The 60,109-nt window shown below is 40.2% G+C and overlaps 5 protein-coding genes and 1 pseudogene across 10 annotated transcripts; 3 read left to right on the forward strand and 3 right to left on the reverse strand.

Annotated features, from left to right (window-relative positions):
• The first annotated feature begins 918 nt into the window (after positions 1–918).
• agpat5 (1-acylglycerol-3-phosphate O-acyltransferase 5 (lysophosphatidic acid acyltransferase, epsilon)) lies at positions 919–13,469 on the forward strand. Its single transcript, XM_063490898.1, has 8 exons — positions 919–1,734; positions 2,463–2,532; positions 2,617–2,732; positions 4,487–4,576; positions 5,537–5,627; positions 6,536–6,697; positions 10,082–10,205; positions 11,521–13,469. Exons 1-8 carry the CDS (start codon positions 1,516–1,518, stop codon positions 11,744–11,746), a joined length of 1,098 nt encoding a protein of 365 aa, XP_063346968.1. The 5' UTR covers positions 919–1,515; the 3' UTR covers positions 11,747–13,469.
• A 4,652-nt stretch (positions 13,470–18,121) lies between these two features.
• tmem14a (transmembrane protein 14A) lies at positions 18,122–19,869 on the forward strand. 5 transcript variants are annotated; one of them, XM_063490917.1, is made up of 6 exons: positions 18,122–18,250; positions 18,403–18,450; positions 18,907–18,989; positions 19,127–19,224; positions 19,328–19,415; positions 19,523–19,869. In XM_063490917.1, exons 1-6 carry the CDS (start codon positions 18,137–18,139, stop codon positions 19,560–19,562), a joined length of 471 nt encoding a protein of 156 aa, XP_063346987.1. In that variant the 5' UTR covers positions 18,122–18,136; the 3' UTR covers positions 19,563–19,869. The 5 variants fall into 5 exon arrangements, with proteins under 5 accessions (XP_063346987.1, XP_063346989.1, XP_063346986.1 ...); XM_063490916.1 differs by having other exon boundaries at positions 18,137–18,250; positions 18,403–18,446; positions 19,123–19,224; positions 19,523–19,853; XM_063490921.1 differs by having other exon boundaries at positions 18,190–18,250; positions 19,123–19,224; positions 19,523–19,855.
• A 50-nt stretch (positions 19,870–19,919) lies between these two features.
• On the reverse strand, positions 19,920–35,239 carry LOC134640424 (uncharacterized). The gene is made up of 13 exons (XM_065471899.1): positions 35,130–35,239; positions 34,917–35,045; positions 34,709–34,760; positions 34,291–34,423; positions 34,049–34,184; positions 33,832–33,957; positions 33,394–33,516; positions 21,482–21,604; positions 21,354–21,405; positions 20,840–20,972; positions 20,621–20,756; positions 20,419–20,544; positions 19,920–20,320 (listed from the first exon to the last, which is right to left on the reverse strand). The coding sequence occupies exons 2-13, from the start codon at positions 35,001–35,003 to the stop codon at positions 20,186–20,188; spliced, it is 1,362 nt and encodes a 453-aa protein (XP_065327971.1). The 5' UTR covers positions 35,004–35,045; positions 35,130–35,239; the 3' UTR covers positions 19,920–20,185.
• LOC134639630 (glutathione S-transferase-like) lies at positions 25,068–31,317 on the reverse strand (annotated as a pseudogene).
• Positions 35,240–37,085: 1,846 nt separating the features above from the next.
• Positions 37,086–47,657, reverse strand: LOC134639597 (serine/threonine-protein kinase ICK-like). 2 transcript variants are annotated; one of them, XM_063490873.1, is made up of 14 exons: positions 47,479–47,657; positions 44,921–45,189; positions 44,702–44,756; positions 40,841–40,962; positions 40,662–40,741; positions 40,412–40,544; positions 40,139–40,310; positions 39,560–39,727; positions 39,095–39,478; positions 38,734–38,948; positions 38,446–38,588; positions 38,157–38,273; positions 37,964–38,071; positions 37,086–37,849 (listed from the first exon to the last, which is right to left on the reverse strand). In XM_063490873.1, exons 2-14 carry the CDS (start codon positions 45,019–45,021, stop codon positions 37,698–37,700), a joined length of 1,950 nt encoding a protein of 649 aa, XP_063346943.1. In that variant the 5' UTR covers positions 45,022–45,189; positions 47,479–47,657; the 3' UTR covers positions 37,086–37,697. The 2 variants fall into 2 exon arrangements, with proteins under 2 accessions (XP_063346943.1, XP_063346944.1); XM_063490874.1 differs by lacking the exon at positions 47,479–47,657 and adding an exon at positions 41,477–41,510 and having other exon boundaries at positions 44,921–44,975.
• A 1,802-nt stretch (positions 47,658–49,459) lies between these two features.
• Positions 49,460–56,061, forward strand: fbxo9 (F-box protein 9). The gene is made up of 13 exons (XM_063490889.2): positions 49,460–49,625; positions 50,406–50,477; positions 51,577–51,708; positions 51,807–51,864; positions 52,023–52,122; positions 52,554–52,684; positions 52,784–52,898; positions 53,052–53,170; positions 54,154–54,244; positions 54,325–54,420; positions 54,507–54,600; positions 55,376–55,530; positions 55,617–56,061. The coding sequence occupies exons 1-13, from the start codon at positions 49,623–49,625 to the stop codon at positions 55,723–55,725; spliced, it is 1,275 nt and encodes a 424-aa protein (XP_063346959.1). The 5' UTR covers positions 49,460–49,622; the 3' UTR covers positions 55,726–56,061.
• The last annotated feature ends 4,048 nt before the right edge of the window (positions 56,062–60,109 follow it).

The raw sequence follows: 60,109 nt of genomic DNA on the forward strand, positions 1-60,109 counted from the left end.
GGCAACAGTAACTCAACCACTCATTACAGCCAAGGTGTGCAGAAGAGCATCTCTGAAAGCACAAGACATTGAACCTTGAAGTAGAAGCAGCAGAAGACTGCATCTGGTGCCAGTCCTCTAAGCTAAGAATGGAAAACTGAGGCTACAATTCACATGGGCTCTACAAAATTGGACAATGGAAGATTGGAAAAACTTTGCCTGGTCTGATGAGTCACAATTTCAGCTGGTGGATCAGAATACGGTGTAAACAACATGAAACCATGGATCCATCCTGCCATGTATCAACAGTTCAGGGTACAGGGTGTAATGGTGTGAGTGATATGTTTTTGGAAAACTTTGGGCCCCTTGGTACCAACTGAGCATTATTTAAATCCATCTCTTTATGACCACAGTGTTCCCATCTTCTGATGGCTCCTTCCAGCAGAATAATGTGCAGTGCTTTTGCATTTTTGGTGTATAGATAGCAAGAGAAACCCACTATGCCAGGCACTGGAGATATCCCATGCATAAATCTGCCAATATTTACATCATCCGCCTCAGTGTTCCTATTAATGAATGTGAATTTTCCTTTTAAAATAAAATAAACAGAAAGCTCTGTTATATTTCCAACTATAAATATTACTATTACTATCTTAACTTTTAAAAATAAGTACTAATGGCGTTAATATATTGACAAATCATATTAAGCAATCTCCACGTGTGTCCTGAGATAACTTTTGACGCCACATGTTCTCAAACAAGATAACAAAAATGATAGTTTTTGCTGGAAAGAAAGCCAAAACCGCGGCATACGCCTTTAATATTACAACATAATGGTTCTCATGGTGCACTGTCGCTGATTGGCTGGCCCCCATTACGTCACGTGGCCAGTCGGTTTTACCCGGCGTCATTGCGTAGGGAGGCGTGTGTGACATTTGCGGCGCAAGAAGCTAGTTTGAGAACAGCTAACCGGGTAAAGATGAGGACCTAGAGAAGAAAGTAGGAAATATTTTTTCCGTTTAGCAACAGGGTCGAGTTTTGGCTTTGACTTTGTCATGGTTCCCCGATTAGAGAAGATACTTTATGTCAAATGTAGCGTTTGGTAAAACTTCCTGTGTTGGCGTGCACGTTGAGTAGTTAAGCTAATGCCTTTTTTTCTGAACTTGTAGTAAACGTGCAGAGTTCAGGCTGAGGACGTGTTCCGGTTTGCTGTCCTGAGATGTCCGTACTAATATTTGATAACTGAAGCTTAATTTTATGCATTGCTGTATGGCTTTAAGCGCTTGAGCCGACTTGACAAACTGCGTTTTTTTGCACACAAGGTTAAAATTAGCTTTAGCCAACTAGCTCCTCACTCCCTTCTTGTTGCAGCTTTCTCACTTTTCCTCCGCTGACTAGTCGGGACAGGTGTGCTGAAATTGGGCCAGGTGTGGTGTGTTGTGGGATACCCAGCGTGCACTGCTACTTAATCACGGTGTGCGCTGACAGTCCACTTCAGGGATTTTCTGTCACTTCAGTGGAGCCAGAGGTGCAATCATGCTGCTCTCTTTGGTTGTGCACACATACTCGCTGCGGTACTGGTTTCCTGCTACGATCATGCTGGGGACAGCCCCGGCTTATCTGCTGTCATGGGGGGCTTGGCGCTTGCTGTCAACTATCTTACCATCGAGTTTGTACCACAAAATAGACGACCGGTTGTACTGCATCTACCAGAGTATGGTCCTATTCTTCTTTGAAAACTACACAGGAGTTGAGGTGGGTGATCCTCCACTTTGTGTGTGGGTTATTTTACCTACTAATATCTAGTCTACGAATAGAAAAACAGACTGTCTTAAGATACAGCTGCCTCTGGGTGCATATGTCTGCAGGTTTTCAACTTACAGCGGATTAAAGTCTGTGGAGAACATTGCATTTTTTCAGGTCTCTGTATCTGTTAAAACCCTTGGGGTAAATGTATAAAATTGTAAGAGTGTGTGTACACATTCAGCCCAGTGAACAAGATGGACCAGACACATTGCAAGAAAGTCTGCATTCTTTGGCACTGCTGTTGCCACACCTAGAACAATAGGTGGTTTTCGTACGTTAAGGTGTGTTTACTGAGGGCACGTACAGTGGTGTAGCTAGCTGACCTTTGCCTTTGAAAATGATTAATGTCATAAATTGATTGCAGTATCATCAAATGGAGGCTTCTTAAATGTGTTGTAGTGTTTGAGTAAATTCTTTAGGATTAATTGCAAAGACTCAAGTTTTAATATTTAATGAAACAATATAAATGTTAATTTTACATCACTGTAAAGTTAACATTTACATTGTTTCGCTCTGTGAAGTCAAACTAAAACTGAAAATACAGTTAAGTCTAAAATTGCCATCCACTGGGCTGGATTGGACTCTCTGCTAGGCCGATTCTGTCCCTTATGTCTTATGTTCAACTTTTTGCTGACACGTATACTGCCTTCAACCTGCTTTCTTTTCTTTTTCTGTAGATTGTTATTTATGGAGATATACCAAAGAACAAGGAGAATGTGGTTTACCTGTCAAATCATCAATGCACAGGTACTTAATTTGAATATCAAGCTTTATAAAATGTAGTCCAATGTAAAGCACTATTCAAATATCTAACCTTTTCTTTTGTTGTAGCTGACTGGATCATTGCTGACATGCTTGCCATCAGGCAGAGCGCTCTGGGTCATGTCAGATATGTCCTTAAAGATGGACTCAAGTGGCTGCCGCTATATGGATGGTATTTCTCTGAGGTAATGTATCTGTGTGAGTATGAGGAGGTCATTTTTAAGATTAAGAAGAGACCAGCTGCTTAATCTGGGGTGGCTGTAGTTCAGGAAGTAGACAGGAAGGTTGGTGGTTCCAGTCCCTGGCAAGATACTACTAACCCCAAGTTGCTCTCCGATGCATCCATTGGAGTATGAATGTGTGTGAATGTTATATAAAAAGCATTTGAGTAGAAAAAAAGTGCTTGTATGAATGGGGCAAGTTGTGTAAAGCGTTTTGAGAGCTCAGAGTATAAAAGCATTTACCAGCTTGGCACTGTGACTGATATTTACTGCATTATTATACAACTTGAGTGCTCATGGGTTACACCAGTGCTGCAACGTTGGCATTCCATTTGAACTTAACCTGTAAAGTTTCGTCACTTCATCTTGGATCATTAAGACGTCATGGTGTGTACCTTTGTCTTACTTCCTGCTAAAGTAGTTAACCTGGCATATTTTGCCACAGTAACACACACACATACACAGATGGATATAAGGGCTGGTTTGGGGGAAGGGAAAAAAACAAAACGATTCTACCATGCCTGCCAGGTGTATGTATGTATCAACATTTTTAAGTTGCGTTTCTTCTCTGTAAGAGTGGAAGGGAGTTGTCTCTGAATGCGCTGCATTGTTTGCAGCCTCCACTTGGAATTTACAGATCTCAGAATAAAAAAGGCTAACCCCAGTGTGGCCGGGTGATTACCACAAACACTCTTCTAACATGTGAGAACGCTGTCTAAAAGAGGAAGAGTCTTTGACACAAGAATTTTTTTTTTGCTTGTATGTGGTGACTGGTTTGTAACAAAGCTTTCGTCTCATCTCTGAAGTCTCAGTTTGTTGTTGATGAAAGCACACCTAAGCCAAGAGACCACACTTAGGATTGAGGTCACACCATCTGTAATGCACATTATCATTGATTTCAATTACAATAAATTTATATAGCACAAAAAATATAACAGCAGTCTTATCAAGGCTCTTTATGTTGTAAGGTCAAGACTGTACAATATTAGAAGCTCCTACAATCACACAACCTATTTTAAGCAAGCACTTTGCAACAGTGGGAAGGAAAAACTCCCAAAAGAAAAAAGCTCAAGAAGGGGCATCCATCCAAGACCATTGGTCGGGGTGAGGGGAAAGAGAAATTGTTCTGAACCCATGAGTACTTGTTAAGAAGTTTTGGGGCTACATGAAAACACAAATGTCAAACCAAACCCATCTCTAAACGCAGCCTTCATTTTGCACAATTGTGTTCCATAGCATTAAAAAAAAAATCTCTGCTATAAACATATATAGTGCTTTTCTACTCAATAGAGCACTTTAAGTCTCACTCACCTAATCACTTCTATTCATACACGCACTTTTTACTACATGCTTTTTTTTGTTTGTTTGTTTTGTAATACATCAACACTGTGATGTATGCATCAGGGACAACTCAGGGTTAACATCTTGCCCAAGGATACTCTGACACTGAGTAGAGCCGAGAATCGATCCACCGACCTTCTGATTAGTAGACCTGAACCACAGCTACTCTATTAATGTGCTCAAAACCACCTTTTCGATAGTTCCCACTTCAGTTCATATCTCAGGAACCACATTTTGCCCACATTTTGCTCTCAAACACACACACACAGACTTGCATGGTCAAAACAGTTCTAGCCTGCTGCTAGTAGTAAAGATAACTTGACTCACTTTCATGGCGACCTTTTCTCATTCGGATTTTTTTTTTTTCTTCTACCTAGCACGGGGGAATCTATGTGAAACGAAGCTCAAAGTTCAATGAAAAGGCGATGAGGAAGAAGCTCCTTGCTCAGACTCGGCGTGGAGCACCGGTAACTACACATCTTCAAATATTTCCTAAATGTAAATCTCTTTTGTCTCTTAAGTTGAAACAGAAGAGGCTTCAAGATTTAAATTGCACGTAATTATATTCTTAAAACAGGAAATCCAAAATGTTTTGTTCAAAGGTCATTTGAAGCTTATTACCATTTCAACACTTTTTTTTTTTTTTTACCTCCTGGAATATTTATAAAAACAAGATAGGAATTGAAATTAAAGTTATAAATATTTCAGGGGTTTTTTTGTTCTGTGTCAGTAAAATGTTTTATTTTCTGCCATGGGAAACCGGCAGCAGTTTTTACTCCATCAAAATGGATAACTGGACGTTTTTATGTATTGAGATTCATTTGTGTTGTGTCTTTGTTGCGTGCAAGGACTTGCTTTTAATCGCTTTTTTGGATTTGACTGTGGAGGATTAGTGTTGCCTGTGCGTATGTGTGTGTTTTAGCACAAGTCGTCATGGTTTCCAAAAGGCACACTGTGAAAACTGTGTAACACAGTTCACTGCTGATAGTTGCTGTTCATATAATCAGTTGTTAATGCAACAAAAAATTGGAAACTGAGACAAGAAACGTATGATTATATTAATAAAGACACAAATTTTCACAAATGGTTCGGTTTGGCTGGAATCGGTAAATCCCACTTGGCTGCGGATGCCAGTAATTCACATTGGTTCAAACTGCTGCATAATTTCATTTGGTGCAAATGTTGTCATAAAGGCATCGGCACAGGTTAGGCAAAAGTAGATGAATCAGATACAGCCGGGACCTGGGAAGCAGGTTTTGTTTTCAGGTTAGCTGGAATCTAAACTGGTATGAATCAAGATAATGAAAACATTTTATCAGGTTTTCTTTTAAGCCTAAACAATGTTGGGTTTACAGCTTCCTTCTCAACAAATAGTACATTTGTTAGAAAATTGTGTCTTTGATTTCATGTGCTTTTTCTCCTCATAGATGTACCTCGTCATCTTCCCCGAAGGAACTCGGTATAATCCAGACCTCAAGAATGTTATCGCTGACAGTCAGGCTTTTGCTGCGAAAGAAGGTAGAGTCAGGATAGCAGCCACTCACTGCTGTACTTGTGCATACTGATTCAGTTCAGCCCACTCAGTCAGTAACACAGCTGACTTAAATTTAGTTCTGTGACCTTCTTTGACCACTAAAACATAACCTGCAAATAAAACTTTCTTGAGCGTTATCAGATTAATGTATTTTAAAGTTTAGATGTGATAACAAATGAGAAACTGTATAAAACTAGAAGCAGACCTGGATTCAGTAGGATTAAGGACTCAGAAAGCCATATAAATGCTCATGAATATAAAACATAGATTATATGGAACAGTAAACATATCAGGTAAAAACCTCACTAAATAAAAAATATTGTAATACTGGTGCTGTGCTGAAAAGTAGCCACGTTCCACCAGCTTTGTTATTTTGGCACCACCATGAAGTGCAATGAACTGAAACAGTTCAGGGGCTTGTGCTGCTTTCTGCTCACAAACAGCCTCGATTCTGCAGAGATTAAGACTATCTCTGGGCCTCGGCACTGAATATCACCTTCCCCCATTAATCCAAATAAATCGCTCTGGAGAGCTGACATGTGCACATGACATTATCTGTTATTAGTGCGGCATTAGTGAGCAGAGGACGGTGGCACACCAACCTAGAATCCACCACGCTTTGCTGTGAATATCTCAAACAGCCACATTCACATTCGTTTTTCTTTATTTTGTGGGGGATTCTAGCCGTCACCTGTTTTACAGTAGAGCTGGCAGGAAATGAGGAGAGATGGGGAGATGGCGCACAACAAAGGTTCCCATGCACACTCGTGTATGAGGAGCCATCTACGTGGCTCATAAATCACTAAGACACCAGGACTGTATTATGTAAAACACTGGTTTGCATGGGCTGATAAGAAACAAATTTATGATGGTTTTTACATATTTTTCACAGGGCTCACTGTCCTGAAGCACACTCTAACACCCAGAATGAAAGCAGCTCACGTAGCCATCGATACTATGAAGGGCCACCTGGATGCTGTGTATGACGTCACTGTGGCCTACGAGGGAACGCTGGACAGCTCCGGGCAGAGGAGATCTGCACCAGCGATGCCAGGTGTGCAGGCATGTTGTTTTAGACACGAGTCGGGGGGGGTTCTGTTGTTGGTGTTACAGCTGATTACGCGCACTTTTATTTCTGTAGACGGCAGTTCTTGTTGCACGAGATATGCTTTGGTTTGCCGGTAACAGCGACCTCAGTTTGCTTTCTTCTTAATCAGTGCATCCTTAAACACACGCACACACACACGTAGTATTATTAGTCCTTCAACATTGTAAACGATGCCACCGGTAATTAATCACACAGCAAACATCACCTATTAACAGTCACACCTTCCTGTAAACAACATGACTCGGTGTTTTGGAGCCTTTGATTATTCCGTGTTCCCAGTTGTTCAACAAGCGCTCTTTGAATGAATTAAAAAAACAAAAAAACATCCCGTTTCAGGAATAAACATCTGTGTGTTTCTAGAAAACAGAACAGAGAATAGAAAAGCATTCCTGTCCTCACGCACTTCCTGGCCTCATGTGGCGAAGGTGACGGTGGTGATTTCACAAGGAGCTGGAAGTGACTCGAGGCTGCCAAAGCAAATGTTTCTTATCAGGGTGACTAAATTAGCATTCAACATATTTCTGTAGTCCTTTAATAGCTGCAAATTGAGAAGATAAATTAGTAATTTACTGCATAATATAAATTATAATATTTGCTGCTCCAATTCCTGCTTTACTTAACAAAAACAACAAAAAACACATTCTTAATATTAAATGTAATGCATTATTCTGACATTCTTCTCTATCGGGTAATGTTTTTAAATAAAAACAGCTATCGATAAATGAATCATGGTGTTTCTGTGGCTGATTATGGTTTATCTTTAAGCTGTACTTGAGGGTGTCACGTTTCGTGTCTGCTGAAAACTAATTTACTTTACTTGGTTTGCAGAATTACTATTCAAATCAGAATGGCTTGTTGATTTGATTGCAGTCATTTCTGTGCCTCTGTGGGAGGCCTCTTGTTTTGATAGCTGTAAATGAGGGGTGGTTTTTGCATCGCTACAACAACATTAGCATGTGGTCCAGGACTTTTTCTTCGTAGTCACAAAAACATGGTTAAAAAAAATGGTAGCAGCCAAAATGTACCTGACTTAATAACTTTATCAACTTATTGGTTACTTGGATTTGTTCATTGACTGTGAAGCAGGGGGGGATAATGCTATTGCAAATAACAAAGTTTTATATCCCTTTTTTATTGAGTGTATTAAAAACAGCAACACATCTTTAAACTGATTAAATTATAACTTTAGAAAAAATGCTTGATTGTTACCAGTGATTACAAATTACGTTCTTATCTTCTGGAGTACTACTTGCATACGATTACACATATTTGCAATTTTGCTTTTGTACTTCACCGCAGCTTTTAAATCAGTTGATGTGATTGAAGTGCACATGTCCAGCTTTAAATGAAAGAGAATAAGAGAGAAAAATAATAAAATCCATGAAGTGTTTCTGAATTGTAGCCATTTTTATACAAAGTTCCCAATTTTTCATTCTCAAAATTAGTTTGACAATTGACTGACAAGCAATTTAATGGCCAGATGAAGCCCCGTCCCTTTTTTTTTTTTTTTTTTTTTTGGATAAATGAAGGAGACGTGACATCTGAAGGTGAGTCGGCATGTTGATTTAGTATTTTACAGCTTCTCACTGTGATTGTAAATAAGGGACCAAAGATATATTGGTGCACATGAGGGAGGCTGTTGTTAAGCTGTCAAGTTATCAGAGTAACAGCAGAAGTTTTAAGTGTCCAAATCAACAATCCGCCAGCTGCCTTTGCTAAAAGAAGACTGGCCATTTCAGCAACATCAAAAGGCCTAAAAGACCACAGAAGACAGCTAAAGTGCACAATGATGTTGAGAAAGACAACTTCACAACATCTAACCAAACGCAAAGTATACTCTCTCAAGGAGGCAGGAGTGTGATTGTCAAACACCTTCTTGAATGGAAGTGCAGAGGGGAGCGAACTCAGGAATGAGAAGGACAGATTACATTTTGCCAGAAAGCCTCTAAAAGCATCTGCACTGTTCTGCAATAATATTGGACCAAAGAAATAAACATGAACTTGTATCAATGAGAAAAGTATGGAGAAGGAAAGGTACAGCTCAGACCACCTGTCAAACATGGTGGCAGCAATGTTGTGACATGGGCATCTGTGGTCCACATGCTACAAATCAGTCCTTTATAATTAGAAATGAGATTAGTTTGTTGAAATACTTTTGAATAAAAACAGCTCATGCGAAATATTTGTTAAAGCCGTCAAATTCCTGCTGAAAGACTGCATGTTAATTACACATTATTTGTTTGAGATCCACTGTGGCGGCAAGATCGGAGGCAAAATTGTGAAGACTATCCTTGTTTCAAGTATTATGGTCCAACTTGTAACTGCACCGCTCATGGTAGCAATCGGTTTCTTTCAACTTGCGAGATCAAAGATTCCCTCTCTGTTTTTATTTGTTAAAGATATTTGGATCATAGCAAGTTGTTTGTCACTTCACAGCAGAGTTGTTTTCCCTTCCAGGTGGTTGTTTTTTAAAGGTTGTTTTGCAGCATTGTTCTGCTCAAACACACATGACATGCAGTCATTGAGACTGAGCTTTGATTTATGAAACGCTTTAAGAGTCTTTTAGCCTCTCGGTGCCAAACACGAGTGTCTGCAGCCAAGAAACCCAAAAACAGGATTTAACCCCCTGCAAGCACGAGGAGGAAATGCACCAACACTGCTTTGCACCTTAAGAATGACTCCGGTGTTTTTATTGTGCATTACAGTAAAAATATTTTCGTGCCTTCAGCCGTCAACGAGTTGTCGGCGCTCGTTAAACTGGCACACATTGTGTGTGAAGGTCAATTTAAATCCGGGCAGCCGCTGATGGAGGTGCTCTCTCCAGCAGTCTTTCGCTGCCGACTTCGATCAAGTTTCCTCTTTTGGCCTCAGTGCCACATTTCCTGATGATATTGCATGTTGTGGAAACAGGAACTTGAAGGTCTCTGGGGATAGACGAGCAGCCTTGAGCATTCACACTTGGTTACGCTTTTATATATGACCTCCTCAGACGTGTGACTTTCTGTTTCTTTGCTTAAGTGCAGACTGACAGTTGAATTTTAACATTTTGTATGAAGAAAAGTTGAAACTGAAACATTAAATCTATCATATTTGGAAAGATGTTTTGTCTTTTGTGTCATATGATTTGACACCAGTGACTGTTTTGGAATTACCTTTAAGTGATTTCCTTCCTTTACTGGTCTTTACTGGGCAATTGCATCACAGCAGCTCCAGTCCATCACTGTCACCTCGTGTTGGTTTTTAAGTGCTTACTGTACGTGTCGTTGCACTGACAGGGTTTTCCTGTTTTTGATTGGTCTTTTTATGGATTTATTTTTTTCTCTTTGACAGAATTCCTCTGCAAAGAATGCCGCCGCATCCACATACACTTCGACCGTGTGGACATAAAAGAAATTCCCTCAGAGCCGGCGTTTTTCCGCAGATGGCTGCACGATCGCTTCGAAATCAAGGACCGGTGAGTGTGTGCGTGCCTGTGTGTGAGAGCATGTACACGCACTTGTGTGTGGAGTAATTAATCATGTTGAAATTGCATGTCATCTAGTCAATATGTGAGGTGTTTTTGCAAAATGACTTCTTTTGTGTGCCACCGCTCTGTTACAGAGAGATAAACCTTAACTTTGTGTTTCTGTATTTAGAATAAATTAATACAGTACCAACTTAATATTCAACCAGTAAAGTATAACAAAGGGTTTTGTTTCACAGGTTTCCAGCCGGAAAACAAAATTATTTACTCTACATATCTTTTTTTTTTTTCTTTTTTTTTTTAATACGATGCTAACGTATTAATTACTAATAAAACAATACCAGGTAGTCATTATGAAGTTAATAATTAATAAATCATTTATTTAAATAGGCTTTCTCATTTAGATAAAGATCGTTTGTTAATCAAGACCTGTGAACAAAAGACAAACGACAAATCGACCCATAACAAAAAAACAGTTACACATGTTGGCAAACTGAGCAAAGCGTGTCTAAGGGTTATTGTGACGGTGAAAGAACACAATGTGGTTTTGACTTTATGTAGTTGTGGACAACAAACTGTATATAAGAATTTTTTTTTGCTTAATGTGAACAACAGTTGCTTCTTGGCGCACAGTTTAATAAGTAAAAAAAAGGCTGCTCCAGGCACACATGTACAATTGGGTCAAATGTGGCCGCAGATTTGCTCGTTAATTAAATTGTCTTTACACTGACAGCTCGTTGCGCATAGCTTATTCGTTTTTAGTGAGAAACACAGAAAAGTAAGGTTTTCTTTTGTGGCTTCTCTGGTGTGATTATGTGACATTATCTCTGAAGACTGAAGAAACCATTTGAGTAATGGTTTTGTGACATTTCCATGTGGGCACAGACAGAGAAGGGTCTAGATCAGTGGTGTCAAATTCAGTTTACGTCATGGTCCAAGTACACTGAAGTTTAAGTGGTCCAGGTCAGCTAATTTGTTGCTTCATAACCTGTAAAAAAGAAATAAATGTCCCCTTTTTCTCTGCTTCAAAAAAAAGAGTTGACCTACGCATTTTAATCCATGAGGTGTTTTAAGAAAGAGTCTACATGATGAAGAAATCAAAGTCAAAGGTGTAAAACTGCATATAAAAGTACTGGTAGCTCATTACCTGAACTGTAAATTCACAGAAAATATTTTATTTTCATTTTTATTATAACAGACCATGTGTGGTTTCTTAGTCTGTAAGAAAGATGTGAAAGTGACAAAAATAGTCTCAAATGTTTTTCTCTCCTCATCCTGATTTCATGAGACTTTTGTCTTTTCAAAGGCTGCTGACCAATTTCTACGAGTCGCAGGATTCAGACAAATTATGCAAGTTCCCCGGTGAGGGCAAACCTTCTCCGCTGAATCTCTCGAAAACCCTGCCCTCCTTGGTCATCCTTGGGGGACTGACACTGCCAATGCTGCTGACAGAAAAGGGCAGGAAGCTGTACGTGAGAACCTGGGTGTGTGGGACGCTGCTGGGCTGGCTGTGGGTGAACGTTTTTCCCTAACAAATCGGGGCCAGTCTGCCACGATGAGACGCACAAAAGACTCGAGACGGTGCCATTTTCCTGTATCGCGACACAATGTATGCTCCAGATGCAGAGCAGTATGTGATAAGAGGCTCAGAGATATTTTTGTTTGACTGTTTGACCGGAGACACTGAGAAATGTTAGCCTTTTGTGCTACTTGCTCCCTCCCCAACCTGAAATGACAAAACCTTTGTTAAAGTATTATATTCCCCAAAAGTTATTGAAATAGCTTCATACCTCTATTAAAATAACCCCTCCTTCCTTTCATCGGATTTGGCCAAATTAGTATCCTTGCATGCTGTTTTCTTCTTCTTTGGTCTTTGGCCAGTTTAGAGTTCTAATTATTTCTGAGAGCAAAGTGTGCCAAGCACTCTAAAAACACATGCAACGATCACGGTCGGCTGCTGTACTAAAGAGCACAGCCTGCTGCTGATTGATCATTTAAGTGCACTGATTTATTGGTATTGGTTGTAATGTTTGTCTTGTTTCATGCCAAGTCTCATATCAGGAAGAAATGCACTTTCCCCCCTCCTGTAAGGTGATGTTTGTTTGTTTTGTTTTTTGCATTGGTCGAACAACATGCAGTCCTCTACACGGGCCCATACGGGTGACACCAGCTACATTGTTTATCTTAAATATTCATCTTTTGTTTCCTCACTGTGAATGTAGCCGTAAGAACAAGTATATTTGTGCATCTGTGAAGACTACCCCCTCCCCCTTTTCTTTTTTCAGCTCAGCCTTTTTTGTCAAGAAACACGGTTGGAGCTCGCAGTGGAGGACTGTCAGTGAACTTGTTCCACTAATGTAAATCATTACTTTCACCTTCGTCAGTCATTGCCAAAACCTGTTGCGTTTTGTTTGTCCACATCGTCCCACTGAGAGCGTCTCTGCGTGTTTTAAGTTGAGCAATACGTTGTCGACGACGGCAAAGAGACTTTACGTGTTTGTTCCTCTGAGTTATTAAAAAAAATCTGATTTGATGTCTTTCATAATTATTCATAACTTTTCTATATGCATTTGTTACGACCGTGTTAAGGTTCACGTCTGTCTACCTAACAAAAAGCTGACAAAGCCATGTGAACAGTATATCGCAGGTTTCCTGTGCACTCAAAGCCATTTGTATTTTAAACATCATTGTATCGTGAAATGCACTGTGTGTCTGTTGTCGTTGTTTACCATGAAAGCATTGCATTTTCCACACGTCACTTTACGTATTTACGACCTCCTGTAGCCTGATGTGTGTTTTGTTTCCTCGTGTGGATGGTATAGTAATTTACATCTTGCTCTAATACCTCACTTGAATAATCCTTCCTTGTTTTTAAATGACCTTTGTCAGCCATTTTCTAGTCATTTTTATCCAGACGAGCTCTGACTGTAACTCATCAGGAAACTCTGTGTAGACAGTGTATTAAATGCCAACTGTTTTTGGAAATGCGTGCCTTCTCTTTGGAGGAGTCGGTCCTCGGCCGTCTCACAGAGCGCCACGGTGGCTCTATTTTTTTCCGCCAGGTGACTGCACAGACGCTCTCTGCTGGAGCTGCTGCTTACTGCAGCATGCGGCAACACTGTCTACAGTTCATAGTGGCTTATTTTCCTCTAAGAATGCATTGATTTACACTTGAGGACTATTCTTAAATGGTGAAACCTTTAATGCGTGTAAGTTATGGAAATTGGGGGGTGAGAATGAAATAAAGTGGTTTTCCTGGGCAAGTTGTTTCTTCTCTGTTGTTCTTACTGCTTTGATTGTAAGTTTGATATCAGATATATGTAGAAGATGCATACTGTTCTGCCTCTGTATTATGTATATACATTATGCTTTATTACTTCTCATGGTCAGGAACAATACTCAGGTAGGCTGTGGTGTTTAAACTGCCTTTCAAAGTTTTGTAGACAGCCTCTTCCGTCTTAGGGCCTTTCACAGCCCTCCATACAAATGATTCTTCCCAACTGCATGAGTGACTGAAGTTAAGTTTGGCACTTAGCTTGGAGACTAAAAGCCTGGGAATGCATTAATATCAATAACACTCACAAACGGCAGGCATTTCTGAAATTAGTGAGATAAGCACCAGCTCAACAATAAGATGCAGTCGGTCTGCTGTGTGGTTTAACCTGTTGTGTTTATTCGGAGTAACGACATCATGCAGAAACAGACCTGATGATGTTTGTTTAGTTTTTAATGATCGGTGATGGATGGTCAACAGAGGGCTGAGATAAAGGAGGAGGTGGGCAGAGAAAGGGAACAATGGAGACGATGATGAGTGAGGGGAGGGGGCCCTGGCTCTAATTTTTTTTTGCAAATCAGTTGGTCAATATAAACTAAGGCAATGATTGGTTTTACATAGTGTCTTTTAAGGGGCTGCGCTGAACCTGAAAACATGTCCAAAGTTTTCTGCACCAGTTTTTCTAAATTCTGTTTTTTATTTCTCATGAAACATTCTGATTTCCCATGATCCCTTCTGCCTTGTTATAGGCTCTCCTCCGTTGCCCCATTTAAATCCTGCAAACACTCCTATAGAGGGGGGAGGTGGATCAGGGGAAGGGAGAGGCAGAAAGGCAAGTCTTTACCTTCACCATCACTTGGCACAGTCACGCTTCAGATCCAGTTCCTGAAGCCAGCTCCTTCTCCTCTTCTCTGGCTTCTGAACTCTTTTCTCCTCCTTTTCCTTTCTGTTCGTGTTGGTCCTTATTTTCTCTTTTGTCACCTTTTCTTATTTTAACTCTTTCTTTTTTGTTTTTTTACTCTTTTACTTTTTTTTCCTGCCTGCTCAGCCTTTTCCCTCCCTTTGACTTTCCTTTTCCCCCTTTCTTTGCACTTTGTTTTCTTTGTTCTGCAGCTCTGCCTGCATACCCTGTGCTTGAAAAAACACAAGTCACTCCTTTTTCTTTTAAAGCTACTTTCAGTACTGCTAATTCTTCTTATCATCGAACCTTTTCTCATCTTTCCATCAAGTTTTTGTTAAATTTCTTACTTCATCTCCTGCATTTCTTTAATCTTTCTAATTTCTTCTCACCCTTTAGTTTTGTCTTCTCGTCCTCCTTTTTCATTTCTTTGTTCTTGTCTAGCTTCACTTCCCCCAAGTTTCTTTCCACCAGTCCTCTAGTTCTTCTTCATGACAAAGTCCTCTCCTACAGTCACAAGTTTTCTGATGTGCCTGTTTGGTTCTGATGCATCATCTGGGACATGCTGCTGAAGATCCAAGAGAGCAGACTCTTCACATCACCATCTGTGACGTGGGTAAGTTCTTTGGGCCACGGCGCTAGGAAACTATGATACTACAGAGAAGTAAAGTAAAGCTTTACAGTAGGAGTGTGCAGTTTACTGTAGATTTTATTTTATGTGTACAACACCCAACACACCAGAGTAACCAATTATCTTTGATAAAACCCTGAAAAACTACAACACACCGCGAAAATTTCCACACAGCTAAAACCTGATAACAATCTGTTGGCTTTTTATATGATATTATCTCCTCTGTGATCTCATTATTCACGTGTGTTATAGTGTTACTGAAAAAAGACGAGTTTAAAACATCCAGAAGGCTGTAATGTAGTGTGAAATTGAAGTGAGTTAGTGAAATAAGTCATGTTTTGGTTAAGCACTTGCTTCTTAGTAGTTTTAGCAGATAGCCTGACATGAATCCAGCTCTTGCTTCTCACTATTGGCTCCCTGTATGCTTCCTGAGCGCGTCAGGGTCTGGCTGCATGTCAGAGCATGTTGACTCCTCATGGGCCATTTTGCAAATTTAGATACTCAGCTGGGGCCTTCCAGCTGTTTCACAGTCACACTCTAAAGGTGATCACTGTGTCATTAGAGCCCCTCGACTCTAGAATGATCTACCTGAGGAGATTTTATTGGTGTCGCATGTGATGTCATCTTTTTTTTGTCTTTTTTGGTTCTGTTTATTGTTTCTGCGCTCTTGCTTTTGTGATTTTATTGGTGTTGTTTATTTGTCATAACCTTGAATCTTTATTTCTGTTTCATCACATTAACTGTATCTGTTTTCTTTGGGCTGATGTTTGAATTTACCTTCTGAAAAGTCAGCTTTTTGTACTTTGTTAAGTCTGTTTTTAAATGTTGTGTGTACAAATAAAGCTTATTAATATTATCAAGATTTGTACTCAAGAAGAAATTGTTTGATTTTACTTTAAAATGCCGTAAAAGTTTCGACCGTATCCTTGCTCACCTCGTGCCCTTCCTACCCGCCCTTGCAACATATTTACATACACTGCAGATTTAATCTCATTTGAAAGAAAGACTTTAGAATTTTCTCCTGTTTTTGTGTTTTTATTAGAGACATTGCATTCAGTAAATTTCACATTAAATCAGTATAAATACAACCCCAGTTCCAAAAAGTTCATTTTTGATTTGATGTCAGCCACACGTCTCAAAGAATTTTGCATGGGGGAACAAAAAGTTGGAAAAGTGATACTACAAAGAAACAATTATGTTAATTGGCAACAGATCATAAACATGAAGGGTATAAAAAGGGCCCATTATAGAGTTTCACCATTCAGCAAGAAAAACAAAGAAAAACTTTGAATATCTATTTTTTAACATAAATTGGGAAGACCTAGTTCGAATATCTCATCATCTACATGACATAATATCATATAAAGATTCAGAGAATCTAAAGAAATCTCCGCACAGGGGACAAGGTATAAGGCCCAGTGGTGGCACTATATAAAAACCTAGAACGAATCTGTCATAGAAATCACTGCATGAGCTCAAGAGCACTGTCAGAAACCATTATCAATGAACACAACTCTGTGCCAAAGCTCATTCAAAATGAACCCATTCAAAGTGGAAATGTGATGAAACAAAATGTGAAACCATTTTTGGAGAAAATGATCGCTGCATCTTCTGGGCTAAAGCGGAGAGAGACCATCTTTTGCTTTTTGATGTGCATGGAGTTCTGACAGATCTGGGGAAAACAGCATGGAATAATTTACAGAAAGACCTAAAATTAAGCACACCTGACTCTGGAGCTCAATGCAGTGAAGGAGACACATGTGGGGCTCTTCTTTAGGAGATATATTTTATATCATATTGCAGATCTTGCATTTTATGTTTCTTTTTTGTGTTTAAATGTTAGATTAAAAGACTGAGGTGTAGAAAAAAATCTTTTGTATGAATGTGTGTGAATAGGTGAATGAGACATATTGTATAAAGCGCATTGAGTGCTCAAGTAAAGTAAAAAGAAAAAAGAAAAAAAAGCACTATATAAGCACCAGTCCATTTACCATTTGTAATATGCTTTGTGTCTCCAGTTTTAAGAAATAGAGTCCTGAAGGGCTACTTTTAGAGGTGTGAAAAGCCATACTATTTCAGAGAAGTCACTTGCCACTAGAAACTCAGAAATGGGTCAGAGATAGGGAAACTTGTCAAAATATTAGCTCGAGGTTACCGCTAGGGGTCGCTTCTGGTTTTTGTTTGGAAGTACTCAAGACAGCAGCCATATTGGTCCGGGAGAGCCGCACCTCCTGAAGTCAGGATTTTTAACTTTCCAGCGGTTTCATTTGCTCCGCCTGTATGTTGAACCTGTATGGGCAGCTGGACATAAGTAAGATGTTCAGGATAATTAAGGTAATAAGGTATTTATTTTAAATGTTAGGGTTGAGTGCGCTTATATATCAAATTGTTAATGTTTATGTAAAAATTTAATTTGACACCAAGTCTTCAAAGATGAACAGCAAAGGTAAATACTGATAAGATCGTTCCTCCCTTAAAATTAGTCTTTACCAAAGAATCTAAAAATAAGTAAATGAATAAAATGGAAAACAGACAAACATATTTATAGTCATGTTTTTGTACTTTCAAAGTCTTATTAGTAACAAACAGACAGGAGGAGATGGGGAACGTTTGTTTTTTTTTTATTATCACTGGAGTGACCAGAATGGGCAGGATTAGATTTGCAGTGGAGGGATAGTAGATTTACCGGAGAAAGGATGGTGGAAGGATGAAGTCAGGAGTCAGGCCAGTCAGGAGGAAAAGAAGAGGACCACAGAGAGGGTTGATGGAGGCAGAGAAGATGGTTGGTGTGACAGAGGTGGATGCTAGGGTTAGAGGGAGATCATTCGCTTCTACTTTCCGTCCACGAGTTTTCTACCTGAGCAACAACATTTTTAACAAATCATTTTTTCTCTTTTACCAATAAAAATTACCTGGACCTAAAAATTAACCGAAATTAGAATCTGGCTTCGTATTGGTACAGAAAAAAGCTTGGGTAACGTGTGAAACGTTATTAATAAATAACGTTTAAATAAATAAATAAATGAAATTCGGGGGCTCTGCATAGAAATACGATATATAACTGTGGCCACAACCCCTGAGAAAGATGGCGGCGGGAGAGACGCATTTCACAACCCCTGATGACGCGGGATTTACGCATTTCTACGTATCTCCACGGCCAGTCAACGAGGAAGCGCAATTTCGGACCAAAGGTTGTGGCTGCTGCTGCTGCTGCTCACTTGTCTGGACTCCAGGTGTGTAATATGTACCAACACGATTCATACAACAGTAACAATTTATGTAAGCTTCACCAATACGTAGTCGTTTTAACAACAGTTTAAAGAAAGTAGCAAGCATATGCGTTCATGTGCACGTCTGTAGCTTTGTGTTGCGATTGTTTCTGTAGGTGAATCATCCCAGAGGCTCACAGCGACATCTGGAGATCTTATTGTGGGTAGATATGATTAGATTACACATATGTTGAAACCCAAGAATTATGAAGAATAGTTTGGGAGCAGTGCAGTATCTGCATTGGTGAGCAGTGCTGTGCCTGCAAAATTCCGTATTTATGCGACACCAAGTGGATGCAGTAGATAGCAATACCGATATTTTAAACTTATAAATTTAACTTATGTCATGACTTATCAGGTGAATTATCATCAATTTACAAATCAAAAAAACAAAATAATAATAATAACATGCATCAGTGGCTATACACTGAATTGATACTTTGAAACAAAGTATCAATTCTGTCATGTTAGTATCTATCCAGTATCGCTACTGTTGATAATTAGATTTATCCACCCACCTCTATTGGGGAGCGCATGCTTGGTAAAGATTAAAGCTGAATAAGTGTCCTGAGTTGTGTCTTTTAACCACCTGACACCCTGCACTGCTTTTTTGTTTTCAGTTTTACGATGGCGTTGGACTGGATTGGCTTCAGCTATGCTGCAGCCGTCGCTTTTGGAGGATTTATGGGATACAAGAGAAAAGGTTGATGAGCATAATTTCCTTTGGGATTAATAAAGTATTTCTGATTCTGACCACAGCTGTGCATAAAGCTCAACTAAATATTAAAGTTTTGAAAATGAAATCAACACTGATTGATTTTTGCATTTCCCCGCAGGCAGCGTGATGTCCCTGATGGCTGGTTTAGTTTTTGGCGGATTATCCGCTTTCGGTGCCTACAACATAACGAGTGACCCAAAGGACATCAAGGTGTCACTGCGTGAGTATGGCTCTCTATATGCAGCCTGTGCGGCGGCTACAATGAAGAGTGTAGAGGTTCAGTGTCCGGCTAGTGTCATAACAGGGTGTTTTCTTTCTTTCAGTGTCCTCGGGAGTTCTCGCAGTCATCATGGGAATGAGATACAAGAACTCTGGAAAATTAATGCCAGCTGGAATAATGACAGGGCTAAGGTCAGAATCAGACGTGCTAGCAGACAGTACAAATTGTTGCGCAAATCAGGGATTGGGACATTTATTTGTTAAACTTGCTGATGTAGTTGCTTTTGTCTGTCTTACAGCTTGTTGATGGTGTTTCGCCTCTTACTTCTGATCGTCTGACCGGGAGAACATCAACCTTTACCCTGGAAACAGGAAACATTCCCACTAAGCCGACTAAATCAAATTTTACTGCAGTATTTTTTTTTTTTTTTAAATACATGCATATGAGCAAGTGTATGAATGGGAACTTCCATGATTTCTTAACCCACAGTACAGGAGACGGCTGTGGGCTCCGGGTGCTGTTAGGGTGCGGATTTATTTCTATAACTTGAGAAAAAGAACAAGTTGAAGCATTTTCATTTGTATTCTTGTCCGTCTATGATTTTGTGATTTTTCTAATAACAGCAAATTAAAACAAGTTTAATTCATTAAAAACTGTTGTGTTTTATCCAGAAGAAAAAACAGCAGCTTCGAGTGTTTCTGTCAAATGTATTTATTGCTAAAGAAGATTACAGAAGTTCTTTCCATGTTGTTGTGTTGGTGCCTCGTCTATCTTCACGTATTTACCTGCCTCTTAACAATAAGAGTTAAGAGGCAGGTAAATGATTATCTGCCTCTTAACTCTTATTGTGTTGCTTGTCCTTTAAACTAATTAAGATTTTATATGTAACTGATTTTAGATGTAACTGATCATAATCACGCTGCCTAATGAGGAATGTAACAGATCTTTTGTAGCGTTTTTCTTAAAGTGGCAACTTGAGGTTTAAGACTTCCACAACATTTTTCAAGTATTTTTCATCTGGCGGCGGCTTCCTCTTGCTGCCCGGCTGCAGAAACCTGCTGATGGCGGGGATTTGTGTCATCCTGCCCTGAAAGGACTGGAAGGAATAACAAAAAGATGAGTGTTTCACAGCACTGGGCGTTGGCTATCTCATTGAACTTGTTGTTGATTTATTTTTTGTTGAAACACGTTTACCTTGATATTGGGGAAGTCTTTCAAAATGTCTGGAAATTTCTCCTCCAGCATCAGGGTGCATTCAACAAGCAGCACATCAGCAAGGCTTAGTTTACCTCCCACCAGGTACACGGGTCCAGTCAGAGCCTATTTTATGACCCCTATTTTAGCAATGATCAGCAGAAACTCAGGTTTTTAAACAAAACAGAATCAGTTATTTTACCTTTTCATACACAGGAAGGTATCGCTCCTTCGCTTTGCTTTGAATGTTGTCCAATTTGGGTTTGGGATCTGGGGTGAAGGGGAGTATCATAATCATTTCCATGAGGTCTATCAATCCCTCAGAATACATGTTGATCCTGAAGGAAAGCATAATAACCTATTTAAATACAGCTATGATGTAAGACAAACACTTTATTACAGTTTTTTTTAAGGACCATACATGACTCGTTCTTTGGGATCCTTTGCATGCAGATTGTACTTCTCTGCGATGTAATTCAGGATTGCTTTTGTCTGAATGAGCTTCATGCCATCCATTTCCACCAAAGGGACCTGTTGAAACATGAGCGCCCCATCTTTGGAGCAAGCACAACAGCAGCAGGTAAAGCAGGTTTGCACTCCCAGTGGAAAAGACCAACACAATTTGTTTTAACGCGCATCTTTGACTGTAGATGAGAAGATATTAAGAGACGTTTGCATACAAGCTGCTGTCTCAATCTAGATTACATAACGTGGCTCTAAGACCATGGGGTGGATGGGAGGGGGGGTTCAAGCGTGACTTGGAGGCAAACCACAAAAACTCCACCCACAGTCATGAGTTCAATTTTAAACGACTTAACAGATTAAAAAAAAACAAAAAACTTTTAACCCCTCCGTGATTCCTTGTTTGAACCTTTAGTTTAATGTTTACCCAGAATAATCCTATCTCTTGCATCCCCTGAATGCACCCATCTCACCATTAAGGAGTTTTTCATACTGCTCCCGAGTTGTCAGAATCACTTCATCAAACTGCAAAGAAAGTATTTCAAATCAGACTTGCATAAAAGCCAGCAGGTCTTCAAAAACTAACACCTCCTTCACTTACCTCGACTTCTGCAACAGTTAAAAGCCAGCGGATTGACTCCATCTTCCCTCTCCCATTGAAATAGTAAAGCACAGGTTTTTCAGACATGGCTGTTGTTGCTGTTTTCTTTTTGTTTTTTAGGGCCTAAAATCTGTGACGCAAAGTGAAATCACAATAAACCCACAAGCAGCTGCATAAATGTGGAAGCTGTGCCCCTGAGTGTGCAGTTTTCATACCTGTGCGCGCTCAACTTCTGCGCAGAAATGCAAAAAAAAAAAAAAAGTGGAACTAAAAGTTAATCTTACGTAACATTCACAGCGCTCAGGGTTGTTGAAGGGGTGGAGTAGGCGGGGAAAACGCGTGAAGGCGCTGATTGGGCAGCTTCAGCCAATGCAACCTGCTTATTTGCATTTTGTCGCTAACCATCATGGGTAAAACAGATACAGATTTCTGTTTTACTGTTTAAAAGAATTTTACCGGTGCAGCTTCTATTTATAAGATGAACCAGACAAACTGTACGGATCGTGATCAGGACTTTGAGTCTTTAAACCCTCATTGTGAACAGGTTTTTTCTGGAGGGCTATAAAATATGCTAAGCGACCGAGCATTTCTGGATGTGAGGGCGATCTGGCTGCGACATCTGTCACCCCATTGATCGCTAGGGTTGATTCGGCTGATCTGGCTGGCTAGGCGGGTGTCCCCTTCCTCCCTCACCGGTCCATGTGTGTCCCTCCCGACGCCCAGCGCTCGGTGGCAGCGGACGATGTCCCCCCCCGGCGGACGACCATCCATCGGTATACCAGTAGCTGCGCTCCCCTGCTAGAACCTCCAAACAAGCTCAAGGCCCATTTGTAGGAGAAACGTAGGGAAGTCAAGCTCCAAGCTTCAGACACATCCAAATGCGGCGCTGCACGTGGCAGTCTGCCTTCCTTTTTTTGTTTTTGCAACAAAAACAAAAAAGGAAGGCAACTCTTCTCAAGTTTTTTTTTAATTATTATATTTTATATATATATATTTTATATTTTTATTATAAGAATAAGAATAAGAACAACTTTATTTATCCCAAGGGAAATTCTTTTGTCATGTACATGCTCAAAGCAGCAGGAGAGACAGAGGAACAGATGAATAAGATATAAGATATACAATATATACAATAAGAATAGTGTACAGTAATATACAGTAGGATAGTGCAAGACATAGTATCGGATAACTCTAACGAAGTAATATACATAACTAAATCCTGGTGAATAAATAACTTAACTATCAGTGCAGGCGATTCTAGAAAGTGACAAAGTATTGTGCAATAGAATAAAGGGAGTAAAACAAATATTCAATAAGTACTCTTGGGTAATATTGCACGGTCTGGGAGGGAACAGAATAACATAGGTAATCGTCTCAGGAGAATCACCTACAGAGTGAGGAAGAGTTAAAAAGTCTTATTGCCACCGGCACAAAGGATTTCCTGTGGCGGTCAGTTCTGCATTTCGGGGCAATGAGTCTTTTGCTCCAATGGTCCATCATGGGGCCGTGCATGGGGTGGGAGGGGTTGTCTCCTCTCAGACACCTCCTCCAGGTTCTCAAGTCTGACACCCAGGACAGAACCAGCCTTTTTAATCAGTTTGTTCAGCCTGTTGGCATCAGCTGTCTTCACCCCACTGCCCCAGCACACAACTGCAAAGAACACGACGCTCTCCAACACCGAGTGATATATAATTATATATTATATATTATACACAAAAGTTTATATTGTAAATAAACATTCATGTTTTATGTTTATTGTATATATTATTTAAAAGGTTATTTTCTTTGTTTTGTTTTGTTCTTGTAGTTTTTTTTTGAATCACTGTTGTATATGTAAACTGTTGTACATGTAAAATATACAGTATGAGGGCCTCACTATGCACCTGTGGCACTTTTACTTTATCTATCTATCTATTCAGTTTTCATGTAAGCATTTATTTGTGTCTGTGTTTGCACTCATCCATGCTTGGGTTTGGTCTGTATGTGATATTGTATGTTATTGTGTATGTTTATGTGTTTTTAAATGTGTGAAACTTCATAAAACAGAGCTGGATGTCACATTTCAGACATTTGCCTTTTGGACTACCTTCCCAGTACCTTCCATCTCACTTCATAAAGCCCTCTTCAAGCTCCCAACACGGCCACATATCATCACTTACCCACACACATTTACATGAACATGTGTGTCCTTTAACTGACCCTTGACCTCCTAACTGGTACTCAAGCCTAATTCTCACTCTCATCTAGTTCGCTTTCCACACTGAGGGAATGACCCCCAACTGTCCAATCACATTTTTTCCTCCCATAAAAAGTATTTTCTGCAGTTTGCTACAAGTTCAGTTGGTTTGCCTGCTTATGTATCACTCAGAGCTCTCAAACCATTTCCCCAGAGGTTCTCCCTGTGACCCACGTCCCTGCAGTTATCCCCACAAAAACCTTTCAACAAACCTAAAACAGAGTCACCAGGATCAGAGTTCAGAAGCACTGCTTTAGCGTTGCTGCCCTAAGAAAGGCAGTCTAACTGCATAACATTGCTCTGAGGCAACAAACTAAAAAGTGTTGTGTTAGAAGACAAAATTCAATCAAAATGTGTCTTTAAACAACCAACGACACTTCTTCAGATGTTCATATAAGTGCACATAATTTTTTGATACAGTTATTTCAATTTAAACATGCATAAAAAATAATATTAGTCTTAACAGTAGCTGCCACTGCATCTAGTGCTGATTTGGTCCCTGAAAGGATCGCTCCACCCAAGGGTCAAAGGTCAAACCCTCTTTTAGTCTTTATTTTACTGAAAAGTGAGGTGACTTGTGTTGTTAAATAAAAATTAATTAATTAATTAATAGCATTTTAGGGGAAAGTGTTCTAAATAAAATTTAAGTTTGTTGCCTGAGGGGGCGGAGCTCTGTTGCTCTTAAACACAAGTAATAAAATTTTAAAATGGATCCTGAGACAGACTGGAAACCAGGCGACACTTGATGGCTGTTGCATTGCCACTGCAAGGACTGTAGGGGTTGCAGTGGAGCAGTACAGAAGAAGTCAGGAGAGGTACAACAGTGAGTTTCTAGAACAGGGATAGGGAACTCCAGCCTCGAGTGCCGGCGTCCTGCAGGTTTTAGATATCACCCTGTGTCAACACACCTGAATCAAAGGATTAGTTCATTACCAGGCCTCTGGAGAACTTCAAGACATGTTGGGGAGGTAATTTAGACATTTGTATCAGCTTTGTTGGATCAAGGACACATCTAAAACCTGCACTCGAGGCCTGGAGTTGCCTACCCCTGGTCTAGATCCATCTGTAACACAAGGTGGTCTCATAGATTGGGGCTGCATTTGAGACAGTGGCGTTGGGGATGATGTCAAAACTGATGGAATTATAAACACAGAAAAGGACTGTTAGATTTTGATCCACCAAGCATCTGAATGAGTCCTTTAATATCAACATTTATTTAGTTCACATTGTTAGAAAAGCTCACATCCGTTCTCATTCTCATGCTGTCTGTCCTGTTAGTGCAGCATTTATCGACACGTAGGCCTGCAGATATAACTGATCCCAAACATGCTGCATGATAAGGAACAGATTTTACTGAGATGGCAATTTGGACTGGAAGACTTCCGTGACAGGCTTTGCATAGTTTCATCCAGCGGTAGCTTCCTCTTACTGCCTGGCTGCAGAAACCTGTTGATGGCAGGGATTTGGATCATCCTGCCCTGGAAAGACTAGGAGGAAACACTGGGAACTGAGTAAGCGTTTCACAGTACTGAGTTTTAATAATAATAATAATAATATGAGTCATTCAATATAAAATTAATCAAATCTCAAAAAAGCTTCCACCTGAATCCCTGAGAACCAGCTGATGTTTTTTTTGTTAACCTCTGCATTTGTGTTTGTGTCCTTCTGTCATATTAACCACACATTAAAATTTGGGTTACATCCACTACGGTCTTCAAAGTGTACTTAATGATATATTAGTGGAAAGCCCTATAACCAAGAAACATTAAATATTACAAATGTGGCATTTACTGTCAACATATAGAAAATACCACATAAAGATTTAAGATATCATGTCACACTTGACCTCTGACCTCCCTTTTAACGTCAGCAGAGTGATCTGAAAGGTCATAAGGTGATAATAATACTATATAGAGCTTTTTAAAACATGTTTCTTACTTCAATTGTTTTTATTTACAGCATATAGAGAACAGTTTAAGGGAATTTTAACTATCACATTACTTTGGATTTCTGACCATTTCAAGGTCAAATAAGCTCAAATTTTTATCTTCAAAACTGCACTTAAAAGTTTGCTGCTTTTGTTTGTATTGGCAACATTTAACAAAGACTTTTATATGACCTTTGATCTCACTTTTACATTTCACCAAATGCATTATGTCTTTAATGAGCTGCCTAGTTTTTTAGAAATATACAACAATAAACAGTAATATACAATTATATTATATAAGCTCAAGTTATTCGTGTCCAGATATTTAAAAACGAGTAACTCTGAACCATTACCTACTCCTACATTTTAAAAAAACTTCCTGGACTTTGCACTTGTTTTTACTGCACTACAAACTTCTTAAAGTACATTTTAAAAGAAAAAAACCAAATGATTGCATACAAAATACAATACGACTCACTTAAAAGTAAATATTGCCCACTGAGTGAGCTGCTTTGACAGAGGTTGTCAGGGCTCAGAGGCCCGTGGAGTGAAATGGATTCATGCGCAGAACCAAAGACCGGAGGCTTGAAGTGATTTGCAAAAACAAAAACTTTTATTTACAAGAATTCCTAACTTAGATACTCAAGACAAAAACAAGATTAAGCTTTGTGCAAAAGCGTGGTGTCTGTGAAGTGCGGGGCTTAGGCTAAGCATGGAACTGTCAGGTCACTAAACTGCTGAGGGCTGGAGTGGGGCAGGTGGAAACTGTGGCAGACCAGGGGCACTGAAACGAAGGAGAGGATAATCAGAACAGTCCAAGGAGTTGTGAGAGTTTCCCCATTTTACAAGCTGGGATGGCTTACGTGTTCGCAGGCGGGGATAAGCAGGGAGGCAGGCAGGTGAGAATGGCAGTTTGCCTGAAAAGGATTAAGCAGCAGCTGACCAGAATCCAGAAGCGAGGCTATGGCAGGGTTTGGATGACTCGTCATCCAAACCCTGGAGACAGGAAGAGAAAAGTAAGTAATGCACACTGAGAGATGCACAGAAACATGAGGCTGTGAACTAACTGAGGTGAGCAGACAATCTGGCAAAGACTCATTGTGTGCGCTGCTCCTAAATACTGCCAGAATAATTGCCTGCAGCTGAGGAACGGGGAGGGGCAAGAAGGGCTCCACCCAGAGGAGGAGAGCTGATGCTGTGGAAAGTTACTCAGACTCGCCCAGACCATGACAGAGGTTTGTGCTCTGGGAGTGGTTCTCATTGTAATTTTGGTTTATTTAACAAAAATATGCAAAATTTGAAATTTATATTCTGACATAGCAGAGGGTAACCACCTCGGTGTAGTTAAACGGTCTGTAACTTATTAAGGATTCATAAAATAGAGATACAAATTCTCATGATGTCTCTAAATATACTAAAGTTATTGTAGAAGTTGATTTTGAGAGGACGGGGTGGGAGGCACTGATTTTTCTTGGAATGCCCCGTATGTGCTTCAGTTTCACAAGGACAGGTGATTCGTTGTTTTGTTGAATCATATCCAACCCTGTCACTGTTACCTTAATGTGGGGAAAGTCTTTGTGAATTCCTGAAAATCTCTCCTCCAGCTCCAGGGTCCATTCAGCCAGCAGCATCTGCGAGGCTTAGTTTACCTCCCACCAGGTAAACGGTCTGGTCAGAGCCTGAGAAATTTGCCCAAAAATATGCATAATGGCCATTTTGGCAACAATCATGTTTTTCTAAGCAAAAAGAGTCAGTTATTCTACCTTTTCATACACAGGAAGGTAGCGCTCTTTTGCTCTGCTTTGAATGTTTTCCTTTTTTTTTTTTTTTTTCACCTGTCCCATTTGGTTCTTTTGCCATCAGAATTATTGTCTAAAGGCGAAGAAAGATGCCCAACGGATTTACTTTACCAAATGGACCATCCCAGCCTTGCCGTAATGGTCCATTTGATTTACCTTTTATTGTTTATTTTATTTTATTTATTTATTTATTTTTTTTACTTGCTAGATACGGGACAGGGGAAAAGAAAAGGGAGAAAGAAAGAGGGGGAAGAAAAAAAAACAGCGAAGAAGAGGGACGGGGATAAAGGGCAACAAACAAAAACCAACAAAATAAGCAGACAAAAAATACATATATCGATCACCTGGATCACCTGTTGGGAAAGAAAAAAGAAAACAAGCAGAAGAAAACGAGAGTAATAGAATAAACAACATCACAATGATATATGGGAATATAACACTAAATACTTAATATTAAACATTATTGTGCAGCACGTAAGATCGACAGCGCACAGTGTGCTTTGAGGTAGGAGCCAAAAAGGGTGTAGTTTGTGTGTGTGATCACCTGTGTGTACACCTGTGAGCATGAGCGCGCTTGTATTTAAAAGGTTCCTTAATGTAATGATCTGCTAGAGGGTGTGGGGGGCCACAGTCCCATCCTCCAGGGCATGAAGCAGGTATGGAGGAGATCAAAACTCCAGACATCCAGAGGCCCCCAGAACACAAGAGACCAAGGAAGACCAACAGAGGGGCAGCCGCGCCACTATCCCAGAAAGAGCTGAGGAGAGTCCCAGATGAGGGATCACTCAGCAGCCGCGGAGCAGAAGCCAGGGGGGGTTGCAGTGACGTGCCCGTGAGCTCCGCCGGCAGCCAGCTGTGCCTGAGTGACCGAGCCCCAGGCCGAGAGGCCGAGGGCACCCCACCCCCGAAGTGGCCCGAGCGAGCCCCAGGTTCCAGGCCCCGATAAGCAGCCACCAAGGAGTGAGCCGGTGTGTACCCGGACGCCCACCCCCGGTGTGGTAAGACTTGACTTAAGCGGTCAAAGAAGTGCAGGAGACTGATGCTGTCCAGTGTAGCAAGTGATTTATTCACCATTGTGTGACCCAAACAATATTTACAAAGAAACAAATAAGAAACTCAACTCCAAATGAACTCTGTTCAAATAAACATAACTGAACTTAAGTCAACAGAAATTAAGGTCAAACTGCACACAGCTACACTGACCTGAACCTTTCCTCTCATACACCCGAGTTCTTCTGCTTAAATAGTCCACTTAACCTAACAATTTCCCTACTGGACTATTCCATTCAGTAGGTAGGTAAGATAAACATAATTATATTCAAACCTCTACTACTCTTTACTGGCAACATAAACTCTATGGTGTAATCAATACATACTACAACAATAAATCTATTTATCCCTAAACACTCTAAAATCAACTTTATTAAATTACAAGAGTTCTTCCCCTCCTGCACTTGGTCTCTTCCTGTGACCTCAGATGAACCCAGAAGGTATAAAGCAGGAAGTAAAACTACATTTCCTCCTTTTGTTGCTAGAAGACAGGTAGGTAAGGTAAGTTCTAAGCAATACAAATTAACAGTTGAAATAAAGAACATGTTAACTTAACAAACTTGTAGGAATTGACGTAAACCAAGATGTTATATTATATAATCTGTAAAAGTGCAAAACATAAACAAACCCGGGATAGTAAATGTTTGCCTATTGCAGAAAATATGGTTAAACCAAAACAAGAATGTTAACTAAGAATATGGACAAGTGGTGTTCTCACCCACTTTGTCACACTCGGACACAAAGAACCACCAACGCACCGATGTCTGAGGGCGTCTGCCACCGGCAGGGGAAGTGGTGGGGGGAGATAGGCCTCCAAACCTTGGAGGGCCTGAGATGTCCCCAGAGAGGTGGCGTCTGATACCCAACCTGACATATAGACACAGACATACAGGCACACACAAATACAAACATCCATTCCCACCCTCATGCTCTCATAGGCAATTACTCCACACTCAACCAACGTGGAGACAAACATAAAGAGACGCTGTACACACAGTCACACTCCCCAAGCGTACTCTAAGAACCGGGTCTAGGTACCCTTGCCCCTGGAGGGGGAAACTGCACCCAGACCCAGGTGGTGTTACCCTTTTCCCTGCAGTGGGGAGAAGCAGACTGCCCCGACTCCGCAGCAGCAGGGAGGCCCCACACACCAGACCCCAGTCGGACGGCCAACTCCTCCTCCTAGCCCCCCCGCTCCAGCAGGCCGCAGAGACCGGGGGTGTGAGAAGACTCCAAACCTCCCTCTACCCGCTCATATGTAGTGTTGATGTATATGTGTTCTAAGGTGCAATTAAAACCCAGGAGGGCATGGAGCTACCTGCCAGAGAGCAGCAGGTAAGCGCATAGCCCCTCCTGATAGCCCTCAATGTCTACGTGTATTTAAAATTGAGAGGTGGGCAACGACGCCAGGGGTGCGGTGTACACCCTGATGGTAATTTGGAGTCCGTGTTGTGAGCCCACCCCCAAGATCCTATATGAATGTGTTATGAGAGTGTGAGTAATGTGAATGTCTAAGTTGTGAGATAAAATTGAGGCAGAGGCAGCCAGAAGGGGACAGAGGGGGGGGATGCCTCCTCTGCACCCTGGTGACACACCCCTACCCCAAGGCCCTGCATGTGTGGGTGATTGTGGTGGAGCGGGAAGAGGGAGGCAGCTGGAGATGGGGAGGGAAGAAAGGGAGGGGCAAGTGACCCCTCCCTGGGGCCAGCTCCCCCGCTGACCCCAGTAGGCACCCCCATACTCTGCAACCCGCCAGGGAAAGGGGGCCCAGGCCCATCCGGACCAGGGCCCAGTGCAGCAGCGCCGCCCGGCCCCACAGAGCCCGGGACAGCCCACCCGACCCCACTACAGAGAAAACTGCACCCACCCCATCATCCACTCATCTTCCAGACTACACAAGACAATAGACGCCCAGGCTGAGATCTTCCTCCACCTCTCCTATATCTCCCCCTCCTGCAGAGAGAATTCCTGAGGAGAGGAAAGCTCCTGCAAGATGTGACAACCTCCCCCACCAGTTGAAGAGTCCCCCAGGTGGCTCGATGCACTGGCGGCGCCCTGCGCCAGGACTGGGCCCCCAGTCCCCATATACCCGGTCTGTAACTTATTAAGGATTCATAAAATAGAGATACAAATTCTCATGATGTCTCTAAATATACTAAAGTTATTGTAGAAGTTGATTTTGAGAGGACGGGGTGGGAGGCACTGATTTTTCTTGGAATGCCCCGTATGTGCTTCAGTTTCACAAGGACAAGTGATTCGTTGTTTTGTTGAATCATATCCAACCCTGTCACTGTTACCTTATTGTGGGGAAAGTCTTTGTGAATTCCTGAAAATCTCTCCTCCAGCTCCAGGGTCCATTCAGCCAGCAGCATCTGCGAGGCTTAGTTTACCTCCCACCAGGTAAACGGTCTGGTCAGAGCCTGAGAAATTTGCCCAAAAATATGCATAATGGCCATTTTGGCAACAATCATGTTTTTCTAAACAAAAAGAGTCAGTTATTCTACCTTTTCATACACAGGAAGGTAGCGCTCTTTTGCTCTGCTTTGAATGTTTTCCAGTTTAGGTCTGGGGTCTGCACAGAACGGCAGTGACAGAGTACATGTTGATCCTAAGGAAAAGCTTAATAATGTATTTAAATACAGCCACAATATAGTATCAGAAATTCTCTCTTTATTATTCCATGATTATTGAAGTGGAGCATACATGACTCGATCTTTGAGGTCCTTTCCGTGCAGGTTGTGCTTCTCGGCGAGATGGCTTTTATCTGAACAAGCTTCATGCCATCAATTTCCAGCATAGGTACCTGTTGAAACATGAGCGCTCCATCTGCAGAGTAAACACAGCAGCGGGTGAAGCAGGCTGGCACACACAGGCATAAACCAATTCATCTTAAACGTCATCTTTGACTATAGATTAAACCTTTACCCACACAAACTGCTGTTTCATTCAAGGTTAATATACACATTATACACCGCACGGCCAAAAAACAAATTCCCTTTGGACTCACTTGAGCTTTGATGAATTTGCTGTGGCATCATTTTAACATTCCTATGCAATGTCAAAACATATATTTCCATCTAGAGTTGCATTAATGTTTTTGTACGGCAGAAACAGATTCTTAACAGGGTTAACGTGTGTAGGTTGTAGGTTGAAGTTTAAAAATTAAAAAAAAAATGTATATGTGACGTGGGCAACGGCCATAAAAGGGTCCAACCACGCTTATTGTTTTAGCTTAAAATAGATTTGAGTGTTGCATTTTTACTTGTTTATTTTTTTTAATATTGTTTTTTTGTCTTTAAACTAAAAGTTTCGTCATTCTTACCTTTGTTCCCTGTTCGCTTAGTTTTTGTTAACTACAATAATCTCAGTGCACTCCAGTAAAAATAATTCAAATCACAACAACTAGTGTAGATACAGCATATCTGGAAACTGACAATTTTTGCTTTTAAGCTGTTTACCAAATTATATATTTGCATTACAGTTTTTAAAAAAAGATTTAAAAAAAAGGCTTGCAGTGCTGAATATAAGATAAGATAAGATAAGATAAGATGACCTTTATTAGTCCCACACGTGGGAAATTTGTTTTGTCACAGCAGGAAGTGGACAGTGCAAAAGTTATGAAGGACAATTAGAATAAAATAAAATAAGAATAAATACAGTACACAACTGTACAGAATAGAATAAAAATATAATACTATATACAGTAGAATAAAATAGAATAAAATATACAATAGGATAAAAATAGAATCGGTCTTATCGGTCTTAATGCGATCTTAATCTTTTATTAAAGGTTACAACTCAGTGTGAACCATTACCTAAAAAAACTGCTGTTTCATCCTAGGTTGCACTTTAAGTGGGATAAGGTTCAAAGATGAAAAACAAACAAAAAAACAAACAAACAAAAACCCAGTTATGTGACAAGATTTAGCTGATTTAGTTAAAACGGATGCATTTTCTTTAAAGAATTCAGGTATGTTCATTTATTTTTTGTTGTTTCATTAAAAACTAAAAGTTTGCCCACTTCTAGATTCTGTTTTCAGAGCTCAGATTTATTTAAATATAACAATCTTGTCTGTAATCAACTCACAGTTCACCAGTTTTTCATAAAGCCTCCAAAAACACCTCATTAAACTGCCAACATACCACATGTGGGCAGCATTGTTTGACTTTGTTGTGCATGTTCTTCAGTGTTGGTAAATTAACACCAGGTTGGTCCGCACCTCATCTCTACTTCAACCCTCCTGCTTTAAACCAGCTGCTTGCTCAGTGATGAGAAAATTACACTTCCCTTTTTCTTGTGATGCGTTCATGGCGCAGATGTCAATGAAGCGGTACTCGGCACCTATAGCTAGCGCTACAGAAGGGTTTCAGACTAGTGAAGGCCACACTCACTTCCACTTACATCTCTTGGGGCCTGATATTTAAAAGTACAGTGAGAAGCAGTAAGATTTAAGAATCAACTTGAAATGTCTGCAACATTTGACATGAAACAAAGGAACAGGAAATATTGGTTTCTGGCCATAAAGTGCCGGTCAGTCAATTGTCCACTTAATTTTCAGCTTCTGAAAAAGGGAACTGTCTACTGCTCAGTGAGGTGGTTTAGTCAGATTATTAAGAAATGTTTTCCCATTCTTTATTTCTTTGACACAGAAATTTATTATAATTATTATTATTATTTTTTTTAAATCAGAACAAAAACACAGTATCTTCAAATATTTTTGGAAGATCAACATTTATTTATTTCACATTGTTAGGAAAGATCACAGATCAAGATTCATATGCTTTCCATAGTGTTAGTGCAGCATTTGTTTCCACGTAGGCCTGCAGATATAACTGATCCCAGTCATGCAGCCTAATGAGGAATGTAGCAGGAATGTAATGGATTTTACTGAGGTTATATTTTGATCTGGAAGACTTCTATGACAGCCTTTGCATAGTTTTCACCCGGGGGTGGCTTCCTCTTACTGCCTGGCTGCAGAAACCTGTTGATGGCAGGGATTCTGATCATCCTGCCCTGGAAAGACTGTGAGGAAACACAGAAAGCTGACTGAGCATTTCACAGTACTTGGTTTAATAATAACTGCCATTCCATGTATAAAATAAAGAAAAAACAAAATCTAAAAAGAGAACCTCTTACCTGATTTTTTTTTTTTTTTTTTAAACCAAAACTTTATTTATTAAAGATTGCAAAATTGGACCTTTATACTCTGAAATAGCATGCATGCCCCAGAAAAAAACCCTGTAAAGGGCCTGTAACTTTAAAGGTAAATACAAACTTTCATGGTGTCATTAAAAAACCAAGTGTTATGATAGAAGAAGGTGTTTCTGTCAACGTTACCTTAACAGCAGAGAATTCTTTGAGAATCCCAGCAAATTTCTCCTCCAGCATCAGGGTGCATTCAACCAGCAGCACATCTGCAAGGCTTAGTTTGCCTCCCACCAGGTACACGGGTCCGGTCAGAGCCTGAGAAGTTTGTCCAAAAACACATAGCACGTACTTTAGTTGTCAGAAACCATTATAATCATCAACAACTCATTTTATTCTGTTTTTCTACCTTTTCAAACACAGGAAGGTAGCGTTCCTTTGCTTTTTTCTCAATCTCTTCCAGTTTGGCTGTGGGGTCTGGATTGAAGGGCAGCACCATAATCATTTCCATGAGGTCAATCAGTCCCTCGGAGTACATGTTGATCCTAAAAAAAAAAAATTAAAAAAAAAACAACAAAAAAAATTCTTCAACTACAAGGCAGACTATCTTTATTATGTCTGATAAATAAATAAACAAATAAAAGACCATACATGACACGGTCTTTGAGGTCCTTTCCATGCATGTTGTACTTCTCAGCGAGGTAATTTAAGATGGCTTTTGTCTGAATGAGCTTCATGCCATCGATTTCCACCAATGGCACCTGTTGAAACATGAGCTTTCCATCTGCAGGGTAAACACAGAAGCTAGTAAAGCAGGGTGGCACTCCCAGGCATAATAATTCATCTTAGGCTACATCTTTTTAGTTCATGACACTCCTGAAACCTTTTGCCCACAAAAACTGCTGATTCACTTTAGTTAAAAGATAAAAATGTGGAGAGTGGCCATAAACAGGGTCTACCCACGCTCATGATTTTAGCTTAAATCCTCCCCCCCTTTTAATTCATGTCCGTTTCATTCAGTTTTTAATATTTTAGCTAGGGGTTTTGTTATTGTTTTTATTAAACTCACCATTTACGAGTTTTAAATACTCTTCGCGGGTGTCCAAAAACTTCTCATCAAACTGTGAATATAAAAAATTTAGATCAGTTTCTGGGACAGTAATAATATGTAAAGCCTGAACTTTGAGTGCATTTTCATTATTCAGCTGTAACGTTTACCATGAAATAACAAATGTTACAGCTGATCAAGTCTGCAGGTCTTCAAAAAAAGCACTTACCTCGACTTCTGCGACTGTTAAAAGCCAGCGAATAGACTCCATCTTCCCTCTCCCATTGAAATAGTGCAGCACAACTCTATCACCCATGATTGTTGGTTATTTTTTTCCAAGACTGATAAATCCGTGAACCTGCAAACAACAATGCAATCACAGTGAAATATGAGCCGCTGAATGAAGATGGAAGTGATACTACTGGATATGAAGCTGTGATACCTGCGAACCTTCCGGCACTCGTGGAGAAGTGACTGAAGCGAAGAGAGAAGCGCAAATAAAAGTTCAGCTGTTATATAACACTTATTGAAGTCCAAGGGTTGGACGGCTGGAGGATGAAGGCGGGGAAACCTGTGAATTCTGTGATTGGTCAGTGCCCACCAACACAAGCTGTGAATGTGCTTTGGTAGCAAAAAAAGAAAAAATTCCCAAGATGTTAAGATTAGTTCCTCCCTGTTAGTGGTCCATAAAGTCAGCTTTCTTTCTTTCCAGTTTCTTTAAGTAGTCTTCAGGAATAGTTCTTCAGGCTTCTTCTTCCTCATTCAAAGCTCTTCTTTGGATGTTGGCTGCCTTTTGTTTGGATCTCTGTCTGCTGTTGAGGTCTGGGCTTTGGGGAGTCCAATCCATGACTCATAGTGCTCCACTGTGTGTTTTTCTATCCAGGTTTGCTTTTACTGCATTGGCAGTGTGTTTGAGATCATTCTCTTGCTGAAAAATGAATCAGCTACTAACCAGATGGTATTGCATGGAGGATCAAAATTTCGCAGTCTTTTTCTGCGTTCATAATTCCATCAGTTTTGACAACATCACCAAACCATGAGACCACAGTGTTTTACAGATGGCTGTTGTATCTCTCTCCTGACCTCTTAATCCCTCTGCAACCCCTACAGTCCTTGCGGTGGTGATGCAATAGTCTTCAGGTTTTTCCTGGGTTTAACTGTGCATTGACTACACCTGGTGGGCTGTAGATAAAGGGCTGCCCTAAGTTGGCTTTTTTTTTTCTTTTTTAAGGGCGGGGCATTATTTAATCCATGTTTCTTAAAATTCTGGTGTCAGTCTCCACATTAATGCTGGTTGTAGCAGTGCATGCTGATGATGAGTTCCAGTCCAGCTCTTCTGTAATTTGGCATACTTCAGCTTTTTCTTCCTGTTTTCTTTCCTGAGAAAGGCTTCTTGCCACCCTTCCACTGAGACCATTTCTGATGAAGCTTCATTGATTAAAAATTGGCTTTTTACTGAGTTGTCTGTTATATGTAAACAGAAATCTGGCTTATCCCTCAGCTATGTCCCTTTTTTTTGATGCTTTAATGATTCATAGGTCAGTGTTAAAGTGGCTTGAGAAAAAGAACATTCCTGTTAAAAAAATAAAATAAATAATAATAATCAGCCAACTCCCAAAGAAAAATTTGGAAATGCCTCCAGAAAGCCTGGAGAACTATTTCTCAAGACCACAATAAAATAATAATAACATCTGGCTCCTTGTAAGCAAAATATAAAGAAAAGAAGGATGTTGCAAGACGTTTGCACAACACCGTACTACTTGCTATTAAGCCGTTTGCCAAAATATCTTCAAGTTACAGCTGAATAATGAAAATGGGCTCAAAGTGCAGAATGTCTACTTTAACATGAGGCTATTCACATGTAGACTGGAGCAAAGGTTTAGGACATGCAGTTCTTCAATATCCCGCCTTCTTCCTTTTAAAGCAAGAAAACAGAATTTGACAGGTACAGCTGTGAGCTGTCATACGTTGAATAGGCTGACGATCTGAAACAACAAGGAGTCAGAAGAGCTCTCTGTGCAAGCGAAACAGGTCATCCTTAGGCTGGAAAAATAAAGCAAATCCATCCAAGAAGGTAGGAGTATAAACTAGTCACACCAACTGATGGAATATTTTAGTTAAACCCCTTGAAAGCTTCAAGCAGAATCCAATTTTGAGTTAAAATGATGAAAACTGTGTCACTTTCCAAATATTTCTCAACCTATCTGCTTTAGTATTAATAGCTGGATTAATCCCTGACAGAGTAATCCAGCAGCCAAGCTGTGCTCATCCTGCAGCAGCTGTGGGCCTGACATGGAAACTGGGCTGACAGGTAATAGTTACATTTAAAAGAAATACTAATAAAACGTTTTAATCGACTACAATTGCTTCATAAAAGAATAAACTGTGCGAATACCAGTACCCAGTCAAAAAGTTTAATTGTACTTGATAACCTGCATTTCAATAATTACACTCAGTTTGGCCAAGAGGGGTTAAATGTGTTACTGAACAGGAACGGATCTATACAATGTCACAACCCCTTGAATTGCATTAAAATTCAGTGACATAAAAAAAAGATAACACATAAATGACAGCTACCTGATTGGAAATGCAATCACTGTAAAACAAAAGAATAATCATGTAAAAAGAACAACATAACTACTGTACAGAGGCAAAGTAACTTGTCAGCCAAAAAAAGTCACAGTGAATAGCTACAGTATGCATATAATGTGTACATGTGGTAAACAACAGATATGATACAAAACTGCGGATGCAACCTCTGCAGGACGTTCAGCTCCAGAAATGCAAAATAAAACACTGATGAGCAAATCTGGGCTCACATTTTGGCAGGTTGCATTCTACCTGTTTACTTAAATATTTTACATATCACAACATCCATGGTATGCACGGCAAAACTGAATTTATTGCTGTGTAAGATTTATGTACACATTTTGATTATAAAAACGACTACGCCTACTCTTTGGAGAGAAACAGTTCTTAGGGCACAGATCGGAGGTCCGGGGCGAGGCCACTAGCGGTGTCCGTATTTGGCAGACCAGTCTGTTCGCCCGTGAATAGTCTGCAGCGGCGGGCGAGGCAGCAGACCCGGGGTGCTTTTGTTGGTCGGTGGCATGTTGGCAGACGCGTTCATCTGGCTCCGGCCAGACCGCCATGTTGCATAATCTGAAACGGCAACAAAGAAACACGAAAACGGGTTTTGAAGGCAGTGTTTTTTTCCCCTTTATAAATTCCTTTTTTAAGAACTGGGTACTAAAGAAAGCTCAGATCTGTGCTCACTTGATGCTGTTGTCTCCACTGAATGACCCTGATGCCCTCTGTGACCGGCAGAGTCGCTGTCTTTTTTGTAAAAAGATGGCATGTATCCACCTGGGATTGTATTTGTGCCTGATAGTTAAAAGCAAAAGCCCATTACTTTGAACCTCTTTAACAACAACAACAACAAAAAGTGTAAAGATTACAGTGAAGTTACCGTGAGCGCCTCTACTTGGCAGAGTCCCTCCGAATGGAATACTACTGCTGCCCCACAGATGGCTTCCAGTGAAGTCTTTACTGGCATTTATGGCCACGTTCTTCTTTGTACTAATGCCTGAAATGGACAGAAAGGCAATAATAAATATTAGATTCTTAAATGGGCAACATTTAAGAATAACAGAGCTGGGTAAACCTATTAACTGAGACCCAACACTATAGATTATTTTTTAAATTAAGCCCATCCCCTAATTCTGCTGAGCTATATATAAAAATACACTGTTTATTACCAGGTAAATATCTCGACTGCCTCAGGTAATGCTGCTTAGCAGAGGCAGTTCTTGATGGCTCTTGATAGGATGCAGTCTTGTTCAGGTTTAAAGGTGCATCTTCATTTCCAGTGGGTCGGCTAAAATCCAGAATATTTCCATATCTGTGAGACAAAAAAGTGGAGGGATCTGAATAACCAGCATGCACATAACTAATAGACATTACAGCTCTGTGCAGCGGGCTTATTTGGGAGTATTTTGTTTGGGTGTGATTAAGGTGCAAATGTCACAAACAGATCAGAGCCTCACCTGCTCAGCGTGCCCTCTCCCTGCCTCGACTTCTGTGTAGAGAAGTTACTTTTCCCAAGAATACTTATAGACGTCAGATCGGTTTCTTCATAATCGTCCCAGTCGTCACCCTTGAGGTGCCCTGTGCCGTGGCCCCACCGCCGCCGCCCTCCTCCTCCTTTAGGTTTCAACTGATAGCTCAGCAGGTTTGCATTTTCTGGCTCCTGCCTCGTTTGCTACAACAAGATTGGCCAAGAATATAAAGACAATGCAACAGCTTGTCTTTCAGCCTTTCAGTGATTAATTTATTCTGTGCTCTACATTTGCTCTACTCAGATGTGGAATAAATACACAGATTTTTCAAAGCATTTAGGAGCCTCACCTTGCTCTGGAGAGTCTTGTCAACGATGTAAGGAAGATGGCTCTGTGGCGTTCCCTCAGTCTGCTCCTGCTTCAGGATGTGCTTTGGCTGCTGCTGCTCTCGCATCAGCTCTGTGTGCCGCTGGTACGCTGCAGCCTGGGCGGCTGCTGATGCAGGGGAGTGCTGGACCTGCTGAAGAGGCCTGGAGGGCGAGCAGTGTTGGTTGGGAGGAGGAGGCTGGGAGGGGGGCACAGGCTTAAGCAGCAGAGGCTGCTGCTGCAACATCTGTTGAGACTGTAAAGGAGTCTGCATTGGCACACGGCTCGGCTGAGGCCTGCCCTGCTCCAAGATCTGCTGAGGCGTCCCCAAAGCTTGGCCAACATGGAAGTACGAGTACCTGAGAGCCTGTGAAAAAAAAAAATGTATTTGTTCTCTTCGCTAAGCTGCACAGAGTAATGGAAATACCAGGACATCAAATCAGACTACCTGGGCAGAAGCTGGTCTCTTCTTGGGATCCCACTGCAGCAGGTCGGTCATCAGATGGATGGCTTCAGGACTTGCATTTGGGATCAGTGTCTTCAGATTACTGGGAACACACTGAGGCCAACGGAAATTCATAGCACTTGCCAGCTGATATCCCTCGGGCCAATCATTCTAGAAGGAGGAGTCAGTCCATGGTTCACGTTTTGAGAATTGAAAAACTCAGAAAGCTTCACATTCTCGCTGCGATGCCAACAGTAGACATGATCGCGCCCACTCAAGCCTGTCCTTATGATTCCACCATATGCACCATAGAATGTTTCTAAAGGATCCCACAAGCAGTTCTCAACACTAATAAGCACTGACTAATTTGACAGAAGTCGACTCAAACTGCACACAGTAAATAAGGAGGACTCGAAGGGTCTTTTTAAAAGACTCTTTTTTTTAAAGATGGCTCCTCACACTGTAGAGTTTCAGTGAGGTGGCTTAAAACTATGATTTCTGATGTGGACACCAACTCTTGTTAAGTAACACCTTGTTTCTCCCAAACTCAAAATGTTTTTGGCTCTGTGTGTGAATAACTACCTTCTTTGGTGTACCCAAGACTTGGCAAATCTTGAATATGGTGTCTACTTCACTGGATCCTGGGAAAAGAGGCCTGAGGGTATACAGCTCTGCCATAATGCAGCCAATTGCCCACTGGTCTATAGGTGAACTGTAGGATGTGGATCTGAGGAGCACCTCTGGAGCTCGGTACCTGGTCCAAAAAGAAGAGTAAGAGGACTTAGGCATCCTTCAAGTACATGAGAACTACGTTTGCTCGAAACAAACAAACAAACAAACAAAAAATCAACTCACCATCTAGTTGAAACATAATCCGTGTAAGGCGGTCGAGATCTGATCTCTCGGGCAAGCCCAAAGTCAGCTATTTTCACCAGCTCTGGGCCCATGCACAGAAGATTCTCTGGCTTCATGTCCCTGTGGAAAAAACCTAACCAGAGACGCGTGCATGAGCATCTCGCCGGATTGAAATGCCAGGGATGCAACATTCAATGAACACCCTGGAGTAAAAAAAACAAAAAAACAAAACAAAACAATCCAGACGTACCATGTTTATGAATGAAGGCGAGCCCCTGAAGTATCTGAAACATGATATTTCTTACAGTAGATTCAGGAAATAACCGGGTCCTGCACAAAGAAACCATTCAAAGCTGGATGAGTACAGAAACAGCAAACCTTACTCAAATACACTTTCAAATATGGAAATACCTAAATCACTGCACACACCTGTCTTTCATGAGCTGGTACAAATTCTCCTTCATGTACTCGAATATAAAGTACAGGTGATCATTTTCCCGAATTACCTCCTTAAGCTTGATCACGTTAGCATGGTTCAGCTTCTTTAAGGACTGCAAGAATAAACAAACAGGTAGCATTAACACAATGTGGACTCCATAAAGCCAAAGCAGAGGGAGAAATAAATGAATCTAAACATGCTGGGCAACACACAGAGGTCACTGCAGCACATTCAGAAGCACACCCTACAACTACCAAAAAATCCTTGTAGGTATAGGTAGGGTGTAGTTTGGAGGGTGAAATGCTGCAAAGGTGGGATTTATGCTTACAATTTTAAAAAGGGGGGGAAAATATGGAATAAATAGAAAGCAGAATGGAGAAATATACACTTTCCCATGCACTGGGATGGTATAGGTTTAACCATGCTATATTTTAGTAAGGGGGAGGAAAGCCATAATGGGTCTCAGATTTCATGATAGCATGCTGTAATTATAAATCTACTCAGCAGGACTCAAAGGAGCAGCATGTTCTACTTGTGTTTGCTGTATCAAGGTTAAGCTCTAGAAAGGGGTGTGTGTAGGCCGGGGTGGGGAACAGAGCTCAAAACCAACAGCACACAAGAATCACCTTCTGCTCTTAGAGCTGGTGTGTGACTGTTGCACTGTGAGGAAATTTAGACAGTAAAATACTGAAATGGTGTGAAAAACAAACAGAAAGGCATTCATTGATTTCACAAATGGCCTAGCATGTAAATCATCACTACATTACCCATAAAGCAATAGCATATATACACAATAACATTAAGAGTATTATGAGCTTTCTAAACAAAATAATGAAAAATAATCAACCCAAACTGAAACACTAGCCACATGTGAGAATGCTTTTCCTTATTTTGTTGCAATGGATGTTGTTATTCATACCATAATTTGATAATAATGAGATTTAAAAGTAATCCTAATATGTTTGATTTGAGATTTTTTTTTTACTCTTGGCTGTACATGACGTCAGAGTGAGTGTATTTCCAAATATGGTTCTCTCAGACACACAGCAACCCAAACACAACTGCTGTTCAAAGGTTTTTCATGTGGAGCAGCAAATCAGAAGGAGAGTGTCCATAAAAGGGAAGGACAGTAGAGGCATTATCCTGGGAGACTGCACTAAAGCGCAGTATGTGGTAAATATGGTTAATTTTTAACTGTAAATCCTGAAGCGCTAGTCACGTGTAATAACATCATACTTTATGGTCATGTTTGCAATCAGTGTTTATTGATGTACCTGCGTGCAGTGCAGAATGTCTTTCTTGACATCATGAATTCAAAAATATTGTCACTGGGTGATATACACCCAACTGATACTTTATTAGGTACACCTTGTCAACTGCTCATTAACACAAATAACCATCCCGCCCCTCGATTCTCAGTAGGATATGGCAGCAATTAATTCAATGCATTGAGACATTTGTTGAGACGATCTGCTAATGTTCAAACTGAGCATCAAGGCCACAGTAAGACAAATAACCACTTGTTACAACCGAGGAACGCACAAGAGAATCTGTGAATGCACAAACAGATGCGCTACAGCAGCAGAAGACCACACCGGGTGCCACTCCTGTCAGGTAAGTGCAGGAAACTGAGGCTACAACCTTGAACAATGGCAGCTTGGAAAAATGTTGGCTTGTCTGATAAGTCTTGAATTTTGCTGCAACATTCAGATGGTAAGATTTGAATTTGCTGTAAACAACATGAAAGCATGGATCCATCCTGCTTTGTACCAAAGGTTCAGGCTGGTGCTGTTGGTGTAATGGTGTGGGCGAATCTATACCACAAAGAACTTGAAGTAGTTCTGGGGTTTCAACCTGGTACTGGGAAGGTGTAACTAATGAAGCCAGTAAGTGTATGTAAGTAATATTTAGACTGTGAAGTAACTTCAAGAAATATACAGTGAGGTGAAAGTTTTAAGTTTTGTTAAGGATAAAGACAAATCTTGCTAGCTATGAAAGGACCAATTGATGTTTTCTCTGAGTTGTGTCATATATGTGCTGTTGCCACAAGGGATGTTGTTATTCATACCATAACTTGATAATAATGAGATTTAAAAGTAATCTTTACATGTTTGATTTGAGATTTTTTTTTTTACTCTTGGCTGTACATGACGTCAGAGTGAGTGTATTTCCAAATATGGTTCTCTCAGACACACAGCAACCCAAACACAATTGCTATTCAAAAGTTTTCCATGTGGAGCAGCCAATCAGAAGGAGAGTGTCCATAAAAGGGAAGGACAGTAGATGCATTATCGTGGGAGACTGCACTAAAGCCCAGCATGTGGTAAATATGGTTAATTTTTAACTGTAAATCCTGAAGCGCTAGTCACGTGTAATAACATCATACTTTATGGTCATGGTTCCTGTTGCAATCAGTGTTTATTGATGTACCTGCCTGTAGTGCAGAATGTCTTTCTTGACATCATGAATTCAAAAATATTATCATGTTGAATTTCATGAGTGGTATACACCCAACTGCTACTTTATTAGGTACATCTTATCAACTGCTAATTAACACAAATACCCTCCTCGATTCTCAGTAGGATATGGTAGCAATTTATTCAATGCATTCAGACATGTAGACACAGTTGAGACAATCTGCTGATGTTCAAACTGAGCATCAAAGTTACAGTAAGACAAATAACCACTTGTTACAACCGAGGAACGCAGAAGAGAAGCTCTGAATGCACAAACAGATGCGCTACAGCAGCAGAAGACCACACCGGGTGCCACTCCTGTCTGGTAAAAGCACGAAACTGAGGCAACAGTTCTCATTGGCTCACCAACCTTGAACAATGGCAGTTTGGAAAAATGTTGCCTTGTCTGATGAGTCTTGAATTCTGCTGCAACATTCAGATGGTAAGATTTGAATTTGCTGTAAACAACATGAAAGCATGGATCCATCCTGCTTTGTACCAAAGGTTCAGGCTGGTGCTGTTGGTGTAATGGCACGGGCGAATCTATACCACAAAGAATTGAAGTAGTTCTGATGTTTCAACCTGGTACTGGGAAGGTGTAACTAGTGAAGCCAGTGAGTGCATGTAAGTAATATTTAGTCAGTGAAGTAACTTCAAGTGTCCAGTTCAGAAATATACAGTGAGGTGACAGTTTTAAGTTTTGTTAAGGATAAAGGCAAATGTTTCTAGCTGTGAAAGGGACAATATATATTTTCTCTGAGTATGTTAAATTCTTCAGGACTATTTTGGATGGCACAAGCATGACAGGGGTCAAATAACGTGTCCTAATGCACATCGAGCCAGAACCAGCTGGCCACTTTGGTTTGACTGATTATTCCTGTGTAGTACAGCATAAATCAGTTTCTGCTGAGAGTCTTCAGTGTGCAAAGCTACCTCTTTCCCTCATCTGCCAAGGAGGACTAGTAAAATAAAAACAAAAATCTACAGGACAAGCACATTTACATGTTTTAAAATCATAAAAATGACATCTTGTGTCACATATAAATATAATTCTGTGTATTTCATTCAGAAAATAAGGTACTATGTTAAAGCACAACAATGCTGATCAATTCAAGCCTGGATACAACTGAAGAGGCTGCAAGATATCCTTTAAGGATTATGTGTTCAAAGTAAATTTGGTAGGTTGCTTAAATCATTTTACCCCACCAAGAATGAAGAATTGTGTTAACAGGGAACAGCCACGTACAGCTGAACAATAAATACCAGTATACACAATTCCTGCCCAAATCAAAAATGCACCTGCACCAGATCACTTAGATTCAATGTTAAATTTGGGTTGATTTATTTTCCATCACTCACTTTAAAATGTTAAACTTTTCAAAAATGTAAGCTCACCTTCACTTCACGGAGGTTCATGCATTCTTCCCAGGAGTAGAACTTCCTTTTCATTCTGAAATAACACAACAGAAAAAAATTAAAAAAACAAAACAGCCTGTGTCTTGGCTTACAGTTAGCTTTTCAAGTCGAGACCAAATGAAATCATACTATAGCTAAAACCAAGAAGGAAAAACATCTATCACAGATTACAGAGAAACACAATTTTGTGATACTCACTTCTTAATGGCAACTAGTTCCCCCGACTCCAGACTGCGGCCGAGGATGACTGAGCCGTAGGTGCCATCCCCGAGCTGTCTGATGGTAGTGTATCTATTCATTATGCTTGTCCTTCCATAGCATTGTCAGGGGGCAGATAATAACAGGGTGGAAAACAGAGATGTGTTCGCCTCCTACTGCTGAATGCAACCAGATTTTCCTGTGACAACAGCAGAAGACTACAGGCAGAGGTGGAGGACTCATTGTGTCATGGACTTCTGTCCTTTGAGCTGAGAAAGAAAAAAAATAAAGAGACCAAGCATGAGTTCACTCAGCAAAGGATCCACAAACTAACCACTGAGTGGGACATTATTTCTTTAAGCCTTTAAAACTTATCAGTCAGTGATGGGAGACAATATTAAATCTGCAATGCAATTTCTGAGTATATTTTCCACAATATATCCAGGTACAGATATACTGACCAAAAAGTCACACAGATAGTTAAGAGCCTTCATTGGTTAGTTACTGCAGTAGAGTCTGAACTCTGGAACAATGCTAAAAGGTCGTGCGATCTGATGAATGCTCCAGAGTGATGGATGTGATGCATCGAGGTAAGAAGAGAGGCAGGTGAAGTGATGCACCCACCATGCATAGTGCATACCGTCGAGATTTTCAAGTGACCAAAAAATGAGGCCAGCTGACTACTTGAATATATGGATTAAAAAACAAAAAACATGAATTAATTTTTTTTCCCTTTCCTGATAGCACACCATTTTCGGAGATGATAATACTAGGATATTGAGTAGTTCAGGGAGGAACCCCGGTGAGAATTTTTGGGATGTGCTGGAGAAGACATTACACAACTGTCCGCCTCTCCCATCATAAGCGCAACATCATAGTGAAAAAGTAATGCAACTCTGCATGGAAATAATTACGACACAGCGGAAGCTTGTAGAAACATAAACACACCAGCTCACTCATATATCTTTTATTGAATGCATGCAATTTATAGTCACCCTTCCATCCCTTATTTAATAGAATAGAGGATTTGGAATAAAAAAAAAAAAAAATCATAACCCTCGAGGTCAATGTGTTATACCACAGAAAATTTAAGTCCAACTCCATCAAGATGTGACTGAAAGACTTGCATGCTTTGCGTAGTTAGTTTCAGTTTCTTCCTTCTATACAAAGGCTTTTAGTGCCAAAGTGCAGCATAACAAGGTTTAAAAATAGCTTTCTTCCAGCAGCCATCACTCAAATAACCAAATCATAGTTTTGCTATCCTAGATGATGCTGTGTAGATTCTCAATATCAGCATCAGAGAACATTAGAGGGACAGCTCAGGTTGAGATGGAGACAAAGTTAGAGTGGCAAGGCTGAGATGGTTTACACATGGGCAGAGGAGGGAGAGTGGATATATTCCATAAAGGATGCTGAATATGTAGCTGCCAGGAAGGTGGAAAAGAGGAAGACCATGGAAGGAGTAATGAATGTAGTGAAGCAGGACGTGCAGAGGGTTAGTGCTGGGGTGGTAGAGATAGGATAAGGAGGAGGCAGATGATCTGTCGGGCGCAGCTGAAAGAAGACTTTGGGCAAAATATTCTTTGGACTGAAGTAAAACTAACAAAAAAAAATTCATAAAAATAACGTCATACCAACAGTCAAACATAATGGTCATAGTGTGATGGTCTGGGGCTGCTTTGCTGCTTCAGGACCTGGAAGACTTGCTGTAATTGATGAGACCATGAATTTCTGATATCTATCAGAAAATCCTGAAGGAGACTGTCTGTCTGTTTTGGAGTGGCCCAGTCATGGTCTGGTGTGAAATCAGATTAAGATCATGCATTTCAAGCATCTCAAATAGGCTGTTCATGCCGGAAAACTCTCCAATGTGGCCAAACTAATGGAAGAGGGGACAAAATTCCTAGACAGTGATGTGACAGACTCATTGCCACTTATCACAAACACTTGATTGCAGTTCTTGCAGCCAAGGGTGGCACAACCAGTTATTAGGTTCAGGGGGCAATCACTTTTTCCACACAGGGTCATGTGGGTTTGGATAGCTGTGCTGTTTTACCCTAAATAAATGAAATCATATTTAAAAACTGCATTTTGCATTTACTCAGGTTATGTTTGTCTAACATTAAGCTTTATTCATGACCTAAAATGTTTAAAATGATAATAAATAGAATACAAATTAAGAAGGAGGCACTATTTTTTCTTTCTTTGTAACAGCACAGTATCAGGAAACTGTGATTATATTGGCCAATTTATCACCAATCATTTCAAAAGAGGGGTTCACATTATGTTAACCTACTGGCAAGAGCTAGCAAACCAGCTACTGTTTACTGCTTTGTTCACTGGCGTTGTTCAGACTGACTGGATTTAATACTACAACAACCCCCTGTGAGTTTGTGGTTACATTTTAGCCAGCCCTCTGTCAGCTAGCGTGTTTGAAATAAACATTGACCGCATTGTGATGCTGCTGGTGGCCCAGCTGCTGACAAGCCATCAGAGAAACAGTGGACTGAATGGGCTTCTTACTCAAAATAAAACGACGAGCAGCACACAGCGCTTACCCTCCTCGCGTCAAACCGCCAACAGCTCATAGCCAGTCATTCGTAGTCGATGGTAAACAAATGGCTTACTCCATTAGCCCGCTAACTGTTACCGTTACACTCCGAATAGCCGCAACCAGTGTGCCCAACACACACCGTAAATAAATCTCCAGCTAGGCCCCTTCCTCCCTTCCTTCCTTCCTCCCTTCCTTCCCTCCTTCCTTCCTCACAGAGATTATCAAGATCTCGCGTTGCTGTGAAAAGACCCTGCGGTTTAATTTCAACAAATCACAGCAGTCCTCCTCTCATCCCGTCGTAAAGATGCTGGAGCGTAAACACCAGCTTTTATGTATCTATATCGCTTTTAACGAGTGCGGACTATTTAAAGCAGGGCTTTTACTGTGTTTAGTCCACGCATTGCTAGAGAAGATAAACATAAAGCGGTGCAGTCATTTAAAGTTATTGACATTTTATGACATAATCGTGAAGGGCGAATGGCGAGGTGTAAAGACCAGCCAGTAACATAAAAATACGCAAAGAGTGGAAAAGATGTTTAGGTGCAGAGCAAAAGCGGAAGTGAGCAACATTTAATGCTCTTGTTTCGCACTCTTCTTTGATTAAAGAAAAAAAGAGCCCTTATTATGAATGTGAGGTCATCATCGTTTTCCCTACTCCCTAAATTGTTAGTACACATTCTTTTTTACATGTATAAAGTGCCTTTCGGAGACTGCTGTTGCCATTTGGTGCTATATTATTATGAATTGCAAAAATAAATAAGTAAATTTAAAAAAAAAAAATTCAAAAAAGCAAAAAAGGAATACTGGCGAGCCTACTGATATATACAACTCGTGGATTTACATTTTATATTTAACTGGCAGGAATTAAAAAAGCAACAGCTCTGACAATCACATTGCAATTTACACTCACAGGACACTTTATAAGGTACACCTTGCTAGTACTAGGTTGGATTCCCTTTTTCCTTCAGAACTACATTAATTCTTTGTGGTGTAGATTCGACAAGTCGTTGGAAACATTCCTCTGAGACTTTGGTTGGAACATCCCATCCCACTGCATCCCAAAGGTGCTCTAGTGGAATGATATATGTTGACTGTGGAGGCCAATTGAGTACAGGGAACTCACTGACATGTTCAAGGAGTCAGTTTGAGATTATCTGAACTTTGTGACATGGTGTGTTATCCATCAGAAGATGGGTACACTGTGACCAAAACTGAGGTAGGCTCTGGCATTTTAATGATTGGTTGGTACTAAGATGCCCAAAGTTTGCCAAGAAAATATACCTAACACCATTACACCATCACAACCCTGAACCATGGATACAAGGCAGGATGGATTCATGCTTTCATGTTGTTTATGCTAACCATCTGAATGTTGCAGCAGAATTCAAGACTCATCAGACTAGACAGCATTTTTCCAATTTTCTATCATCCAATTATGGTGAGCGTGTGCAAACTGTAGCCTCTATTTCCCCTTAGCTGATGGGAGTTGCATTTAGTGTGGTCTTCCGCTGCTGCAGCCCATCTGCTTCAAGGTTCCACATGTTGTGCATTCAGAGATGCTCTTCTGCGGTTGTGATGAGTGGTTAATTGGAATTTAGTTTCAATCAACAACCATGCTACATTCAAAGCCACTTAAATAACCTTTCTTCCTCATTCTGATGCTCAGGTTTAGCTTCAGTGGGTCATCTTGATCATGCTTAAATGTGCCATGTGATTGGCTGGGTTAGGGTTAACCAGCAGTTAACCAGCAGTGGAACAGGTGCACCTGTCTGAGTATTTAATGTCCCGTAATTAACATGCCAACAATTTGGTCACTAAAGACAGTTGTTGTTATAATATACAGTTGTTATAATATAGCACACACATACAGGCCACTCATAAATGACAGCTGCTAGTCGTTGCCCCACACAGGGATGTTTATTTTTCAGCTGATATTGAAGAGCCGGAGTGACACAGGGCGCTTCTCGAGTCTCACAGCGCCTCCTGACTTCCTGTGCCACTGAGGCTCCGGGCTACTCAGCGAAATGGCTGCGTTCCTGCGAGCTCGTAAATATGTCCGTTGTGTTGTCCGTTTCTCCGACCGTGAACTGTAAACGGTAGTACTGACCGCCTGTGAAGATAACAAGGAGACTTACTGGCCAGGTTGTCATGGTGGGTCACCGTGTTTTTGGCAGTTATGCAGCGAAAAGTGTTAGCGAGCTAGCGAGCTAATGTAGCTAACGTCACCTGGCTTCTTTTAATGCTACCTGCAGCTCAGCCTAGCTCAGCTAAGCTGAGCTGTAAGCTAACTAGTTTACAAACTAGTTACGAAAGTAGTTGATTTACAACACTTGGCGCCTACATTTAGATGCAAGACCCTCAAATCAACGATATGCAGATTAATTCACAGTATTATACACCGAGGTTAGCATCGCAGACTGTTAGGCTAAATATGGTTGTGTTTGGTGGTTACCTGAGTTGCTTCTAAATCAGGCCCACAGCAGAACTTTCTAGTTTCTATTTTTTGCAACAAGTTTGACCACTTTGACAGTTTGTATGTTAATAAAAAATGAAACGTATTTACCGCAACATGAACAGGGAAGTGCTGTAATAACAAGGAGCACCAAACTGTCAACAAAAAACGGTGTGCAATGCATATAAAGCAACGTGTACTTACAATATTGTTGTTTATTACGTATTTCATATGCATTTTAAATCGATTTTGTTTAGGGAGTAGCAGTGTAATTAACTTCAACCCAAAGTGAGCTAAATGTATATTTTAATGTTTATGTGTATTAAGTTTGGTTACATGAGGCTTGCTGTTTTAGTCTCTAAATTTATCTTCATCACCTTATTGACTGCTATATACAGGATGGCTGATAATCTGTTTTTAATATAAATAGTTAACCGTAAATTAATTTTTTTATTCTAACTTTTCGGTTTCTTGTGCAGGCTGACGAAAATGCAGATATTGAAGGTACTGTAGAGGATGAAGATGAAAGTTCAGATGATCCAGATCTTCAGGTGAGCAGCATAAATTGTGGTTTGTGCAACACTCTAGGGCTGTGCTTCATTAAATTTTACTTCCAAGGAGCCACATTTTCTTGCGATTTATTTAGTTAGTCATAAAAGCACACAGTGGTGTTAGTGGAAGGTAAGCGTGGTGAGAAGACATTCTTAAGGAGGGGACACAGGGAGAAAAGACTGAGATATGTCAGATTACACAAAATTTGCACTGACAGTCAGTGACAGCAGGTCTGATGGAGTGATGAGTCCAATTTGAAATTCTTCTTTTAAATTGTCATCAATATGTACAGTTGAGGCCAGGAGAGAGGTACAACAGTGGGTGTCTGCTGCCATCTATAAAACATGGTGGAGGTGCTGTTATTTTGATCCATCATGCAAAACCATCTACAAAGCTTCCGATTGTCAACAGCTTCATTTTTCAGCACAACAATGATCCCAAACACACTACCAATGTAGTAAAAACATACCTGCATAGAAAAACACACACTATGCTATCAGTCAGGGCTGGGGCCTCCCCAGAGCCTGGAGCAGCACATCTAACTTATTTCCTGAAAATAAAACAAAAACTGCAGTGTCATTAATGCATAAAGGTCAAGAAAACTGCAATATTCCTAAAAGCGAACCTGTACTGTGCATCAGTGTATCTTTTGAGCTAGCACTGAAATCACTCACAAAAACATTTCTTTTGGCCAAAGATAAGATATGTTATCCCCTCATGTACTTATTTGTTTAAAGTGGCAAAACCTGCGCTGTATGCAAAACATGGCAGCCGAATAAATTCTCATATATCAGGCAGGTACAATGAACGACGAGGAGGACTTTATTTTATTTGTTTGCAACGATTCATGTATAAAAATATATTATAAGAATGTAGTACACTGTAACTCTACTCTTTGATGCATGTCCATCTTTGTTTCTAATATTTGTCTTCACCTCCTGGCAGTTTATATATTGCTGAGTTCATACAGTATTGTATCTCATTCTTAAATTTGTAAACCAAATAGGCTGTAACAGCAGTGTTAAAGTTCAACTAAGCGTGGATAAGCTGAAACCTTTCTTTGGCACTCACTCTATTAATGTGGTAATCGAATTGCAGCTGGAGCTCAATGTGTTCAGAGCTCAGTGGATGTCTGAGCTCAAACCGAGCTCCGGAGCGAGTGGAACGAGCAACCGACTGCTCCAAGCCAAAGGTCTGAGGAAGGCGCAAGAAATTGCTAGAGAGGAAAAGGCAAGTTGGGGAATTTTTTTTTTTTCTAGCTGTAAGCTTGCATGTGTTGTCGATTATTATTAGCTGTTAAATGACTGACGAGAGTCACCTTCCCTCAGGCCACAGAGCTATTCTTGAGAGCTGTTCAGGAGGAGCAGAATGGAGCTGTCTATGAAGGTATGCGCTACATAGGATACAGATGGCACTTTACCACAAATAAAAATAACTCTTTAGAAGTTAACAACTCTTTATCCTTAAACGCCGTCCATTTAGTTCTGTAATTTCTCTGAGGTTGTTTGATTTGTTTCTCATGTCTAATCTGTTTTTACTTGCAGCTATCAAATTTTATCGCATGGCTATGCAGCTTGTTCCTGACATTGAGTTTAAAATCAACTACAGCCGTCCTCCTGATGCAGACAGAGGTGGAGGGAACTAGTAAGCTACTTTATTTTGTTTAATCTTACCACAGGTCTGTTTTGTGACAGCATGTTTTCAGACATTAAGTTGTTCTAAAATTATAGTCTTACGTAAATCGTTTTCTTTTCTTTTTGGGGATCATTTTTCCCTGTGAGGTAATTAAGATGCTAAACAGAGAGCTGCTATATCAATTATTATTGAAATTATACTAGTAGTATAAAGGCTGAACTTATAATATTAGGGCTAAACAGTCAGACTGAGGGTGTGAGGAGGATCACTCAGCTGGATTAAAACTTAAGCTGCCCCATTTACAACAACAACAAAAGCAACTTTTCTTTCTTTGCTTTTGTTTGGTAGGTGAATAAATATAGTGTGCTGGCTTGTATGAGAGCAATGCATAGTCTAATTTCTTAAACTGAGCACACTGTGTTTATTTTTCTTTTTTGCAGCATGGAGGATAGTGATGCTGATGGGGAGATCGAGGATCTACTTGCCTACTTCGAGCAGCAGCTATCTGTGGAAGGCTCATTTCCAAAGATCTGCACTCCTGAGGTTGAAATGACTCAGGTGCACATTTCAGGTAAAAACCTCTAATGTAATTTCATTGTAAACCTCTCGAGTCATAATAAACACATAGCCATTATCATTCTTTCCTTTTTCTTTTTTTTTTTGATTGCAGCTTTGCCACGGGAAATCCTGATGTACATATTTCGGTGGGTTGTATCAAGCGATCTGGACATGCGCGCTCTGGAGCAGCTGTCTTTGGTTTGCCGTGGGTTTTACATTTGTGCAAGGTCAGCCTCGCTTTCAAAGAAATCAGCTGGGTGACAAATTATTTGTCAGCAAGCTCAGCTTTTGACAAAATTGCCAATTTTATATCAGGCAATAAAGGATCTCATGGTGCTGTGAGCTCTTAATTTTTTGTTTCGCTTTCATTCTCTCTCCAGAGACCCTGAGATTTGGCGCTTGGCTTGTTTAAGAGTTTGGGGACGGAAGTGCACTAAACTTGTACCCTTCACATCCTGGAGGGAGATGTTCCTGCAAAGGCCCAGAGTCCGTTTTGATGGTAATTACTACTGACAACTCAGGTTTCTAAACCCACATTAGTGCAGGAAAATACCAAAGGTACTGTTTTGTAACAGATACAAAATGATTTAAGAGCTAGAGTGTCATAGAAAATATATTTTATTATCAAGACCGATACCACAAGCATGCTTATCAGGTAAAATTTTCCACGCAATGTTTTTTTTTATTTTTTATAGCAGTTTCTTTTGGCCTAGAGACCTGGCAGCGACCATCTCCCAACCACTGTCGAAGAGGGAAAAGAGCAGTTGCTAGCAATTGCTAACTTGAAATTTGTCACAGAGAAATATGGTGCTGTCGAAAACCACCTCGTGATTGCAGTCTTCAGTAGTTTGCATGGAGGCTGATCTGCAAGCATATGCCAGCTACTCAATGGAGATCATTCACCTTCAAAATAAAAATTTCAGATTTTTAAATGTGTGGTAAAACACAAGTTTTACTGTGAAGGGGAATGTTTTTTCACTACATCATGGAGTGTAACTGTACAGTGTTTGCAGACGAGTCGGTGTCTTCCATGTAAACTATGGGGAATCTGCTAGTGACCCGAAGCAAACGAAAGGAGGTTTTTGGGGCAGAAATTTCTTTGTGACCAATTTCATTTGGTGGGAAATTCATATTTGTGTCGCCAACTGGTCTCTAGGTATGAGGACTTGATGAAAGTTTGCCAACCTTGTTTGCGTACCTGCTCTTAACTTGCAGCTCACTGTTGCCCCCTGCAGTGTGAGGCAGCTGCTGGAAGTGTACTGAGTTTCAGTACATAAAAAGACCGCAGGAATAATGTTACGGGTGTAATACTTCTTTATGCTGCAAACTTTTAGATGATTGTTACATGCAGCTAACAACAGTTGAGAGCTAAATGCCTCAAATTACCAGCCACTAGTGTTGTTTTTTGCTGATGCTTTTCGAAGTTATTGCTGCCATATTCAATGTAAACGAATTACTGGATGATTCATTTTTTTTCCACAGGTGTGTATATCAGCAAAACATCGTACATTCGCCAAGGAGAGGAATCACTGGATGGATTTTACAGGGCTTGGCACCATGTTGAATACTACAGGTAAATATTTGAGTGTCTTTATTTATTGTGAGTTGTAACCACAGATGACATTTTTGACAGTGATGACATTGTTACCTCAGGTACCTCCGCTTCTTCCCTGATGGCCACGTCATCATGCTGACCACCCCTGAGGAGCCTTTGTCCGTTGTTCCCCGTTTGCGTACCAGGAACACCAGGTACACCTTATCTTTTCTCTAAACTCAGCTGGACCCATAGAGAGTATAAAGGATTGACAATTTTTTCATTGTGTTTCATTTCTCAGAATGGATTCAGTTCTGCTCGGTCACTTCCGTCTCTCACAGGAGACAGGCAATCAAACCAAAGTTTTTGCTGTTGTCTGCAAGAAAAAAGATGAGGTAAGGAAATGTTTGAGGCATTTGAGGGGTGGGAGATGACTAGATAACCTTATATGTATAATAAGGCCAGCTCATTGAGTAAATGAAACCTCAATAAATGGAAGTGGTTAAAAAAAGTCATATGTTTAAAACAGTGCAAATACAGTTGCAGTTACACAATTTTGGGAATTTTCCCCTTGAAAAAAATTACGTATTGTTTAATCCTAGTACCTCATTCATCAGTGTTGTTAGCATGTCTGTTTCTTTTCATGGAAGAAGTTGGCCTCTTATTGGCCTCTACTCGAACACAAATAAGTTATTTAGCATGCAGTACATGGCTGCACCAGTGTTGTGCTTGTCAAAAACATTCCTGCATAACATTACATTGCATTACATAAACACAACACTGTTAAATGTATTGTTATAGTTTACCAGGTCTAAAATGATTTCCCCCTACACAAGTTATACCTCTACAAATGTGTGAGGGTGCTAAACACTGCAGCACTGACAGAATCTATGCCTCTGTTCGAAGCACCCAGAGCCCGGGAAAAAACGCTTTATTTATGTTACGGATACAGTTAGCCAACAAAATCTGAAACAAATGAATCTCAGCTGTGAGTTTGGTTAATCTCTTCTGGTTGATTGCCAGCTTCGTAGTTATCACATTGCTGGCAGGTTTACAGTATATTTGGCGTTCTTAGGTGCCATGAGCATCTGCTGTGAATTCCAGTTTTCCATAATATTTCACCTAACCTGTCGGATTACGTCTGAACTTGTAAACCGCATCTGTTGACAGAAAGCGACCGACTTCCAAAGGAATCGGTTCTGCAGGCGGAACCCAGCTCCGGAGGCTGAACACAGCTTTCACGTGGGACTGGCTCTGTCCTCTGGGGGGCATCAGAGTTTTAGTAAGCTGGTGTGGATCCACCATTCCTGCCACATCACTTACAAGTAAGTCACAGGACTGCTAATAGAAGTGACCAAGAAGGGAAAAACGTCAATTTCTGTTCTAAACCTGACCGTGATTATGCTTTTAGGTTGACTGGGGAAACGGTCATTACTACTTTTGACCTGGACAGGATGTACACACCCTTCTTCTTTGCACGTGTGAAGAGTTACACTGCTTTCTCTGAGCAGCCTCTCTAAGCAGACCCTGCACATGATCTCACGAAGACCGCAGCAGAGATTGAGTCATCGTTGCATCAAAAACACACGTACTTCTCAGCCTTGTTTTAATTTGTGCTGCAGCTGCTTTATGGTGTTGCTGTTTGAACCCTCACGTTTTCTAAATGAAAGCATGTCATTCTTTCAGGTACACTTTAGAGAAAAATACTTATTTTCTGATTTCAGAAATTGTGGTAATATGCTGAGAGCTAAAATAATTAGCAGAATTTCCCACCTGTTCCAAGCAATGAATGTTCATACTGTTTTTGTTTTGTTGTGCACTTTCTTCCTCAAATAAACAGTGATGAACAAAACGGCCTCGCTGCTGTGATGGGGCTTTATTTTACTCAAAATTGATAGATTACAGAAAACCTACAATAGAAAACCTATTACACAACATGAGTTCAACAGAAAGCATTGCAGATTTAATTTCATGCTTCTACATCATTTGTCTCTTTGAGGACACGTGGGTTTAATCCACATATTACATTTTCTGGGAACTGAGCAGATCAAACAGGATTTACAGGGGAAAAAAAACCCAAAAACAATAAATGTGAAAGTTGTTTGGATTAGTCTGAAATCATTTGTAGCTTTACTAGAGCTGGTGGCTGATCTAAAACTTTGGTCTATGAAAATGGTAAGTAAATATTTAAATTGTTTGCTGTTGCCAGTTTTTTGGTGGTTCACAGTAAACAGAAGGAACAGGTCAATAAACGGCTTCTTTTACAGCAATCCTGAATCACTGTGATGAAGCCAGCGTTTGGTCATTTAGCTGGCACTGATTTATGGGAAAAGCAGTGGGAGGATAATGAGGAAATTTTTAATAATACCTCCAGAAAACCACACCAGTAAGCGGTTATTGTTTCTGACTCATGCTGGACACAATATCATTTTCCCATAGCAAGAGTTTGAGAAAATAGCTTGAGGCAAATTACATGAACGGCCACTTGAACGTTTGTGTGTCTGTTTCACAAGTCTTTAAAATATGTGAAAAAAATATCTCTGTTCGCATGTTTACATTTCAATGACATGTTAGATTTTGTTTACCATTTATGTAACAGTGTAAAAATGTACAGTTATTGCTATTAATTTTGGTTTTCCTGTCTGTATCCCCTAATCCCAACCGGCCGCCCCTCCCTGAGCCTGTTTCTGCTGGAGTTTTCTTCCTGTTAAAAGGGAGTTTTTCTTTCCCGCTGTCACCAAAGCACTTGCTCATAGGGGGGTCATATGATTGTTGTGGTTTTCTCTGTATTATTATAAGATCTTTAAAATATAAAGTACGTGTAAAATGGTTTACTTTATTAACTGTATGGGAATAAGACTAAAAGTCGCGTCAAGCATTCACAGGTAAAACTCAGCACAGCTAAAAAATCTGATGCATTTATCGGAGTTACTATAGTTTGTCATTTGTAAGTTTTTGTTTTCATTTCTTTTAGACTTTTTGTTTTTCATTCAGTTAACTTTCCAACATTAGTTTGTTAATTTCACTTTAGTTTTTATTTATTGAAAATGTTTAATTTCCATTGGTTTTAGTCGTAGTTTTAGCCTTTAATATGTCAAAGGTAAGATTAAAAAAAAAAAAAAAAATCAGCACATGTATTGCAAAAAATATGAATAAATATGTCTATCAAAGCCTCATCAGGCATTTTTTTTCCCCAAACACTAAATCTAAACATGCTTTCTGTCTTATTTTATTTTAGTTGTTTTTCCAAGTTTAAAAAGGATTTGTTTTATTTTTTCAGAGGTCAAATTTTTATTTGTATTTCAGGTTAACTCATTTTTTTTTCACATCTAGTTTTACAGGTTTTTTTTTGTTTACTTTCAGTTACCTATAATAACTCTGTTATTGATGGAGCAGCAGGAGATCTGATAACCAAACCTTGTTTCTACCTGTGCTCATGTTAGAGATACTGTGGGGGAAAAAATCTAAACATTGCATACTGTACTGCTGATTTTATAAACCTCAATAATGTACTCTGACCTCTGGATGTCCTCAGGCCATGGCCTCTAAAAATCAGTGAGTAAGGCATTGTTTGAATAGTGGCTGGCCAGCAGATACGCCACCAAAGCTCACAAACAGTGGCTCTGTCCTCCAAACGCGAGCTCAGTGTGACTCACGGCTCTCCAGTGCATCAAGTCTGCGTGCAGTGCTCATGAGGAGGAGGACAGAGCAAATGGAAAAAACTTTGGGGTGAGGGTGGGTTATTGTCTTCACATATACTGTGTAGACTGAGTCGAAACGACGCTGACCGACCTCGGTAACAGGCGAGAAGATGCTTTTTTTCTGTCCCCACACCATTAAATAAAAACCATGTCAGGGTCTCCTGACATGACTTTGTAAGACAAAGCTCCCAAAGAGCTAGTTGGAATAGTTTCATGTGTAAGTGAGAAAGCTGTGCAGGGTGTGACCCCCTCACTCTGGCCTCATGTCTGCTTTCTGAGGTCAGACATTTGGTCACAACATCCTGATTAAATCCACAGTGAGCGAGCACACACAGAGAGACAGAAATTGATAATCTCCTGAGAATCAGAAAAAATCATTTTGATATCTAGATTTTTTTTTAAAAGATAATTAAGTATTGTGTTTGAAAGAAATGTTCCACAAAAAGGTCCAAATTCTCCTTCTACACACAGTAATACCAATAAACTTTAGAGCCCTAGCTTACACATTGGTTTTTATCCATAATGCACAGTAGGACACTGAATACAAGTTTTATTTTGAAAAGGTTAAAATTACTATTCTGTACTAAACTGAATTTAGGAATCTCACATTGAGAAGAAAAAAAGATTATCAATCAAAACATGATTAAAAATGAATAATTTAACATCCTTTCTTGCTATAAAATGTGGAAACTGCAATGCTCATCACTTTGAAAATAAAGTCTATGTTGTCTATCAAATCCCTACAAATGTGGCATCACTAGAAAGTCAAGGATGTCCTCTTGACTGTACAGCAGGACTCAAATAGATGCATTAATTTTGTTTGGTTTAGAACTCTCAGACTCATGTCCCCCACACAGGACAATAATAATTTGCTGGGTCTGGATCATATTTAAAAACCAAAGAAAAGCACAATGCCCTGATATGCAGATCATTTAAAACTATAACTACAACAGCTATAACTTATTTGAAAGCTTTAATGCAAACAAGAAGTTTTCAAAAAGTTGGGTACAGGGAGAACAAGAATTCTGCTGATGTTACGTAATGGGGGAAAACCCACAGCTGGTGAAGCTTCTCAAAACTAATACGATTATTCAGTAAAATGCTTGGGTGTGGGGAAAAAAAAGAAGAATCCCAGAGAGGTTGTTTCATGTCTCAAATTAAAGCTGGAAAGAATTTCAGGATTTCATAAACTAAAGGAAAATATCATTAAAGATTCAGACAGTCCAGACTCATATCTGCACACATGGGACAAGGCTGAGAGCTAATATTGGAAGGTTATTTTGGAGCCCTGCATTAAACACAGGCGTGATTCTGTAGTGGAAATCGATCATTGCTCGGGTTCAGGATCACTTCTGAAAGACAGTCAGTGAACTTTGTTGCTGCTTCCACAAGTGGAAGCTTAAATTCCAACATGCTAAAAAAGAGAAATGTTTACAAAAGACACAGAAATGCTTCTGCCTCCTTTGGGCCTGAAGGCTGTGGAGAAGTAAAGCATATTGGGATTTGGCCAGTAAATTAATTTAAGAAAATGTGAGTGCCACGTCATAGCTTAAAGAGAAGAGGGAACATGCAGCTTGTGTCCCCAAAAGACTAGTGTGTGTGATGCTGCATAGGTGCTTTAATATGGTATAGAAATTAATGTTCAATTTAATTAAATTAATGTTTAACGATTCAAATGTTTGACTAACGTATGCTGCCATTCTTTTCCCCCCAATGCAACAGGCCTCATTTATCTTCAAAACTGATAGCAAACTGCATGTATTCCAAATGCATGGCTGTGTAGCAGCAGTGAAAAACTGAAAACATGCATTTTTTTAATGTGTTATATAAAATGACAAACAATCAAAATGATTGGTTCATTGATGCATAAACCACTTAATGTTGCAGCGGTTTACTTAAATTACTTTTGCACTGCTTGATCAATAATAGCTTCATCTATAATAATGCAGTTATCTGGAATGATTCAATTAAATCTTATTTATACAGCACCACATCACAATAAGTCACCTCAAAGTGCTTTACGCTGCAAGATAAAAACCCTACAACTTTAGAAAGAAAACCCCAGGAATCAGATGACGCTGGATGAGCAAACACTTGGTGATGGCGACAAGGAAAAACTCCCTTTTAACAGGAAGAAGCCAGAAACAGAACCGGGCTGGGAGGGTCAGTCACAAAAATATTTGTAAATAACTTCCTTTTTTAA

This window comes from Pelmatolapia mariae, linkage group LG13 (assembly GCF_036321145.2).
Source record: "Pelmatolapia mariae isolate MD_Pm_ZW linkage group LG13, Pm_UMD_F_2, whole genome shotgun sequence".
Lineage (NCBI taxonomy): Eukaryota > Metazoa > Chordata > Actinopteri > Cichliformes > Cichlidae > Pelmatolapia > Pelmatolapia mariae.

Excerpts from the sequence above, each read along its gene's own strand:
- agpat5 (XM_063490898.1), top strand. The coding sequence starts at position 1,516 with ATGCTGCTCTCTTTGGTTGTGCACACATACTCGCTGCGGTACTGGTTT. Across the intron at positions 1,735-2,462 it reads AAAACTACACAGGAGTTGAG|ATTGTTATTTATGGAGATAT; the intron begins GTGGGTGATCCT and ends CTTTTTCTGTAG. Across the intron at positions 5,628-6,535 it reads GGCTTTTGCTGCGAAAGAAG|GGCTCACTGTCCTGAAGCAC; the intron begins GTAGAGTCAGGA and ends TATTTTTCACAG.
- LOC134640424 (XM_065471899.1), bottom strand. The coding sequence starts at position 35,003 with ATGGGTGATAGAGTTGTGCTGCACTATTTCAATGGGAGAGGGAAGATG. Across the intron at positions 34,761-34,916 it reads TAACAGTCGCAGAAGTCGAG|TTTGATGAGAAGTTTTTGGA; the intron begins GTAAGTGCTTTT and ends TTATATTCACAG. Across the intron at positions 34,424-34,708 it reads GTATTTAAAACTCGTAAATG|ATGGAAAGCTCATGTTTCAA; the intron begins GTGAGTTTAATA and ends TTTACCCTGCAG.
- fbxo9 (XM_063490889.2), top strand. Across the intron at positions 50,478-51,576 it reads CAGATGATCCAGATCTTCAG|CTGGAGCTCAATGTGTTCAG; the intron begins GTGAGCAGCATA and ends ATCGAATTGCAG. Across the intron at positions 52,123-52,553 it reads GACAGAGGTGGAGGGAACTA|CATGGAGGATAGTGATGCTG; the intron begins GTAAGCTACTTT and ends TCTTTTTTGCAG.
- LOC134639597 (XM_063490873.1), bottom strand. The coding sequence starts at position 45,021 with ATGAATAGATACACTACCATCAGACAGCTCGGGGATGGCACCTACGGC. Across the intron at positions 39,479-39,559 it reads AGAGACCAGCTTCTGCCCAG|GCTCTCAGGTACTCGTACTT; the intron begins GTAGTCTGATTT and ends TTTTTTTCACAG. Across the intron at positions 37,850-37,963 it reads AGTGGAGACAACAGCATCAA|ATTATGCAACATGGCGGTCT; the intron begins GTGAGCACAGAT and ends TTGCCGTTTCAG.
- tmem14a (XM_063490917.1), top strand. The coding sequence starts at position 18,137 with ATGACGCGGGATTTACGCATTTCTACGTATCTCCACGGCCAGTCAACG. Across the intron at positions 18,451-18,906 it reads ATCTGGAGATCTTATTGTGG|TTTTACGATGGCGTTGGACT; the intron begins GTAGATATGATT and ends TTTTGTTTTCAG. Across the intron at positions 19,416-19,522 it reads GGAATAATGACAGGGCTAAG|CTTGTTGATGGTGTTTCGCC; the intron begins GTCAGAATCAGA and ends TCTGTCTTACAG.